The following is a 72,089-nucleotide window of genomic DNA, read 5'->3' on the forward strand; positions in this document are numbered from 1 at the left end:
ATGGTTAGGGACATATCTTGATTCCCCGGGCAAGGTAAGCTAAAAAAATCTAACAGTGAATGGTTACCCTAATTACAGAGATTTTTAGTTTTACACATGGCTTAATTACAACATCTGATCCTGACCAGGTTGTCGTTGTACAAAACAACCTTAGCGCTACAACTGTCGTAAGTCTATGTTATGGTATGGGAGTCTTAGGGCTAAGATCGCTCTGTACAAGGGCACCCTAGACTGGAAATCAACCGTGGAACATCAAATCACCATCTTGTATCAAGAAGATAATGATTGAGCAATTAATATACCACACATTTGCACCAAGCATAATATATATATATATATGTCATGTCATAAGCAAGTATGAACAAAATGGCTCTGAAGTAAACATGTTGTCCTGTTAGAACTGCTTGATTTTGTTCAAATAAACAAAATCTTTTCTACATCAATCACGATTCTTTGAAGTTTGATGTCCTAACACCAAACTTACTTCGTGGAACCAGGTCCAGTCATGGAATAACATCATTATCACACAGACATTTATGACACCAATTTGGATAATAAAGAATATTCTGAAATTCTTGTTCATATTGCCTTACACAAATGGAGAACATCAACAAATAAAGAACATAAAGCTAAGAAAATATGAATTTGAAACAAGGAACAGGTTCGACGGATGACTATGGTACGGATGGGAAGATTGTACACAGGGTTCCTAAGTGTGATAATATTCTCACAAGATATCGCCAAGAAAGACAATGAATATTTATGCAAACAAATACTGGAGGTAACTAAAGATGGGATAAATATGTCTATTAAACAAAATGTTAGCAATGTTCATAAGGTGACATATAAGAAGTCTAAAAGAGACTCACTGAAACCTGCCTGAACTGATACATCTTTTACAGAGAGCACCATCGACAATCCTGACCGGTTCAGCTTCTTATCGTTTACACCACACAATACACATTGTTCATATGTCCATCAGTCAGCTTACTTTACTCAACAATCTCATCAAAATCACATCTTTTACTCTGATACAGTGCTTCACTGCATCCCGATCTGAAGACACCTCCACTGAAGGTTGTGTCAGGTGAAGCCTGATTGAACTTTGACCGCCCATCTAAACAAAGGAAGTGTGGGTTCTTGGGTCAATCAGATGGCAGCTTCACAAAATGATTCAGCTTAATTTTATCACAACCTTTGTTTCGGTAATTTTGATTTAAACAAATGAGAGCCCATGCAAAACGCAAATATTCCTTCAAACATATTCCCTTGGGGATGTAGATGCCATAGTGCCTAGGTGTACAGGGTGAACAAAATAGCCACAATGATATAATGATGCGACATTTACATGAGGAATAAATCCATTAAATTTGTTTTCGAGATACAGAACTTAGGTGTACAGAACTGAATGCTTAGCTCCCTCATACCAAGAATTAAGGCCCTGATGCTGACTGGTTCCTATAGAGGCATCTTCACGCAGCGAGGCATCGTTCTATGAACTACAGTGATACTGCTTGGAATGAAATAATTACAACTGATTCTCAGAATAGAATTTCAAAACAGTAGAGTGTGATAAAAGTGAGCAATTTGTTATACACCTGCATCTGGACACATTTGCTCTGAAAATCTGAAAGTTGGGTCTGACAAAAAGAGTGAGTGAGTTGGTTTTAACGCCGCTTTTACAGTATTCCAGTTATATCAAGGTGTGTCAGCTTAATGTGGGAAGAAAGGCCGAAGAGATGCAGGTCTCAGACGTTTACCACTTCGGTGAAACCCACGAGCACGGGTATGGTGCTGACAAACCTAGAAACATAATCGGGGCGAACCGGGATTCGTACCCACAATCATAGGTTTCTGGCGTGCCCAAGGGATGCAACTTTGCACAGCAAATCGCAATGCCTTAGACGACTGGGCCACCTGTGCCCCCCCTGACAAAAAGATGTTTACCACTGTTGAAACCAAAGAGCAAAGGTGTGGTCTGACAAACCAAGGATAACAGTACACATGGAGCTGGGAATCTATAATCAGCAGATCCTGGCTGAACTAAGTTGTGAAACTCCATAAGCAAAATAATTATAATGTTGGAAGCTGACTCATTCAGTTTCAAATATGAAAATATTGCAGGTATCAAATCTGCTTTCAAAACTTCTAGATTCAAAACACAGTAGCTGTATCGCCTATTTAGGAATCAATGGTCTCTTTACCACACACAATCGCTAAAACTATTATTATAGTAAAGTATATAGCAAAGTATATTGTAAAGATAGGTACACATGACTATACAATCATATCTGCAACAGTAAATACTTACATGTGCATAAAAATACATAAAACACACATTTGAAGAAAAATACTTTGTTATATAAACATTAACTTTGAATGAGGTCTTGATTTACATACAATACAGGTACAAAACATGACTATCAACAAAATGACTACAAAAATAAGTCTCTATATATAGTATCAACAAATGCCAAAAGCACTGACCAAACAGAGAATTTTACAAGCATCTGTGCTATCTCTAAAACGAATAGGATGTAAATTAAATGGTTCTTCTCACAACCATAACTAAGAACAGATGTAGGGTCTCTTCAACATATTAGATTAAATAATACAGATCAAGTCCCCTTGAACCTCTTCCTTCCAAATACTGACAATGATGACAGAAGCAAAACCAGTGAAGATCTGGGTTACAATCGGTCTTCAGCAACTATGCTTGACATAAAAGGCAACAATGCTTGTTATAAGAGGCGAATATGAGGATTTGGTGGTCAGGCTCTCTGCATGTCATCGGATCCCAATTGCATGGATCGATCCTCATGTTGTCAATCACTGGATTGTCTGGTCCAGACTAGATTATTTACAGACCACTGTTACATAGCTGGAATATTGCCGAGTGTGGTGTGAAACAAAACAAAAAAACAAACTAAAAGCAATATGTCTACTACATGTAATACAAGCAGCTGTCATGGCCAAGCTTATTGAAATTAACCTGTCAAACTTTCAAGTGGGGAACCATAACACAATACTATTGACAATATAATTGTATAACACAATGATACTATTGACCATACATCTGTTGAACACAGTGATACTACTGGCCATACAACTGTTTAACACAGTGATACTATTGACCATACAACTGGTGAACACTGTGATACTATTGGCCATACAACTGATTAACAAAGAGGCATACTATTGACCACACAACTGTCTGTCAAATTACATCTCAATCTCATTAAAATCAGATCTTATTTCTCGCTTTAGCTAAACAAAGATCTGAAGACATCCCATTACGGGTCACGTCAGAACGACCTTTCATCCGACCATCGCTTACCAGATCATGAAAGTGACAGTCGGAATGTGTTTTCTAATAAATGCAACCTCGAAAAACGTTAACACAGGGTATTCCGATCGACAGTTTTAGCCTTAACGACTGACTCCGTCAAAATCATCGTCTATCTCGCCTGTGTGGGATAAACATTTGACTGGAAGAGGCGTAGCACGGTACCTGGGAAACACTGCCATACAAACTCAAGCATATATTAGACATTCCGGAATGTTTGTTTGTTCAATTTTCAAAATTTTAATCGAGAACTGTGTCAACCTATTTTTCAAGCGTAGTCTGAAATGGAAGCCGCCAGGTTGAAATGGGTGCCGTAAAGCTCAAGAAAGCTGCTTTCTAATTGGCTGAAGTCGACTTCTTGTTAGTCATTTCTGTGGTCAGTCAAAGTTTGCGAAAGGTCGTGTCATGACCCGTAATGGAATGTCCTCAGATCTTTGTTTAGATGTATTATTCACCATTTTGTATGTACAGCAGTGATAAAAGTTTTATATTGTTTTTCATTTCACCAATACTGAAAACTGAAAAATATAATCTGCAAAAAAATAAAATTGTCAAAAGTAACTTCATTTTTTTCTAATTTCACTGCTCCTCTTGTACATGTTGTAGGTTAATCTTGTAAATCAACTGTACAAAAGCATAAGGCCTTACGTGTTAAATGAAAATTAAAGTCTGATGAACAATAATAATAATTGCTCTGGCACTTTAATCACAGATTGACTCAAATTACTGCAGATTTGAATTCTTGACCTTGTACAGCGCAGCGGAAATCTTACAATTTAGACTGTCGAAAGTCCATATGTTCTTCTAGGTATTCAATTTCAACATAACAAGACAGAAAGGATAGAAAGGAAATCAAAATAATGATAATGACAAACTGAAGAGAATTGATAAAATGATGACAATGTTGTCTGTACGAGATCTAACTCCACATGGAAGAATAACATGTAAAGTTTGATATAAACCCACTTCAAAACACCTCTTCATACCACGCACAAATCCCCAAACAGATATGATAGCCAATTTTCAATAAAGACCCTTCTCCTCTATTTGGAGACCCACTTAGTAAAACCAAGTAGATCATGTATATTTTTAAAAAAATATTATGGACACAGAGAAATTTGACAATGCTTACTTCGGACAAATACCTTGAAAATGTTATTGGCATAGCCATTCCAACAAACACTTTACACTCAACAGAAATGGGACCAAAATACTTCAAAAATACTATTACCCGGTATTCATACAATTAGAATCAATCAGGCTCCAAGTGAGTGAGTATGGTTTCAGCAATATGATGGCAGGGGACACAAGAAATGGGCTTTCAGTCACTATCATCACTCGTGACTACATGTATATGAAACAGACAGTGTATTCTCATACAGATATAACCGCCTCCGTGGACATAAAAGATGGTACTTGTTGTTACCCTGTCTGGCGCACGGCATTATGGGGCAAAAACAAGGACTGATCGGCTCGGAGTCAGTATACTGTGTCTGAGTTGGGCATTCATGTTAAACTGCGGCATGGTGTCTCAATGAGCTAGCACTATGAATCGGCATCAGTCCAGACTAGTACAGGCAGCCACACAAACACACACACGTACATGCACGTCGCTATACAAGTGCAATAATCTTGGACGCGACGTTAAACCCCATTTCACCTCACCTCATACAGATATATGGACCAGCGATATTATCTGGATAGAAAACAAACCAATTTTATACAAACACCCAGATACAGATATGCTGTGTATTAGCGCCAAATCACAATAAATCACCATAACCCATTAAATTTTGAGTTGCTTCTTATGAATACTCATAAAATATACCCAAAGAAAACTACAAATGCCCAAAGTGAATGATAACATGTATACTCAAAAAATATTTCCAAAGAAAACTATAAATACCCGAAGTGAATGATAACATGTGAATGAAAACTCAAAGGCTAAAAATATCATCTGGAGCCCTGTAAACATTATTCATGTTATTGATCATTTTTATTAGCAAACAAGAAATTCATTAATGATTTTAGAGAATAACAAAACTTGAATTTTATTGCAACTACGCAATATATTTATCCAAACAATTTTGGGTCGGCGGATCCATACCCCAACTTAGGAAAAAACAACTAAATACACAAAAAAGGATGAATTTTGAAAGCCAGGATCAATTTTCAAAACTACGAGAATCCTACAAGATGCATGATTCCAGTTCTAATGAATATAATAATAACATGTATATTCACCACCTTGACAAAACACAAGGGCCCACTTGCACAAAGTGATCTTAGTGCTGAGATTATCATAAGCCTATGTTAAAGTATGGGAGTTAGGATCATCTTAGCATCACAATCACACATGATTACTTCATTCAGGCTCTTACCAACAAAAAACAATTACTAAGTATTATAATTGGTTACTGATTTGGCTGCCATGATACAAAAAATATTTCAACAAGACATTTAGCATTTGTACCAACCAAGGTATCTGGAGTGTAGCGAGTGTATCACGAAAGTAGTGACTAAACTGAAAACTTTTTGGCATTGGAGGTTTCAGCACAGACACAACAGCTGGATTGAACTGTTCACAAATCATTAGCAAACTTCACACCTGGCAGATTATACTGCAGCACCATGAAAGCATCTCTGTCACTTTTGACCTTTATTTGTTATTAGTTGGTTTACCAAAAATAAATGGCCTAAAATCCAATGTAGGTAGGTATTACACATTAAAACCAGATTAGTACTGCTACTAATTACTAAAAACATGAAGTTAACACCGTTCCAGAAGAACGGTTGTGAAATGATATTGAAAGATGGAATAAAGATTTTATTGAGTATTATTCAAAATTTCTCATGAATGGTGATAAATCATGAATTGTTTGTTTTCGACTCGTTAAAATTATCAAAAGTCCTTGTAAATTATTCTCTTATTTTAGGTCGCTCGTGTAATCCAACTAGAAAAAAGTATAAGGCATTAGCAATCATGGGCATGTGAAAGAAACTGATTATATACATAATGTAAGCTACATAATTTTACATAAAAGACATCTCCAAACTGAGCAAAGTTTTGGAGAAAAAACTGAATGGTTTTGAGATATTTTTCAAGCCTCTTTCTTTGCCAGGAAATGATCAGCTAAAGGCACCACCTCTACACCAAATAGCTAAGGTCGGACTTGGATCTTTCTTGGTTAAAATACCTTTGTGAAAAATCATGTTTAGTAGTTTGATTTCTTAGCATTTTCAGATATGGTGGCAGAATTTATAACACAGAGGAAGTGGCTTTCAGATTTTTTCCCTTAAAAACAAACCCAAATAATAAAAACATGAAATGTCTTGTTTGATATTGGAGCAAAGTCCTACGGAGAATAATAACTGAATTTCTGTAGCTCTGCTTTGGAAACTAACCTTGCTAGCAGAAGGACCATGCATGATCTGGTCAATTAAAAAATCCATAAAATTCCCCAATTCAGCATGAGGTAAAATATGTGAGCAAAAGTTCTTGAACAAATATTGAAAGGTTTAGTATTATGCTCTGGACAGACAGGACATGTCGATCACCACATCCTATACCATAATATACCAAGGAAAAACATATTGAACAGTTCATTTAGTCGATGTATACACTGTATATACAACCAGAGAACATGAATAGACAGACAAGAAGGCTTCATAAGACCCATGCTTCACAACTTGTAGGCCTTTTGATCAGGAATACAATTCGGCATGGCAAGATATTTGTCCTTTATCATAAGATATGTACATAGGAGAAAATTGCACAGGAGAACATTTTGCATAAATGTTGCACATTTTTCTCCCATTGTGTCTTTGCTTTGTTTGTTTGTTGTTTAACGCCACACTCAGCAATATTCCAGCTGTATGACAGCGGTCTGTAAATAATCAAGTCAATCCAGGACAATCCAGTGATTGACATCACGAGCATCAATCTACGCAATTGGGATCAATGACATGCATCAACCAAGTCAGTAAGCCTGACCACCTGATCCCGTTAGTCGCCTCTTACGACAAGCATAGTCGCCTTTTACGGCAAGCACGGGTTGCTGAAGACCTATTCCCACAGACAGACAATTATCTGAGCCAGCCTTAAAACTTCAGAGTAGTAGTGTAAACCTTATTTTACTGAACCTATGATTGGATTTTTACTTGTCCTCAAAGAAATTTAGTAGTCTCGGGCTCGTGTACAAGTGTGAATTGCAAAGGCTGCCAAGTGATTTTGACAAATGAACAACCAGTTACTTTGTTTTGGACATAACAAATATCTTATAGTACACAAGCAAACACTCAACAAATTGTCCTTTATCATAATTCTTCATCTCATCCTATTGTTCAAAAGGCAACTTGGATAAACAAGCAGTTATTATGTTTTGCCATTAACATTTGTCTTTGAACAAAAACACACATTCAAAATAAACCTTAATCTCTGCATTATTGTTAAAAAATAGTGCCACTTCAGTGTAGCTCACCTTAATATATAGTAAACAGTTAAAAATGTCAACAAAGTGAGCAGATTAACAAAGGTCCGTCAACATCGATCTTCAAATGCTTTCAGCATATATACTGAGAAAAAACTCACACTAAAATCTAAGAATTTGAAGAAAACATCATGTCATCATAAAAAGTAACATGCACATCATGGCAGCCATATAGAAAACCGGATCAAAAACTTCCCGAACAAGTTCTGGGCCCCGTTCCACAAAGCGATCATAGCGCTAAGATGATCGTAACTCCCATACTTTAACATAGACTTACGACAGACTTAGCGCTAAGATCGCTTTGTGGAACAGGGCCCTGGTGTCATTGTTTGGAAAGTGTGTCAAGTTTCAGCTTCGAAGAAGAAGATGTTCAGACACTTGACTCGCACCACACAATGGACTAGCAGGCCACGACATAAGCCTACCTACCTTTCAGGCAGGAGAGCTATAAAAATGTGTTTTGGGGACAAACAAATAAGCACTTTGTTTTGGTGCTGACATTAACATTTTATCTCTGTGCACAAGCACACACTCAACTTCTATTCCACTCAGAGGTGAGGTTTCGGATAACACTTGGTATTGTGTAGTTGAACAGCTCAAAGTCTGGGTAGTAAGTTTTCCACAAAAGTCCAAGGTAATGGGGAGGGATTTGCTGATAATAACTTGGCAGGACGTCAGAGGTTTTCTGATGGTGGTAGGAAGCTGCTCTAGTAGGGAACTTGACAAGTGACGATGCACCGATAGAATCTAGAACATGCTTTGAATCATTCTCCAACTGATGATACTTTCCAATAAAATTATATTTAATCAGACATGGGAGACAGAGTTCAAAGAACTGACACCAATGTTCGTTTAAAGCTTCTTTCCTCTTCTTGTCCACAATGTATTGCACAAACTCAAAGAAGGACACATCATTGCCTTGAGCAAGTGAATTAGCTGATGCATGTTTTCTATAATTCTTGATTATGTCCTTTCCATATCGTGAATGAAAGAATTTACTTGTGTTTGACTGTCCTTGAAACTTGTTCCGATAAGCAGAAAGAAGTCTTTCAAAAGGTTCACGCACAAAAAAAAATTTGTAATAATTCCTCAAAGCGTTATCAGCTTCTTTCATAGAGAGGTCGGATAAGTAAGTGAGATGCTTGTCATATTTCTTATGAACATCGCCAGCTTTAATCAACATAGGGTCAGTAACATTAACCTTGCCAGAAAGAACTAAAAGTACACGTCTCCAGTTTGTACAAGCAACTTTGGGCACCTGGCAGTAGAGAACCTTGTACTTTTTGTCTACGATGATATGGTTGAAAGAACGGTGATTAATTTTCTGGGAGCTTTGGATACCCATGTCCTCACACTTTTCCTCAAGGTGATCTCGCCAGCCGAGACCCTACAAGACACAACAAAAAACAAAAGCTGCAAAAGGAGAAACTTTTGGTTGGGCATAGTTTCATACATTTCCTTAACTGTAATCAGTGTACGGAATGAAGCATGGGTGTCAAGATGTTCTTCTCATAACCTGATGTTAAAGGGTGAAAATTAAGTGGGTCCCCAGATTCAAATACTACAGGAGTGTAAACGCCACACTCAGCAATATTCCAGCTATATGACGGCGGTCTGTAAATAATCGAGACTGGACCAGACAATCCAGTGATTGATATCATGAGCATCGATCTGCGCAATTGAGATCGATGACATGCATCAACCAAGTCAGCGAGCCTGACCACCCAATCCCGTTAATCGCCTTTTACGACAAGCATAGTTACCTTTTACGGCAAACATGGGTTGCTGAAGACCTATTCTACCCTGGAATCTTCACGGAAATAAAGAGAAATTGTTACATAATGATGTTATTTTTGCAATAAATGGTGTTTTGAAAAACATGAATGATGGGTGATGGGATCAATTGGGACCAATGACATGCTTCAACCAAGTCAGCCTGACCACCCGATCCCGTTAGTCGCTGTCTTACGACAAGCATAGTCGCCTCTTACGACAAGCAAAGTCGCCTTTTACGGCAAGCATGGGTTGCTGAAGACCTATTCTACCCCGGATCTTCACGGGCATACATGACATCTGTAAAGAGACTGTCATAACAGTAGTAGCACCATCGCACTGTATTGATCAAATAGAAAAAAATGGAAACCACTGGCATTTTTCCAGGATCATTCATTTTCAACTCTCTAAGCTCTCTGAGAAAAAAAGCTTTCCTTACCAAAGTAGACAACCTAAATTTGCATTCTCCATTTATGACCAAAATGTAACGCATCCATGATTCAATGCACAGACATTAACCATGTTAACCACTCCTCATTCCATTAAGAAAATTAATTTGAGCTTCACTGTTCCAGTGAAGGTAAAGGAAAGATCTCTATGGATGAAGAAATTATGTGTTGGTTAGGCTTTTCCGCAACACAGCTGTTTTCTTGGATGGGAGAGTACAGAAATGTCTGGCATATGAGCTGCAATCAGACTGGATAAAACATTGTTAAACGGGATGTGAAGCACAGATTCTCAACCTGCATATGTATTATGTGGCAGCATATAATGTTGAAGGTGGTTAAATATTGTGACATGTAGTGAATGAAAAGTTCAAAAGCTGTCATTAGCAGATTGTGGGCAAAGAGTTCATACAATAGCCACACGTGTCAGTCAGAGTTACCTCCCAACCTCACTTTTGGGGGAGAGAACAGTGACTTGAGAGACGAGAGTTTCTAGTGAGTGAGTGAGTACGGTTTTACATTGCTTTTAGCAATATTCCAGCAATATCACGGCGGTCGACACCAGAAATGGGCTTCACACATTGTACCAATGTCGGGAGTGGAACCTGGGTCATCGGCAAAGGCTGTAACCACTAGGCTACCTGACCGCTCCTTGACAGTCGCTAGGCTGGGTGTACCTATATAAGAGCGCATGTCAAGATTGGACCTTTCATGATTTTAGAACAGTCAAAATTACTTTATAATAAGAAGACTACTGAAGTTGTTAAGCTGGAAAAACTTCACATGTTTCTGATTTGCAAGTGTTGTTAGGTATTCTATATGCAGAAATATTAGCATCAGATGCTCAATAAAATCTGCTTATCTGAAACCAATAATGTTCATCTCCTAAAAGTACCAGATACAGACAACTTTGTTATTTTTCAGACAAACTTGGATTCAAACAGCATATCCTTGCACAGTTAAGGGATGCAACTCTGCACAGCAATTGCTGCGCTTCAGACCACTCCTCACTGAATAAGTTATATCAGAAGAACCAAATACTGACCTCGCTCACGTCAGTTGTCACAGAAACTGGCTTAATTAGTTTTAATTCGTGTTGGGAATCACTTGCAAAATCATCAATTCTATCGCAGGATTTTATGATTCATAATTCCTTATGCCATTGAATTACCACACAAATTTATTTTCTGTTGCTTTTGTCAGCTTCAACATGTTCAAAGGCTCATAACATCATAATCTGCCAGACCCGTGAAGATCCGGGGTAGAATAGGTCTTCAGCAACCCATGCTTGCCGTAAAGTGGCAACTAACGGGATCGGGTGGTCAGGCTCGCTGACTTGGTTGATGCATGTCATCGATCCCAACTGCGTGCATCGATGCTCATGATATCAATGACTTGATTGTCTGGTCCAGACTCGAATATTTACAGACCGCTGTCATATAGTTGGAATATTGCTGAGTGCGGCATTAAACAAAAAACAAACAAATCATAATCTGCTAGGTAAGGGACCAGTTCATGCCAGAATAAAATGTTAATTCCTTAAGTTTTGAGGTGGGGAGGGGTTAATGGCCCTGAAAGATTTCCATCCGACAAAATCAACTTACATGATTTCTCACATTTTTTAGATAGTATCGAAACCATCCTCTGCATCTCCAGGGTTTGCCTACAGGAAACCTACATAAACCATGGATCACTTCCTGTGGTCCTTGCAATCTCATATTACCCACCCTTCATTTTCACTAACATTTAAATGACCAATCAAACGTCTCAATAAGGAAACCGGAAATGGGAAAGGGAGGCAACTGGTATTGCCCACCAAACAATGAGGCTGATTTGTAACTCACATTGCAGTGTCGCAAATCAAATTCACTAATGCAAGGGTGGGTAATTTGAGATCATGAGAACCACAGGAAGGGATCCAGGGATTAGTGTAGGTTTACAGAAACATATATACTGGAGATGTATTTGGAGGATGTCAGTAAACAAAACCGATCCTATTTTCATTCATAAGCCTTTAGGAATTAAAAACATCCAGTCTTTCCACAAGGTTGGGCTTCATCACCATCAATAGCATTGAGTAATATAGAACATGTAGAATGGCAGATTTGATCAACATAAACCCTACAAATGGTTTTCAATACCCAGTAAATAAGCTTCAGTCAATAAATGTTCGGAAAAACAGGGTAAACAAAAGAGGCCACTCAACCAAAAATTCAACATTTTCAGAATTAAGTTTTATTGGGTTTGTGGGGGGGGGGGGGGATCTGTATGTCCTAAAACTTAAGGAATTAAGTTGTTTATCTGACTCTCATAGTGACCGATTTGTGAACGACTTTATCTGAATGAACAAAGGCTAATTACCCAATAGCCAAGTCTATATATATATCTTGAATGACTTAATTGACATTACTTTACGCTGCTAATCCACATCTATACATAATTGCCATTTTGGGGATAACAGTTTCTCAGTTAAGTACAAATTCTAGTACAGTTTTGGGTTCGAACCCACACTCTCAGAGTGAGGCACCTTGGATATAAGCCTTGGTCCAGAGATGAAAATGAACCAGGTCTTACCCTTAGCCTAGGGTTAGGCTAGGTGCTCCGGGGCACCAACACTGTCACTGGTATCACTATAAGCTGACCTGACTGTAAGCTACTCTATTTTTTATCCCGGGGATGAAATTCTCTAGTGTCAGGATGATTCTCCCTAGTGAATTTGAACCCAAACCAGTGTGTTTAATCCCCCTCTGTATCCGCCCATGTAATCTTATCCTATACTATACTCTAGTGTACCTTGCTTACAGTAGTACTACTTGTATTTATCATCCAAAACTGGCTCCCACAGGAGATATGCTTGGATGAGATCAAGCGATATCTACACTGTAGATATCGATGCAATGAAATTACATCACTATGCTTTGCAGACCATTGTGACATCACTGGTTGCCATGACGTCACAATCAAATTACATCACTAATGGCTCTGCTCCTGAAGCTGTTAGCAGTACTTTTTACACTCAAGACACTGCTAATTACTGTCTACAAATTGAAAAAGTTGGAAGAATGATGTTGGATGATAAATAAAATCTCACCCTCGTGTCTTTTGACATCAAATATATCAACTCGATGATAAAAGTGGCAAAACTCCTCCGCAAGCCTCGGAATTTTACCACTTTTATCAACTCGTGTTGATATATTTGATATCAAAAGACACTCGGGTGAGATTCTCTATGTATATCTCCCTGTATGTTGTCACTTCCTACCAAGAACCATACGCCGACCCCCTACACATAGGAATATGTAAATAATCTCTATCAACATTATGTGTGGCTGCAAAACACATGCAGCAATGCCCCTTCAGAGCTCCAGATAAGCTGCGTATCTGCGTGAAATACGCATCAGAAATGCAGAAATACACAGTAAAATATAATCCAAGCGTATCAAATACGCAACGAACATTACAGATACGCTACAAAAATAAAACTTGTGCGTATCATCAAAATATTGTGAAGTAACCCTGCGTATTCGATTAGCAAATCAGCAACTTATTTTGAAATTATAAAGGGGCATTCCGTCAACCTTGCCAAACTCCACGATGACAGTCACATCATGATCATTTGCCATCACACTTTCTTGTGGAAGTATCGTGGTATTTTTGAGTCCCATAAAGCTCTCGAACCCACACGACACCAGTTTGCAGGGACAAGATGAATAGGGTTTTTAAATATTTAACTTAAATACACACATGTGTAAAAACTAGTGGGTAACAGAAATTTGAATACGCAGGTAGAATTACTGATACCCAATGATTTTAAAATGCATGGGTAAAATACCCACAACACCAAAAGCTTATCTGGAGCTCTGCCCTTGTAACTACTTAGAACTTTTGAACTGGTCCCTAAGGGGCAGAGGATTAAAGGTGCATTCCTCCATTCTCTATGATGTTCTCAGATGTGTAACAAATGGGAAGGTACCCCCAGCTTAGCAAATGCAACAGCCAAGCTGGCCTTTGAAACAACAGTTGGAATCAATAAACCAATTTGTGTATCATTGGTGGTTATTCTTGTAGTTGTATATTGTTTGCTACACATAATCTATACTTCATGTAGATCATCTGTCCGGAAAGATGAAGGTTAGTGGTCCAAATCCCAGCCGAATCATTCCAAAGACGATAAAAGATGGTTAACATTTTTATGCTGATATTAGATTACCATTACGATTATTGCATTGAATGAAATGTTATAATATCTCTGAAAAATAAAGAAACTTTTAAAAAATCTCAGTTTTAAACAAAATCACACTTTTCCCTGCCTGCCAGTTAGTTTTGATACCTGGATAATCTTGGTCTGTTAACATTGGGCTTGCCCCTTGACACCATGCTGCAGTTTAACATGGATGGATAACCCACTCAGACCCAGTACACTGTCTCCGAGCCGACCAGTCCTCTGAATACTGAGTGCCAGTCAGGGCAACAAACAACATGTGCCATCTTTTAGCGTGAAGATTCCGGGATAGAATAGGTCTTCAGCAACCCATGCTTACTGTAAAATGTGACTACGCTTGTCGTAAAGGACGACTAATGGGATCGGGTGGTCAGGCTCGCTGACTTGGTTGATGCATGTCATCGATCCAAAGTGCGTGGATCGATGCTCATGATATTAATCACTTGATTGTCTGGTCCAGACTCGATTATTTACAGACCGCCGTCATATAGCTGGAATATTGCTGAGTGCGGCGTTAAACAACAAACCAACCAAACCAACCATCTTTTAGTGTGTGTTGGTGCGATGAGGCCGGGGATCGAGCCAACATTCTGCTCTCCGGAAAGATGCTTTACCCACTAGATTCAAGGGTTATGAAACTATGAAAGCAATATCCAGCTGACAGTTCTGCCATATTGATACCAGTCCTGTACCTTTGGATTTCTTCCAACTGAGTTCAGCCTATCTCTGCTCTTGTAGTGGACTTTGCGACCAACTGCCTCTGGAAAACAGAAAGGTTTGTCACATCATATTTTTATCAAACATATGTTGCTTATTGTCCTTCCATAAATCGTTTCTGCTGACAGACATAATTGGTAATTTGATATGTTCAGAGCTTCAAACAGAAAGAATTGACGTAAAGAAAAGAAAACTATATTTTTTGTTAACTATTCACATCGATTTGCCAACCATGTAGAGGGATTTATTGCAGTTTTGTAGATGTCTTTCTCTTGTTATCCACAGCTACTGTGCATATCCTGCCGCAACTAATTCCTCTTTGTAGCTGAAGGTTATTAAGCCACACATGTGTGGTTAATGCCCTTAAATGTTCGCACAAAGCTTGTTCGCAATATAGACAACAGTATGACATCAATGACATCAATGACATCTCCCAGAGCAATAATGCAATATAATCCCTGTCCATTCTATTATCTGCCAATCAGGAAACAGCTGTTCGTCATATTCAATATTTGGTGAGGCCTACATTATTTAGGTTCATGGACATATACATGTAAAAAGGGGGCACGGGTGGCCCAGTCATCTAAGGTGCCGCGATTCGCTGGACACGCCAGAAATCTATGATTGTGGGTTTGAATCCCGGTTCGCCCCGATTATGTTTCTAGGTTTGTCAGGACTATACCCGTGCTCGTGGGTTTCACCGAAGTGGTAAACGCCCGAGGCCTGCATCACTTCTGGCTTTCCTCACACATTAAGCTGACACGCTGTGATATAACTGGAATAATGTTAAAGCGGCATTAAACCCCACTCACTCACTCACTACATGTACAAAATTTGTTTGGTTAGCCAATCAAATGCCACAGAATCACTTGCAATTTATTGATTATGAAATCAATACAATCTTTGAATATACATACTGTAATCGACTTAATAAGTGCCCAGGGTAACCATTGAGTTTCATTGTTAAAGTCATTACAGTATATCACGTGACCAACCAGGGGTCTGGGTAGTCATGTGGGTACCCGGATCCTACTCAGGACCTACCCGAGTTACCCGTCCCAGCCCTAATATCTACTTTAAGATGAGGTTACACTTTTTTGATGTCCTCATTACGGAATAAACAACAACAACTTGATAACAAGAACAACTCAATATGTGAAGAACTGAAATGCTCCAATTGAATTCCAACACAGCGTTATGGAAATAAAGCGACATAAACAGAAGGACTCTACCATGCTGATTATCCATAAAAGATAATTCTTATATAATCTCAATGTTGAAATTGTTTTCTCAATCTTTGTTTCAAGCGGATTAATTTACCATCAAAGAAAATCAAAGTTTATAGCTAATTAACCCCGAAAACACTTTTTGCCATTGCCGTGTTGCCTATTGACTCGGAAAAAATGTAAAAGAAATCAAAATGGTCTGCACTTATGTATTGATCTAAATTTGGGGTTGACCATCAAAGACAAATGCTTGTTGTAGGAAAAGACTTCTATAGATATATGTCTTTGTTTTAGGCGACATGTTGTTAGAGTTGACATAATGGATCGGTTTTGGTGACATGGTTGCTTAATATCGTGATCCACATGTTCCAAACCGTGGATCCTATAGATTGTTTCAAAACATCAATCACTGGTTTGTCTGATCTAGATTATTTACAGTGAGTGAGTGAGTGAGTTGGGTTTAACGCCGCTTTTAACAGTATTCCAGTTATATCACGGCGTGTCAGCTTATGTGGGAGGAAAGCCTGAAGTGATGCAGGTCTCAGACGTTTACCACTTCGGTGAAACCCACGAGCACGGGTATGGTGCTGACAAACCTAGAAACATAATCGGGGCGAACCGGGATTCGAACCCACAATCATAGGTTTCTGGCGTGCCCAAGGGACGCAACTCTGCACAGCGAATCATGGCGCCTTAGACGACTGGGCCACCCGTGCCCCCAGATTATTTACAGAGCTCAAGCATAATAACATGAATACTGCTGAGTAGAGCATTAAATAAACAAACAATGCCACCATTCTCATGGAAGGATGATAAATGTAATAGATCTAATTAACATCAACCAACTTTGATTTATCAGGAGTTCCTTATCTTTGTAAAACTACTACCGTATTTGACGTAATAAGCACCCCGCTCTAATAACGGCCACAGCGATATTTGCTAATATATTGGCTAGTGAACAAACCCAATTAGCACCCCTTCCGATTGATCAATGTACACAAGAGTTATTTATTCGTGTATAATACACACTCGTGTTTTATGTGCACCCTTAATTATGGGCAAATAAATTCTGGAAAAATATATGTCGTATAAACATTTCAGGTTCAGGGATGCGAGCAGGTTTTCCCGACACATTTGATTGCATTTTAAGCAATTTCGTGCAGTTTGGACAACATTCACACCAAGAAATGTAATAAGTCAATAAGTCAATAAGTCAAATAAACATGATAAACAAGATGGCAGCTGCAGTAAAATTTCGAAGTTAAATCAGTACTTTTAAAAAATCGGGCATAGCTTTCGCGCACCTGGCTACCCGCCAGGTCTGGGAGGAACACTGCCATAAACTTCAACCCCCATCCCCCAGACACAAGGACAACTGTCACAAGCGTGCAATGTCTGACCCTTTCCCCATGTTGAAGCATATTGAAAAAAACTTACCTTGTACTTACCTTTTGATGAAAAAAACAAAACTCCATTGCAAACATAAGACATTAATACAATATATATCCCCGTATTATGGGGTTTTGGACGCTGAAGAAACATTCATAGTTTTCTCACTAATCACATGAACAACTGTAAAACATCTCATTCACTTACAGGCTAAAAGACAACTTTATCTTAAAAACAAGCCATCAGCTGAGTATTTACAATTTCTGTGTGACGCCACACCCCACGTTATAGTGCAAGTATTCGTGATAGAAAACGTATGATGTCCGAAAACCTATGCTGGTGAAAGCTCTGATCGAAAACAGGACAATCCGCGACGGGTGTCCGGTTTTCGATCATATTTTTCGGAGTGTTTTTTTTTAATTTTTGATTAAATTTTTACGCGGAAGATGATTTTTTCCGAGGACTACTGTTTTTTAAAAACGCGATTTTCCGCGTTTCCGCGGAGATTTCACATCCCTGAGGCTGTCAGCATAAATCACAAAATTTATCTTTTAACTAATTTTGAGAGCGCCATGGGCGCTTATTACGTCGAATACGGTATTCAACTATTTACATTTTATCCTACACGTTGACCAGTAGTCTAAATCTCTCTGAACCCTGTTACTCTGCACTATCAACCTGTCACTGCGATGCTGCTGATTGTAACATCGGCGGCCTCCAAAATTCACACAATACCGATATGGCTCTTTATAAGGCGGGTCGATACACTCATACATTCGAGTACCACTTTGGGGCATATCGCTTGACCACTCTGATGACGAAGTCTTAAGAGTAGAAAAATTATTGTATCATTCTTCAAAGCAAACGCATTTCTTTTTAACTAGTGTTGCGTTATAACGAGACACTGCGTTTTGACTCACAACCCAAACAGGCCCCAGTTTACACAGACTTGCGAACAAACTTTTGACATCACTTTTCGACTTGCTCCTGCGTAGCTCTCATAGTTGAGTCCTCTCAACACATAACATGCGCGTTACTCCTGACGACACAAGAAATAAATTTTATGAAATCTACGAACCTCCACTCGGCCGTTCCGCACCGTCAGACATGGTCCACGCGTTCATGTAGACAAGCACCATCATTGGCAAAAATACTCCCAGTGCTGCTAGAACGGTAAACAGTCTCAGCCACATTTTCATTCTGCTTGGAAAGTTCAGGGTCAAAGCCGACTTGTGGCGACAATCAAAACACCATGTGCCCTTTCCGCATCAATCTTTACACCGCTAACCCGAGAGGTGTCGGTCTCGCCAAAATGTAAATTGCAGTACTAGCGCATTTGGCACTCAGGGCACCGCCATTGTTAGAAAGTGTTTACTTCCTAGAGGTCACGTGATTCCGTTACATGTGGCCCGCACTTGTTCCTCACTGATAACGTTGGGATGTAACACTCGCGAGATGTGCTCATATGGGGAAGGCTCATGCCACTGATCGGCACATGTGCCAGTAAAAAGTGCCAGTGAGCTGACCCACATCTCTGTGTTATTGTTTATATCCCCTTTTAGCAACAGCTGTGTTGTGGCGAGACTGTCCCTTATCTGATAGAACCCGGGGTCAGGAGACATAGACTTACACAGGCTTTTCCCAAAGCATTGATAACATTTTTGTGTCTTATTATAGTACTTATTCACATATCTTATACTTATTCACATGTTACATTATTTGTCTAGTGCATACTAGGTAGTATATAACACCCTGTTCATATAATATTCTTGTTTCGAAAGTAAATACCGTGAGAGGAGTTTGACCAAGAAAGTCTATACTGTGGGGGTTTATAGTTAAATTGAACTCTTTTAAAATATTGTCCAAACAGTTAAGAGCTCCTGAATAATGTTTCCTTTAATTTCCCCACCACCAACCAGGGTATGAAACTCCCAACAATTTCAGCCAGACCACAGGACTGGCTAGCAGAAATACTTGCCAGCCCTTACCAAAACCTGCCTGCCCGCTATAATCATATGTTTCTCAGGATAGTTTAATTAAAAATATGAAAACTGATTGCTTGTAGCATAAGCGCATCGCTAAATGTTAGGTTGGCTAAAAGCTAACGGGGTTTCTTTTTGGTTACATTTTATCATTCATCTTTACATGTGAATTAATGCTTATCATCGGGAATTATTTAGAATATTTTCACCTATAAAATATAACCCGACCGTCGGGCAGGGGGATTCGAAAATCTCACAGCCCGAGTTAAAATCAACCCGTCTCGGACGGTCGGGCAGGCAGGTATTTCGAACGCTGCACCAACCCCTCCAGCCACCTATATTTAGGTACATTTTAGTTCACTGTTCTGTTTCAACATGCATGTTCCAGTGTTTTTCTATTGAATTCAATTATGCGTTTTTATTCTATTTCTCCAGTCTGGGTCATCTTAAATAAGAAACCCTCTCCGCCGGCTGCTCAACGCCATTCTCCCATCAACACGTCAAGGCCAAATGATGACTGCACTTTTGTAATCTGATACGACATCTCCAAATAAACTGCAGCGCGGCCCCGGAACAAATCCCTTCAGTGAAGGTTCACATGAACAAATCTCCCACCTCCTAACTGATAAAGACGAGGACGGCTGGATAATTAATCTGCAAGCTGTCTGTAACAGACGACACGTTCTTTACTTCCGGCTGGGAATGCATTTATATTATACAATATCATCTTCAATTAGTTCCAACTATTTTATCATCAAGCGTGTCAAATAGGTAAAGTAGCCATATAGATAGTAAAGATATATATCAGTATGTTCTTGTGTTATAATGCATTTGTTTCTCATCAAATAATCTTATAAACCAACTGAGCATACATCGCGTGAAGCTACTATATATAATATGATTCATATGATCAGTAGTTTGACCTTTGTGTAGTTCTTTTGTATGCCCATCCTTTGCAAATGTTATGTAATGTTGCCAATGATCAAAGTTTCATCGGAAACGAAATAAGAAACATGGCTGCAACATTACCATAAAATCTAAGTTAAATACAACACATTGGTAAAGAAAGGGTAAACTAGATTATCTTAGTAGTAAAGTCAAGAGAATTACAGTCACATCATATGCTTCTTCTGCATAACTCCCAACCTCTAAAATTGTTGGTAAATCATTTCGATCTACAACCTCTCTCGTTAACTTTTAACTCACTCACTCGGGAACTATATGTCTTCCCTTTAACATAGGGTTTTCTCTATCAAAACGTCACAATGGAAATAGCCTGAAAATTTCGTAGCACATCTGGGAGCCTCGCATGAATCGCATGGAAATAGTTTAAAATACAGGTTTGAAATATTATTATCTTTTTACTTAAACATTTAGGCATAAAATGAGGTAAAAGGAGTAGCTCTATATCCTGTCTCGGAAACTATATAGCTTCCCTTTAACACAGGGGGTCGTCTATACAAACGTCCCATTGGAAAAGAGCCTGAAAACTTAGTGGCACATCTGGGAGCCTCGCATGTTTCGCATGGAAATAGTTTAAAATACTTCTTTGAAATATCATTATCTCTTTCCTAAACAATTTAGGCATAAAATAACTTTAAAACAGTCGCTCTATACCCCCTTTTGGAAACTATATTGCTTCCCTTTACCACTAGGGGTTGTCTATGGAAACGTCCGTATGGAAATAGCCTGAAGACTTAGTGGCACATCTGGGAGCCTCGCATTTTTCGCATGGAAATAGTTTAAAATACGGGTTTGAAATATTATTATCTCTTTCCTTAACCATTTAGGCATACAATAACTTGAAAACAGTCGCTCTATATCCCCTTTTGGAAACTTTATAGCTTCCCTTTAACACAGAGGGTCGTCTATTACAAACGTCCGAATGGAATTAGCCTGAAAACTTAGTGGCACATCTGGGAGCCTCGCATGTTTCGCATGGAAATAGTTTGAAAAAAGTGTTTGAAATATTATTTTCTCTTTTCTGAACAACTGAGGCATAAAATAACTCTAAAACAGACCCTCTATACCCCCATTTGGAAACAATATTGCTTCTCTTTAACACAGGGCGTTGTCTATGCAAACGTCCCTATGGAAAAAGCCTGAAAACTTAGTGGCACATCTGGGAGCCTCGCATTTTTCGCATGGAAATAGTTTAATATACGGGTTTAAAATATTATTATATCTTTACTTCACCATTTAGGCATAAAATAAAGTAAAAGGTGTAGCTCTATATCCTGTCTCGGAAACTATATCGCTTCTCTTTAACACAGGGGGTCGTCTACAAACGTCCGAATGGAAATAGCCTGAAAACTTAGTGGCACATCTGGGAGCCTCGCATTTTTCGCATGGAAATAGTTTAAAATACGGGTTTGAAATATTATTATCTCTTTCCTTAACCATTTAGGCATTAAATAACTTTAAAACAGTCGCTCTATATCCTTTCTTGGAAACTATATAGCTTCCCTTTACTACAAGGGGTCGTCTATACAAACGTCCCTATGGATATAGCCTGAAAACTTAGTGGCACATCTGGGAGCCTCGCATTTTTCGCATGGAAATAGTTTAAAATACGTGTTTGAAATATTATTATCTCTTTCCTTAACCATTTAGGCATTAAATAACTTTAAAACAGTCGCTCTATACCACCTGGTGAAAACTATATAGCTTCCCTTTACCACGGGGGGTTGTCTATACAAACGTCCGAATGGAAATAGCCTGAAAACTTAGTGGCACATCTGGGAGCCTCGCATTTTTCGCATGGAAATAGTTTAAAATACGGGTTTGAAATATTATTATCTCTTTCCTTAACCATTTAGGCATTAAATAACTTTAAAACAGTCGCTCTATATCCTTTCTTGGAAACTATATAGCTTCCCTTTACTACAAGGGGTCGTCTATACAAACGTCCCTATGGATATAGCCTGAAAACTTAGTGGCACATCTGGGAGCCTCGCATTTTTCGCATGGAAATAGTTTAAAATACGGGTTTGAAATATTATTATCTCTTTCCTTAACCATTTAGGCATTAAATAACTTTAAAACAGTCGCTCTATATCCTTTCTTGGAAACTATATAGCTTCCCTTTACTACAAGGGGTCGTCTATACAAACGTCCCTATGGATATAGCCTGAAAACTTAGTGGCACATCTGGGAGCCTCGCATTTTTCGCATGGAAATAGTTTAAAATACGTGTTTGAAATATTATTATCTCTTTCCTTAACCATTTAGGCATTAAATAACTTTAAAACAGTCGCTCTATACCACCTGGTGAAAACTATATAGCTTCCCTTTACCACGGGGGGTTGTCTATACAAACGTCCGAATGGAAATAGCCTGAAAACTTAGTGGCACATCTGGGAGCCTCGCATTTTTCGCATGGAAATAGTTTAAAATACGGGTTTGAAATATTATTATCTCTTTCCTTAACCATTTAGGCATTAAATAACTTTAAAACAGTCGCTCTATATCCTTTCTTGGAAACTATATAGCTTCCCTTTACTACAAGGGGTCGTCTATACAAACGTCCCTATGGATATAGCCTGAAAACTTAGTGGCACATCTGGGAGCCTCGCATTTTTCGCATGGAAATAGTTTAAAATACGGGTTTGAAATATTATTATCTCTTTCCTTAACCATTTAGGCATTAAATAACTTTAAAACAGTCGCTCTATATCCTTTCTTGGAAACTATATAGCTTCCCTTTACTACAAGGGGTCGTCTATACAAACGTCCCTATGGATATAGCCTGAAAACTTAGTGGCACATCTGGGAGCCTCGCATTTTTCGCATGGAAATAGTTTAAAATACGGGTTTGAAATATTATTATCTCTTTCCTTAACCATTTAGGCATTAAATAACTTTAAAACAGTCGCTCTATATCCTTTCTTGGAAACTATATAGCTTCCCTTTACTACAAGGGGTCGTCTATACAAACGTCCCTATGGATATAGCCTGAAAACTTAGTGGCACATCTGGGAGCCTCGCATTTTTCGCATGGAAATAGTTTAAAATACGGGTTTGAAATATTATTATCTCTTTCCTTAACCATTTAGGCATTAAATAACTTTAAAACAGTCGCTCTATACCACCTGGTGAAAACTATATAGCTTCCCTTTACCACGGGGGGTTGTCTATACAAACGTCCCTATGGAAATAGCCTGAAAACTTAGTGGCACATCTGGGAGCCTCGCATTTTTCGCATGGAAATAGTTTTAAAATACGTGTTTGAAATATTATTATCTCTTTCCTTAACCATTTAGGCATTAAATAACTTTAAAACAGTCGCTCTATATCCTTTCTTGGAAACTATATAGCTTCCCTTTACTACAAGGGGTCGTCTATACAAACGTCCCTATGGATATAGCCTGAAAACTTAGTGGCACATCTGGCAGCCTCGCATTTTTCGCATGGAAATAGTTTAAAATACGGGTTTGAAATATTATTATCGCTTTCCTTAACCATTTAGGCATTAAATAACTTTAAAACAGTCGCTCTATATCCTTTCTTGGAAACTATATAGCTTCCCTTTACTACAAGGGGTCGTCTATACAAACGTCCCTATGGATATAGCCTGAAAACTTAGTGGCACATCTGGGAGCCTCGCATTTTTCGCATGGAAATAGTTTAAAATACGTGTTTGAAATATTATTATCTCTTTCCTTAACCATTTAGGCATTAAATAACTTTAAAACAGTCGCTCTATATCCTTTCTTGGAAACTATATAGCTTCCCTTTACTACAAGGGGTCGTCTATACAAACGTCCCTATGGATATAGCCTGAAAACTTAGTGGCACATCTGGGAGCCTCGCATTTTTCGCATGGAAATAGTTTAAAATACGGGTTTGAAATATTATTATCTCTTTCCTTAACCATTTAGGCATTAAATAACTTTAAAACAGTCGCTCTATATCCTTTCTTGGAAACTATATAGCTTCCCTTTACTACAAGGGGTCGTCTATGCAAACGTCCCCATGGATATAGCCTGAAAACTTAGTGGCACATCTGGGAGCCTCGCATTTTTCGCTTGGAAATAGTTTAAAATACGTGTTTGAAATATTATTATCTCTTTCCTTAACCATTTAGGCATTAAATAACTTTAAAACAGTCGCTCTATACCACCTGGTAAAACTATATAGCTTCCCTTTACTACAAGGGGTCGTCTATACAAACGTCCCTATGGATATAGCCTGAAAACTTAGTGGCACATCTGGGAGCCTCGCATTTTTCGCATGGAAATAGTTTAAAATACGGGTTTGAAATATTATTATCTCTTTCCTTAACCATTTAGGCATTAAATAACTTTAAAACAGTCGCTCTATATCCTTTCTTGGAAACTATATAGCTTCCCTTTACTACAAGGGGTCGTCTATACAAACGTCCCTATGGATATAGCCTGAAAACTTAGTGGCACATCTGGGAGCCTCGCATTTTTCGCATGGAAATAGTTTAAAATACGGGTTTGAAATATTATTATCTCTTTCCTTAACCATTTAGGCATTAAATAACTTTAAAACAGTCGCTCTATATCCTTTCTTGGAAACTATATAGCTTCCCTTTACTACAAGGGGTCGTCTATGCAAACGTCCCCATGGATATAGCCTGAAAACTTAGTGGCACATCTGGGAGCCTCGCATTTTTCGCTTGGAAATAGTTTAAAATACGTGTTTGAAATATTATTATCTCTTTCCTTAACCATTTAGGCATTAAATAACTTTAAAACAGTCGCTCTATACCACCTGGTAAAACTATATAGCTTCCCTTTACTACAAGGGGTCGTCTATACAAACGTCCCTATGGATATAGCCTGAAAACTTAGTGGCACATCTGGGAGCCTCGCATTTTTCGCATGGAAATAGTTTAAAATACGGGTTTGAAATATTATTATCTCTTTCCTAAACAATTTAGGCATAAAATAACTTTAAAACAGTCGCTCTATACCCCCTTTTGGAAACTATATTGCTTCCCTTTACCACTAGGGGTTGTCTATGGAAACGTCCGTATGGAAATAGCCTGAAGACTTAGTGGCACATCTGGGAGCCTCGCATTTTTCGCATGGAAATAGTTTAAAATACGGGTTTGAAATATTATTATCTCTTTCCTTAACCATTTAGGCATACAATAACTTGAAAACAGTCGCTCTATATCCCCTTTTGGAAACTTTATAGCTTCCCTTTAACACAGAGGGTCGTCTATTACAAACGTCCGAATGGAATTAGCCTGAAAACTTAGTGGCACATCTGGGAGCCTCGCATGTTTCGCATGGAAATAGTTTGAAAAAAGTGTTTGAAATATTATTTTCTCTTTTCTGAACAACTGAGGCATAAAATAACTCTAAAACAGACCCTCTATACCCCCATTTGGAAACAATATTGCTTCTCTTTAACACAGGGCGTTGTCTATGCAAACGTCCCTATGGAAAAAGCCTGAAAACTTAGTGGCACATCTGGGAGCCTCGCATTTTTCGCATGGAAATAGTTTAATATACGGGTTTAAAATATTATTATATCTTTACTTCACCATTTAGGCATAAAATAAAGTAAAAGGTGTAGCTCTATATCCTGTCTCGGAAACTATATCGCTTCTCTTTAACACAGGGGGTCGTCTACAAACGTCCGAATGGAAATAGCCTGAAAACTTAGTGGCACATCTGGGAGCCTCGCATTTTTCGCATGGAAATAGTTTAAAATACGGGTTTGAAATATTATTATCTCTTTCCTTAACCATTTAGGCATTAAATAACTTTAAAACAGTCGCTCTATATCCTTTCTTGGAAACTATATAGCTTCCCTTTACTACAAGGGGTCGTCTATACAAACGTCCCTATGGATATAGCCTGAAAACTTAGTGGCACATCTGGGAGCCTCGCATTTTTCGCATGGAAATAGTTTAAAATACGTGTTTGAAATATTATTATCTCTTTCCTTAACCATTTAGGCATTAAATAACTTTAAAACAGTCGCTCTATACCACCTGGTGAAAACTATATAGCTTCCCTTTACCACGGGGGGTTGTCTATACAAACGTCCGAATGGAAATAGCCTGAAAACTTAGTGGCACATCTGGCAGCCTCGCATTTTTCGCATGGAAATAGTTTAAACTACGGGTTTGAAATATTATTATCTCTTTCCTTAACCATTTAGGCATTAAATAACTTTAAAACAGTCGCTCTATATCCTTTCTTGGAAACTATATAGCTTCCCTTTACTACAAGGGGTCGTCTATACAAACGTCCCTATGGATATAGCCTGAAAACTTAGTGGCACATCTGGGAGCCTCGCATTTTTCGCATGGAAATAGTTTAAAATACGGGTTTGAAATATTATTATCTCTTTCCTTAACCATTTAGGCATTAAATAACTTTAAAACAGTCGCTCTGTATCCTTTCTTGGAAACTATATAGCTTCCCTTTACTACAAGGGGTCGTCTATACAAACGTCCCTATGGATATAGCCTGAAAACTTAGTGGCACATCTGGGAGCCTCGCATTTTTCGCATGGAAATAGTTTAAAATACGGGTTTGAAATATTATTATCTCTTTCCTTAACCATTTAGGCATTAAATAACTTTAAAACAGTCGCTCTATACCACCTGGTAAAACTATATAGCTTCCCTTTACTACAAGGGGTCGTCTATACAAACGTCCCTATGGATATAGCCTGAAAACTTAGTGGCACATCTGGGAGCCTCGCATTTTTCGCATGGAAATAGTTTAAAATACGGGTTTGAAATATTATTATCTCTTTCCTAAACAATTTAGGCATAAAATAACTTTAAAACAGTCGCTCTATACCCCCTTTTGGAAACTATATTGCTTCCCTTTACCACTAGGGGTTGTCTATGGAAACGTCCGTATGGAAATAGCCTGAAAACTTAGTGGCACATCTGGGAGCCTCGCATTTTTCGCATGGAAATAGTTTAAAATACGGGTTTGAAATATTATTATCTCTTTCCTTAACCATTTAGGCATACAATAACTTGAAAACAGTCGCTCTATATCCCCTTTTGGAAACTTTATAGCTTCCCTTTAACACAGAGGGTCGTCTATTACAAACGTCCGAATGGAATTAGCCTGAAAACTTAGTGGCACATCTGGGAGCCTCGCATGTTTCGCATGGAAATAGTTTGAAAAAAGTGTTTGAAATATTATTTTCTCTTTTCTGAACAACTGAGGCATAAAATAACTCTAAAACAGACCCTCTATACCCCCATTTGGAAACAATATTGCTTCTCTTTAACACAGGGCGTTGTCTATGCAAACGTCCCTATGGAAAAAGCCTGAAAACTTAGTGGCACATCTGGGAGCCTCGCATTTTTCGCATGGAAATAGTTTAATATACGGGTTTAAAATATTATTATATCTTTACTTCACCATTTAGGCATAAAATAAAGTAAAAGGTGTAGCTCTATATCCTGTCTCGGAAACTATATCGCTTCTCTTTAACACAGGGGGTCGTCTACAAACGTCCGAATGGAAATAGCCTGAAAACTTAGTGGCACATCTGGGAGCCTCGCATTTTTCGCATGGAAATAGTTTAAAATACGGGTTTGAAATATTATTATCTCTTTCCTTAACCATTTAGGCATTAAATAACTTTAAAACAGTCGCTCTATATCCTTTCTTGGAAACTATATAGCTTCCCTTTACTACAAGGGGTCGTCTATACAAACGTCCCTATGGATATAGCCTGAAAACTTAGTGGCACATCTGGGAGCCTCGCATTTTTCGCATGGAAATAGTTTAAAATACGTGTTTGAAATATTATTATCTCTTTCCTTAACCATTTAGGCATTAAATAACTTTAAAACAGTCGCTCTATACCACCTGGTGAAAACTATATAGCTTCCCTTTACCACGGGGGGTTGTCTATACAAACGTCCGAATGGAAATAGCCTGAAAACTTAGTGGCACATCTGGCAGCCTCGCATTTTTCGCATGGAAATAGTTTAAAATACGGGTTTGAAATATTATTATCTCTTTCCTTAACCATTTAGGCATTAAATAACTTTAAAACAGTCGCTCTATATCCTTTCTTGGAAACTATATAGCTTCCCTTTACTACAAGGGGTCGTCTATACAAACGTCCCTATGGATATAGCCTGAAAACTTAGTGGCACATCTGGGAGCCTCGCATTTTTCGCATGGAAATAGTTTAAAATACGTGTTTGAAATATTATTATCTCTTTCCTTAACCATTTAGGCATTAAATAACTTTAAAACAGTCGCTCTGTATCCTTTCTTGGAAACTATATAGCTTCCCTTTACTACAAGGGGTCGTCTATACAAACGTCCCTATGGATATAGCCTGAAAACTTAGTGGCACATCTGGGAGCCTCGCATTTTTCGCATGGAAATAGTTTAAAATACGGGTTTGAAATATTATTATCTCTTTCCTTAACCATTTAGGCATTAAATAACTTTAAAACAGTCGCTCTATATCCTTTCTTGGAAACTATATAGCTTCCCTTTACTACAAGGGGTCGTCTATACAAACGTCCCCATGGATATAGCCTGAAAACTTAGTGGCACATCTGGGAGCCTCGCATTTTTCGCATGGAAATAGTTTAAAATACGTGTTTGAAATATTATTATCTCTTTCCTTAACCATTTAGGCATTAAATAACTTTAAAACAGTCGCTCTATATCCTTTCTTGGAAACTATATAGCTTCCCTTTACTACAAGGGGTCGTCTATACAAACGTCCCTATGGATATAGCCTGAAAACTTAGTGGCACATCTGGGAGCCTCGCATTTTTCGCATGGAAATAGTTTAAAATACGGGTTTGAAATATTATTATCTCTTTCCTTAACCATTTAGGCATTAAATAACTTTAAAACAGTCGCTCTATACCACCTGGTGAAAACTATATAGCTTCCCTTTACCACGGGGGGTTGTCTATACAAACGTCCCTATGGAAATAGCCTGAAAACTTAGTGGCACATCTGGGAGCCTCGCATTTTTCGCATGGAAATAGTTTAAAATACGGGTTTGAAATATTATTATCTCTTTCCTTAACCATTTAGGCATTAAATAACTTTAAAACAGTCGCTCTATATCCTTTCTTGGAAACTATATAGCTTCCCTTTACTACAAGGGGTCGTCTATACAAACGTCCCTATGGATATAGCCTGAAAACTTAGTGGCACATCTGGGAGCCTCGCATTTTTCGCATGGAAATAGTTTAAAATACGGGTTTGAAATATTATTATCGCTTTCCTTAACCATTTAGGCATTAAATAACTTTAAAACAGTCGCTCTATATCCTTTCTTGGAAACTATATAGCTTCCCTTTACTACAAGGGGTCGTCTATACAAACGTCCCTATGGATATAGCCTGAAAACTTAGTGGCACATCTGGGAGCCTCGCATTTTTCGCATGGAAATAGTTTAAAATACGTGTTTGAAATATTATTATCTCTTTCCTTAACCATTTAGGCATTAAATAACTTTAAAACAGTCGCTCTGTATCCTTTCTTGGAAACTATATAGCTTCCCTTTACTACAAGGGGTCGTCTATACAAACGTCCCTATGGATATAGCCTGAAAACTTAGTGGCACATCTGGGAGCCTCGCATTTTTCGCATGGAAATAGTTTAAAATACGGGTTTGAAATATTATTATCTCTTTCCTTAACCATTTAGGCATTAAATAACTTTAAAACAGTCGCTCTATATCCTTTCTTGGAAACTATATAGCTTCCCTTTACTACAAGGGGTCGTCTATACAAACGTCCCTATGGATATAGCCTGAAAACTTAGTGGCACATCTGGGAGCCTCGCATTTTTCGCATGGAAATAGTTTAAAATACGGGTTTGAAATATTATTATCTCTTTCCTTAACCATTTAGGCATTAAATAACTTTAAAACAGTCGCTCTATATCCTTTCTTGGAAACTATATAGCTTCCCTTTACTACAAGGGGTCGTCTATGCAAACGTCCCCATGGATATACCTGAAAACTTAGTGGCACATCTGGGAGCCTCGCATTTTTCGCATGGAAATAGTTTAAAATACGGGTTTGAAATATTATTATCTCTTTCCTTAACCATTTAGGCATTAAATAACTTTAAAACAGTCGCTCTATATCCTTTCTTGGAAACTATATAGCTTCCCTTTACTACAAGGGGTCGTCTATACAAACGTCCCTATGGATATAGCCTGAAAACTTAGTGGCACATCCGGGAGCCTCGCATTTTTCGCTTGGAAATAGTTTAAAATACGTGTTTGAAATATTATTATCTCTTTCCTTAACCATTTAGGCATTAAATAACTTTAAAACAGTCGCTCTATACCACCTGGTAAAAACTATATAGCTTCCCTTTACCACGGGGGGTTCCCTATACAAACGTCCGAATGGAAATAGCCTGAAAACTTAGTGGCACATCCGGGAGCCTCGCATTTTTCGCATGGAAATAGTTTAAAATACGTGTTTGAAATATTATTATCTCTTTCCTTAACCATTTAGGCGTTAAATAACTTTAAAACAGTCGCTCTATATCCTTTCTTGGAAACTATATAGCTTCCCTTTACTACAAGGAGTTAGTCTATGCAAACGTCCCTATGGAGCCTCGCATTTTTCGCATGGAAATAGTTTAAAATACGTGTTTGAAATATTATTATCTCTTTCCTTAACCATTTAGGCATTAAATAACTTTAAAACAGTCGCTCTATATCCTATCTTGGAAACTATATAGCTTCCCTTTACTACAAGGGGTCGTCTATACAAACGTCCCTATGGATATAGCCTGAAAACTTAGTGGCACATCTGGGAGCCTCGCATTTTTCGCATGGAAATAGTTTAAAATACGTGTTTGAAATATTATTATCTCTTTCCTTAACCATTTAGGCGTTAAATAACTTTAAAACAGTCGCTCTATATCCTTTCTTGGAAACTATATAGCTTCCCTTTACTACAAGGAGTTAGTCTATGCAAACGTCCCTATGGAGCCTCGCATTTTTCGCATGGAAATAGTTTAAAATACGTGTTTGAAATATTATTATCTCTTTCCTTAACCATTTAGGCATTAAATAACTTTAAAACAGTCGCTCTATATCCTTTCTTGGAAACTATATAGCTTCCCTTTACTACAAGGGGTCGTCTATACAAACGTCCCTATGGATATAGCCTGAAAACTTAGTGGCACATCTGGGAGCCTCGCATTTTTCGCATGGAAATAGTTTAAAATACGTGTTTGAAATATTATTATCTCTTTCCTTAACCATTTAGGCATTAAATAACTTTAAAACAGTCGATCTATATCCTTTCTTGGAAACTATATAGCTTCCCTTTACTACAAGTGGTCGTATATACAAACGTCCCTGTGGATATAGCCTGAAAACTTAGTGGCACATCTGGGAGCCTCGCATTTTTCGCATGGAAATAGTTTAAAATACGGGTTTGAAATATTATTATCTCTTTCCTTAACCATTTAGGCATTAAATAACTTTAAAACAGTCGCTTTATATCCTTTCTTGGAAACTATATAGCTTCCCTTTACTACAAGGGGTCGTCTATACAAACGTCCCTATGGATATAGCCTGAAAACTTAGTGGCACATCTGGGTGCCTCGCATTTTTCGCATGGAAATAGTTTAAAATACGGGTTTGAAATATTATTATCTCTTTCCTTAACCATTTAGGCATTAAATAACTTTAAAACAGTCGCTCTATACCACCTGGTGAAAACTATTTAGCTTCCCTTTACCACGGGGGGTTGTCTATACAAACGTCCCCATGGAAATAGCCTGAAAACTTAGTGGCACATCTGGGAGCCTCGCATTTTTCGCATGGAAATAGTTTAAAATACGGGTTTGAAATATTATTATCTCTTTCCTTAACCATTTAGGCATTAAATAACTTTAAAACAGTCGCTCTATACCACCTGGTGAAAACTATTTAGCTTCCCTTTACCACGGGGGGTTGTCTATACAAACGTCCCCATGGAAATAGCCTGAAAACTTAGTGGCACATCTGGGAGCCTCGCATTTTTCGCATGGAAATAGTTTAAAATACGGGTTTGAAATATTATTATCTCTTTCCTTAACCATTTAGGCATTAAATAACTTTAAAACAGTCGCTCTATATCCTTTCTTGGAAACTATATAGCTTCCCTTTACTACAAGGGGTCGTCTATACAAACGTCCCTATGGATATAGCCTGAAAACTTAGTGGCACATCTGGGAGCCTCGCATTTTTCGCATGGAAATAGTTTAAAATACGGGTTTGAAATATTATTATCTCTTTCCTTAACCATTTAGGCATTAAATAACTTTAAAACAGTCGATCTATACCACCTGGTGAAAACTATATAGCTTCCCTTTACCACGGGGGGTTGTCTATACAAACGTCCCCATGGAAATAGCCTGAAAACTTAGTGGCACATCTGGGAGCCTCGCATTTTTCGCATGGAAATAGTTTAAAATACGGGTTTGAAATATTATTATCTCTTTCCTTAACCATTTAGGCATTAAATAACTTTAAAACAGTCGCTTTATATCCTTTCTTGGAAACTATATAGCTTCCCTTTACTACAAGGGGTCGTCTATACAAACGTCCCTATGGATATAGCCTGAAAACTTAGTGGCACATCTGGGAGCCTCGCATCTTTCGCATGGAAATAGTTTAAAATACGGGTTTGAAATATTATTATCTCTTTCCTTAACCATTTAGGCATTAAATAACTTTAAAACAGTCGATCTATACCACCTGGTGAAAACTATATAGCTTCCCTTTACCACGGGGGGTTGTCTATACAAACGTCCGAATGGAAATAGCCTGAAAACTTAGTGGCACATCTGGGAGCCTCGCATTTTTCGCATGGAAATAGTTTAAAATACGGGTTTGAAATATTATTATCTCTTTTCTTAACCATTTAGGCATTAAATAACTTTAAAACAGTCGCTCTATATCCTTTCTTGGAAACTATATAGCTTCCCTTTACTACAAGGGGTCGTCTATACAAACGTCCCTATGGATATAGCCTGAAAACTTAGTGACACATCTGGGAGCCTCGCATTTTTCGCATGGAAATAGTTTAAAATACGGGTTTGAAATATTATTATCTCTTTCCTTAACCATTTAGGCATTAAATAACTTTAAAACAGTCGCTCTATATCCTTTCTTGGAAACTATATAGCTTCCCTTTACTACAAGGGGTCGTCTATACAAACGTCCCTGTGGATATAGCCTGAAAACTTAGTGGCACATCTGGGAGCCTCGCATTTTTCGCATGGAAATAGTTTAAAATACGGGTTTGAAATATTATTATCTCTTTCCTTAACCATTTAGGCATTAAATAACTTTAAAACAGTCGCTTTATATCCTTTCTTGGAAACTATATAGCTTCCCTTTACTACAAGGGGTCGTCTATACAAACGTCCCTATGGATATAGCCTGAAAACTTAGTGGCACATCTGGGAGCCTCGCATTTTTCGCATGGAAATAGTTTAAAATACGGGTTTGAAATATTATTATCTCTTTCCTTAACCATTTAGGCATTAAATAACTTTAAAACAGTCGCTCTATACCACCTGGTGAAAACTATATAGCTTCCCTTTACCACGGGGGGTTGTCTATACAAACGTCCCCATGGAAATAGCCTGAAAACTTAGTGGCACATCTGGGAGCCTCGCATTTTTCGCATGGAAATAGTTTAAAATACGGGTTTGAAATATTATTATCTCTTTCCTTAACCATTTAGGCATTAAATAACTTTAAAACAGTCGCTTTATATCCTTTCTTGGAAACTATATAGCTTCCCTTTACTACAAGGGGTCGTCTATACAAACGTCCCTATGGATATAGCCTGAAAACTTAGTGGCACATCTGGGAGCCTCGCATCTTTCGCATGGAAATAGTTTAAAATACGGGTTTGAAATATTATTATCTCTTTCCTTAACCATTTAGGCATTAAATAACTTTAAAACAGTCGATCTATACCACCTGGTGAAAACTATATAGCTTCCCTTTACCACGGGGGGTTGTCTATACAAACGTCCGAATGGAAATAGCCTGAAAACTTAGTGGCACATCTGGGAGCCTCGCATTTTTCGCATGGAAATAGTTTAAAATACGTGTTTGAAATATTATTATCTCTTTTCTTAACCATTTAGGCATTAAATAACTTTAAAACAGTCGCTCTATATCCTTTCTTGGAAACTATATAGCTTCCCTTTACTACAAGGGGTCGTCTATACAAACGTCCCTATGGATATAGCCTGAAAACTTAGTGACACATCTGGGAGCCTCGCATTTTTCGCATGGAAATAGTTTAAAATACGTGTTTGAAATATTATTATCTCTTTCCTTAACCATTTAGGCATTAAATAACTTTAAAACAGTCGCTCTATATCCTTTCTTGGAAACTATATAGCTTCCCTTTACTACAAGGGGTCGTCTATACAAACGTCCCTGTGGATATAGCCTGAAAACTTAGTGGCACATCTGGGAGCCTCGCATTTTTCGCATGGAAATAGTTTAAAATACGGGTTTGAAATATTATTATCTCTTTCCTTAACCATTTAGGCATTAAATAACTTTAAAACAGTCGCTTTATATCCTTTCTTGGAAACTATATAGCTTCCCTTTACTACAAGGGGTCGTCTATACAAACGTCCCTATGGATATAGCCTGAAAACTTAGTGGCACATCTGGGAGCCTCGCATTTTTCGCATGGAAATAGTTTAAAATACGGGTTTGAAATATTATTATCTCTTTCCTTAACCATTTAGGCATTAAATAACTTTAAAACAGTCGCTCTATACCACCTGGTGAAAACTATATAGCTTCCCTTTACCACGGGGGGTTGTCTATACAAACGTCCCCATGGAAATAGCCTGAAAACTTAGTGGCACATCTGGGAGCCTCGCATTTTTCGCATGGAAATAGTTTAAAATACGGGTTTGAAATATTATTATCTCTTTCCTTAACCATTTAGGCATTAAATAACTTTAAAACAGTCGCTCTATATCCTTTCTTGGAAACTATATAGCTTCCCTTTACTACAAGGGGTCGTCTATACAAACGTCCCTGTGGATATAGCCTGAAAACTTAGTGGCACATCTGGGAGCCTCGCATTTTTCGCATGGAAATAGTTTAAAATACGGGTTTGAAATATTATTATCTCTTTCCTTAACCATTTAGGCATTAAATAACTTTAAAACAGTCGCTTTATATCCTTTCTTGGAAACTATATAGCTTCCCTTTACTACAAGGGGTCGTCTATACAAACGTCCCTATGGATATAGCCTGAAAACTTAGTGGCACATCTGGGAGCCTCGCATTTTTCGCATGGAAATAGTTTAAAATACGGGTTTGAAATATTATTATCTCTTTCCTTAACCATTTAGGCATTAAATAACTTTAAAACAGTCGCTCTATATCCTTTCTTGGAAACTATATAGCTTCCCTTTACTACAAGGGGTCGTCTATACAAACGTCCCTATGGATATAGCCTGAAAACTTAGTGGCACATCTGGGAGCCTCGCATTTTTCGCATGGAAATAGTTTAAAATACGGGTTTGAAATATTATTATCTCTTTCCTTAACCATTTAGGCATTAAATAACTTTAAAACAGTCGATCTATACCACCTGGTGAAAACTATATAGCTTCCCTTTACCACGGGGGGTTGTCTATACAAACGTCCCCATGGAAATAGCCTGAAAACTTAGTGGCACATCTGGGAGCCTCGCATTTTTCGCATGGAAATAGTTTAAAATACGGGTTTGAAATATTATTATCTCTTTCCTTAACCATTTAGGCATTAAATAACTTTAAAACAGTCGCTCTATATCCTTTCTTGGAAACTATATAGCTTCCCTTTACTACAAGGGGTCGTCTATACAAACGTCCCTATGGATATAGCCTGAAAACTTAGTGGCACATCTGGGAGCCTCGCATTTTTCGCATGGAAATAGTTTAAAATACGGGTTTGAAATATTATTATCTCTTTCCTTAACCATTTAGGCATTAAATAACTTTAAAACAGTCGCTCTATACCACCTGGTGAAAACTATATAGCTTCCCTTTACCACGGGGGGTTGTCTATACAAACGTCCCCATGGAAATAGCCTGAAAACTTAGTGGCACATCTGGGAGCCTCGCATTTTTCGCATGGAAATAGTTTAAAATACGGGTTTGAAATATTATTATCTCTTTCCTTAACCATTTAGGCATTAAATAACTTTAAAACAGTCGCTCTATATCCTTTCTTGGAAACTATATAGCTTCCCTTTACTACAAGGGGTCGTCTATACAAACGTCCCTGTGGATATAGCCTGAAAACTTAGTGGCACATCTGGGAGCCTCGCATTTTTCGCATGGAAATAGTTTAAAATACGGGTTTGAAATATTATTATCTCTTTCCTTAACCATTTAGGCATTAAATAACTTTAAAACAGTCGCTTTATATCCTTTCTTGGAAACTATATAGCTTCCCTTTACTACAAGGGGTCGTCTATACAAACGTCCCTATGGATATAGCCTGAAAACTTAGTGGCACATCTGGGAGCCTCGCATTTTTCGCATGGAAATAGTTTAAAATACGGGTTTGAAATATTATTATCTCTTTCCTTAACCATTTAGGCATTAAATAACTTTAAAACAGTCGCTCTATACCACCTGGTGAAAACTATATAGCTTCCCTTTACCACGGGGGGTTGTCTATACAAACGTCCCCATGGAAATAGCCTGAAAACTTAGTGGCACATCTGGGAGCCTCGCATTTTTCGCATGGAAATAGTTTAAAATACGTGTTTGAAATATTATTATCTCTTTCCTTAACCATTTAGGCATTAAATAACTTTAAAACAGTCGCTCTATATCCTTTCTTGGAAACTATATAGCTTCCCTTTACTACAAGGGGTCGTCTATACAAACGTCCCTATGGATATAGCCTGAAAACTTAGTGGCACATCTGGGAGCCTCGCATTTTTCGCATGGAAATAGTTTAAAATACGGGTTTGAAATATTATTATCTCTTTCCTTAACCATTTAGGCATTAAATAACTTTAAAACAGTCGATCTATACCACCTGGTGAAAACTATATAGCTTCCCTTTACCACGGGGGGTTGTCTATACAAACGTCCCCATGGAAATAGCCTGAAAACTTAGTGGCACATCTGGGAGCCTCGCATTTTTCGCATGGAAATAGTTTAAAATACGGGTTTGAAATATTATTATCTCTTTCCTTAACCATTTAGGCATTAAATAACTTTAAAACAGTCGCTCTATATCCTTTCTTGGAAACTATATAGCTTCCCTTTACTACAAGGGGTCGTCTATACAAACGTCCCTATGGATATAGCCTGAAAACTTAGTGGCACATCCGGGAGCCTCGCATCTTTCGCATGGAAATAGTTTAAAATACGGGTTTGAAATATTATTATCTCTTTCCTTAACCATTTAGGCATTAAATAACTTTAAAACAGTCGATCTATACCACCTGGTGAAAACTATATAGCTTCCCTTTACCACAGGGGGCCCTCTATACAAACGTCCCCATCGTAAAAGCCTGAAAACTTAGTGGCACATCTGGGAGCCTCGCATGTTTCGCATGGAAATAGTTTAAAATACGGGTTTGAAATATTATTATCTCTTTCCTTAACCATTTAGGCATTAAATAACTTTAAAACAGTCGCTCTATACCCCCTTTTGGAAACTATAGCCTGAAAACATAGTGGCACATCTGGGAGCCTAGCTTTTTCGAATGGAAATTGTTTTAAGTACGTTTTTGAAATAATATTTTCTGATTCCTTAATCTTTCATGCATAAACTAACGTAAAAAGAGTCGCTCTATACCACCTGGTGAAAACTATATTGCTTCCCTCTGGTGGGGGTTGGAGGTGAGGAGTCGGGGTGAGGGGTTTGCAGTGATTCTGCTATATCTTTTACTCCATCTTATCTTCATATCTTCTTATACAATCTCTGCGTTTCACATCTGAAATTGGTTTGTGTCTCGGGGTGTGTTACTGTTGGTCATCACCCTTTCTTGGTGAGTGTGCCTCAAAACTAAAACAGCCACAAACCGTAACTTTTACGACATGATATGTCTTAGACGAACATCTTGTCTCTGAAATTAACATATTTTACAGATATAAACAGTTGTTAAATATTAGTTATGAAATATATTAATAATAAAACTCTCTTCATTTTCAGGGACTAAACAAATCTGTAGAGCTATAATTGCCTGGAAATTCACAACACACGTAAAGATTGCTATCACCCATCACTGACAGGCCGCTGAAAGTGTGTCTGACAGGATCATTTACTGACGCTACTGCCTCTCCCCAAACACGCACACTCTCACTGTCAGTCGTGGGCAGTTAAGAGAGCTTAAGTGTCTAATGTCCAGAAATCTCTCGAAAAATCCGACAACGATTTCAAAGTTATTCAATATTTCTGCAAAATCTAAAGATTCTGTTTGCACTATACTTGTAATGGGATGTCCTCAGTGGTAGCGAGAACTTGAATCCGATTTTATGAGATTGAGGTAATCTAGGCATGTGATTATTCCTGTTTTGTTTATTTAAAGCAGTAATTGTTTATTGTTGAGCAAGTTTATCTCTGCAGCCGTTGAAATATGCAGCTTCTCGCCGACTCGTCTCGCATCAAAACACAAGGCTGTGTACTCGCGGGCAACAACAACAAACGTATATTTCGTATATGGTGACACGAGGCAGGAGACTATACGTTTAACTGCAACAAACTCATACATTTAATTAAGCATTTTGAGGATTTCTTTTACAAACTGTGCTAGTTTTCTTTGTTCTGATAAACTTTCAGTATTGAGTAACATAGTGGTATCGCACAAGGTCTTGTAAAATACTTCTTTTGAAGATATAACTTACGCAAGTTATGCAGAAAAGGATATATTAGTAGATAGTGATATTCGTCAGCTAAGTCAATGACTACAAATTCTGTCTTATCGTGGTATATTTTCCCATCGCCCCTTTTCTATTGGTAATCTATGGTTTGTGGATCTTATTTTAGTAATCGGGATACCGAGTCTTCAGGGTAGCGACAGCAGATGATTTTCTAACTGGAGTTTATGTTTAAATATTCGGTAAAATACTGCCTTGGGAGAGTTGTTTACATAACTTGTCCACGTCTGGCTACACTGATTTAATCCGTTTATATTTGGCATGAATTGTTAGGTCCGTATAAAACTGAGGCCTAATCTATCAAATAGTCCTTTAACATATTTATGGTTACAGCAGTCTGCAAAACTATACATAACAGTACACGTTGGTTTATTATAAGTTATCTTAGACCAATATGTCAACATTCTTTGTTTAATTAAATCCGTAATAGGGGTTCTTCCCAGCTCTCCATATAAAAAATAGTGGGGTGTGCTTTTTTTACCCTTAGTATATATATTAAGAAATCTGTGTAAACATTTTCTATCATATCTAGTTTATCAAATCCCCAAATTTCGGAACCATATGTTAATATAGGCACGATTGTTTGATCAAATAATAATAGCTGGCAGTCTATTGGCAAGTCAAGATTACGTATTCTAATATATATTAAGTGCTTAGCTTTTCTAGCTTGAGCTACTAACGACATCTTGGCTGCTAGGGAATTTCAAGTTCGTTTAAAAACCAGACCCAAGTACTTATAGTGATCTACTACTTCAACAACATTATCGCCTATCCTAAACACATTATTGTTCTTTCTTGATCCAAATACAACCACCTTAGTTTTATCAATATTAATACTCAGCTTCCATTGTTTTCAATATTCATAATAAAACATTCATATTATTTTTCTCTTAGGTCACAGGGGTTATCTGCAAGTCTAATAGTATCATCTGCATATTGCAAAACAATAATATTTTTACAGATTCTAACTACTTCATCTTCCGATATAACATCAATACCTTTACGTATTTCCTGTTGTAGATATTCTTCAAGGTCATTTAGGTACAGAGCACACAGGATTGGCGATAGATTTTCCCCCTGTCTTACTCCGATATTACTAGAGAAAAACGATGAATCTTCACACGACTTTATGCCTTGATACATGTTAAATATGAGCTCGAAACGTTTACCTTGTACATTTGTTTTTATTAATTTTTGCCATAGCCCAAAGCACCAAACGTTTTCGAAGGCCTTAGAGAAGTCTATAAATGTACAATACAGTTTCTTTTTGTGTGTCTTGAGGTATTCAATGAGGGAGTGCAATACGAACATGTTATCAACAGTAGAATATCCGTATCGAAATCATCCTTGTGATTCTGATAACAAATTATTATTTTCTAGATAATTATTAATTCTTTCACTTAAAATAGAAGTAAAGGGCAGATGACCACGGAGTACGCTGATGACTGTGTCGGATTAACGAGACTGATTGATGAGTGATTTCGGTAATTCGTTGCAAATTAGGTGTGTCGGAGTCGGAGTGCTAGACTGTCGGATTAACGGGTCTAAATAGGTTCCCATCATTAGTGTCGGATAAAGCCGATTGTCGGATTAACGAGACTTGATTGTTGTATGACAGAATATACGTTTTTATTAGAAGTACTAAGACAGAGACATTTCTTCTGACTGCAAAGTTTTCAAAGAGCAGTACATCGAAAATGTTCTTCACATAACGTGTCCCGAACATGTCTAGGTGAGGCAACTTGAGTGGACAATACTTTAAGCCAACTTGTGAATGTTCCTATTAATTTTTAACCAGAAATGCCAACCAATTAAACAACTAAAAAAAATACAAAGGTTGTATAGAATAGAATAGAATTTATTGTACTGAACACCCTCATAGGGCAGGGTACAGACTATCTACATATGAACATGTATATAATTATAGATATGACAGGTATATGTATATATGATGTACATTTTGTATAGAGGCATTATTTCATTTACATCATATAAACATTTATGTATATTAGGTTATTGCTGGTTATTTCACTTAATTGGATCGAATATAATAGAATTTTCTTATGGCCTCAGCTTGTACATGTGGTATATAGTCCGGGCAACAAGACTTGACCATTCTTTTGGTGGATTCATAAAGTGTTTTAAGAGGTTTGTTTTATCGGTCTGGGAAGGGTCGCCTATTTCTACCAGTGCCATCAGATTTCTCCTAAGGTCTGTATATAGTGGGCATGAAAGCAGGAAGTGTTCTTCATCCTCTACGGAATGGCAGTCACAGTGCGGACAGAACCTATTTTCAACTGGGGTGTTGGAGTATCTCCCCCTCTCAATTTCCAGGCTGTGAAGACTCAGTCGGAGCTTGGTAAGGTTGTATATGTCACCAGGTCTCCAATGTCATCACACATGTCTGGCCAGAGCTCGAGTGGCAGGGGAAGAGCAGGAGCAGGAGGTCTTGGTGTGGTGTCACTAATGCCAGCTGGAGATTAACTGATGATTACAAGGCCTGTGATTTCAGCAGATTTGTACAGACCCTGATACTGCAGTAATCTTGACTTGCCAAATATCATAGGCTTGGAAGGGACTGTAATGGATATATTTGTTTCATGATCTGTATGACAGCATAGGTACAATAGGATTATGTCTGATTTATTTGTATCTGGAAAGGATATTTATTGCAGAAAACAATCCATTCCCGAAAAAAACACATCATAATTCATACATACACATATACAGACAGACATACATACCTGAAAACACAAAGAAATAATTTAATGCATAGAAAATATCAACAGTACAGATTTGATGATATTATACATAAAATGTCATAGGTTGATCCACGGGAATCTATTGCTCGACACCATCCATTTGAAACATATGCAATTGATGTTGATGGCTAAATATTTGAGAGGATGTGGTGAAATAATATGTTTTCATTATTGTGGACATTTACATTTTGTGTGGATACTTTTCCAAAGAGTATATTTATTTCTTTCGTGTGTTTGATACAATAAAGTAGGTAGTGTCTTTCCTCATTAATGGTTGAACATGTAGAGCATAGTTTCTGATGTAGTGGGGTGGGTGGCTTTGTATGTCTTCCAAGTTCTATAGTTAATTTATGGTTACTTACTCCTAGTTTAGAAAAGTGCACTCGATATTTTCTTATTTTACAGTGACTGAAATATGATTCTAATCTTATTTCATTTTTAACTGTCCTGAATGTCCTCAGTTTTTTCTTGCACCTTTTGGGGCACGGTTGGCCGAGTCGTCTGAGGCGCAGCAATTCGCTGTGCAGAAAAGCGCGTCCCTTGGGCACGCCAGAAATCTATGATCGTGGGTTCGAATCCCGGTTCGCCCCGATTATGTTTCTAGATTTGGTCAGTACGACAACCGTGCTCGTGGGTTTCACCGAAGTGGTTAACGTCTGACACCTGCATCACTTCGGGCTTTCCTATCACATGGAACGGGGCGGTCGGGTAGCCTAGTGGGTAAAGCAGAATTTCACTATGTTGAAGAACCACCATAGTGATAGCAATTCGTAATTTATATTAGTACTGTGTACATAAGAGTATAGAATCCTAGTTCTGCTCGCCTTGCCCAATTGTGTGTTGTTTTGTTGACACCTAACATGGATATACAACATCGGCGCCGCAGTTTCTCGGGGATTAATTAATCAAAGTTGTTCAGACTAGGGGTGTTGCGTCTATACCCCAGATTTGGGTAGATTATTGGTAGACTGAAGCTTATGGTAGTACCTAGACCCTATTTCAAGGGAGGTTTGGCGCTATTATTAAGTTTATCATTTGCTTCAAATGTTATTCATAAATAATTATATCTATCCATAACTAGAATTTTTGCACCAACCAAGGTCCAAGTATTCGTTTCTTCTATTTTACTTGATTTGCCAAACACTGCAACATTTGTTTTTTCACCTTTAATCTTTAGGTTATTTGTTACACGAAATACTCTTAGACCATCAAATAACTCGTGCAGAATTTTTGGAAGTGGCAAAAAGTACAAAGTCATCGGCAAACAACAAATGACAAATGTTTAAAGCATTAAGTGTTATTTTGTTATTTTCTTGTTTGATATGTGGTGGACGATCATTGTGGAATATATTAAATAATCTGGGAGACAAAATGCACCCATGTCTTATGCCGATGTTGGATTTAAAGGATTGTGAAATGCCCCGTCAATTTTCACTTTATAAGAACTATTTCCTGACATTTTATGTGAAATAGCTTTGTTAGGGGTAGTGCTCTGTCAACTGAATCAGAGGCCTTTTGAAAGTCTACAAAGGAAGTGTATACATTTTTCTTTTTACTTTTTGTTAAAACTATTAAATAAATATTTTATGAACAAATACATTACTTGATGTTCGGTAGCCCTTTCTTAATCCAGAATGAATATCTTCATTTTTGGAAACAAGAAGTCTAGACTCTCTAGACTCTTTCCTTTTAGGGTCTGTTAGGGGACTTGTTTGTTTATTGTGACGTGATACATTCTGTGGCAAGTTCCAGATCCCAGAGGAGTTTCTAGGGAGTTAGAGATGTCACAGCAATAACTGGATAACACATTTAGTGCTTCTGTGAGATCCTAAAAGATAAGCACATACTACCTGAAACCCAGAATGGGGCATGCGGTTGACATTCTGTAAGAATGAGGTTCATGAAGTTGACAGGGCTAACTGATACATATAAACAAGGAACATCCTGCCTCATGATAAAAGTGCTAACACCAGCTAGCTACAGATTTTTGAAACTTAGGCCGTGGTCAGCCTTTAACACACCCAGGGCATCTCACAACAGACTCTCAATAAGACTCAGATATTTACAGAGCGCTGAGAACTCACAAACAGGGCTATGTAACTTTCAAGACTGGATGATGTCCAAAAAAATATTTCTTGCAAGGTACGTACTATTTTTTTAAGTTTTCGTGCAACGTTGAAAGGAAGCAGGATTTGCTTTCAAAATGCCACTTTGGGAAACATGTACATTGTCACGTGTTAGTTTTTAGTAATTTATTAAAATAGAGGCGTTTCTTTTCTCCATGTTTGCGGGTATAATATGTCCAGAGTTTTGTTTAATGGGTTTCAAATGGTTTTCGATTAGTATGTGCTCGCATGTGAAACGTAAAATATTAAAATTTCATAAAGAAGAGCACTCCACGTATCTTTCATGTCGGGGACAATACGTATTGAATGACGGTAGGGCGAAGGGCGTTTAGGTTTAGTCTTTATCATATGCGCAGTGGAAATGAGTATCTATTGTTCTTTTTATGTAAAATACATTCATTTGAATATTACTTTTTCTCATGTTATGTTATGTTATGTTATGTTATGTTATGTTATGTTATGTTATGTTATGTTATGTTATGTTATGTTATGTTATGTTATGTTTTGTTTTGTTATGTCATTAAACATTCTTATGGAAGGAAGGAGATAATAATGCTGCATACCCGCATTTGAAACTATTTCCATGCTCCTGGATTTGCCACTAAGTTTTCAGGCTATTTCCAAAGGGATGTTGTGTAGATAATCTCCCCCGTGTTAAAGGAAAGCCATATAGTGTTCCAAAGGGGGTATTGAGAGACTCCTTTTACGTTTGTTTATACCTAAATAGTTAAGGAAGGAGAAAATAGTATTTCAAATATAGTTTTCCAAACGGGACACAGAACGATTCCGTTTACGTTTTTTTATGCCTAACTAGTTAAGGAAGGTGAACATTGTATTTCAAACACGTATTGTAAACTATTTGCATGCAAGAAATGCGAGGCTCCCAGATGTGCCACTACGTTTTCAGGGCATTTCCAAAGGGACGTTTGCATAGACAGCCCCTCGTGTTGGTTGGGTTGGTTGGTTGTTTGGTTGTTTAACGCTGCACTCAGCAATATTCGAGCTATTTGACGGCGGTCTGTAAATAATCGAGTCTGGACCAGACAATCCAGTATTTAATATGATGCGCATCTCTTCACGCAATCGGGATCGATGATCGTGTCAAAGCGAAGCCATATATCTTCCCAAAGTGCGTTTTTAAACAACTCTTTTTAAGTTATTTGATGCCTAAATGAATGTGAAAAGAACTAATACTATTTTAAACCCGTATTTTAGCGTTCCAAACGGGGTGTAGAGCGAATACATTTACGTTATTTATGCCTAAACAGTTAAGGAAGGAGAAAATAGTATTTCAAATACGTATTTTAAACTACTTCGATGCGAAAAATGCGAGGCTCCCAGATGTGCCACTTAGTTTTCAGGCTATGTCCATAAGAACGTTTGCATAGACAACCCCATGTAGTAAAGGGAAGCAATATAGTTTCTAAAAGGGGGTATAGAGCGACTGTTTTAAAGTTATTTTATGCCTAAATGGTAAAGGAAAGAGATAATAATATTTATAATATTTCAAACCCGTATATTAAACCTTTTCTATGCGAAACATGTGAGCTTCACAGATGTGCCACTAAGTTTTCAGGCTATTTCAATTGAGACGTTTGCATAGACACACACACGTACACACGAACACACGAACACACGAACGCACGCACTCATTCACTCACTAACACACAAATAAGAAAGTAATGGTATATGTTAACTATATTGTTCGTACTATATAAGGTTATAGAAAGAGATGGCTGAAACTCGTTAATGGAATTGTGATATACATAAACCAAGAGCATATATTCCTAGTTATAAAGACATTGGTTCTAGTTGAAACTGCCTACACCTTGTGCTAAAAACTGGTAACAGTGTTAACCTAAATTTAAGGATTCTAATGGTTGTACACATTTCTTCAAATGTTTATATATTGTCATTATTTTATTTCTTCCAGGCATGGACGTTGTGAAACAAACGTGAGTATTATTATCTACAGTGGCCATGTAACCTAGACATTGTAGCACCCTACCTTCAGTTGGTTACAGATTTTCATAAATGCACGGCGAAGATAATGGATATCGACGCGTTATGTTTCATTTAGTACTCATACATGTAAGTGGCTTTACACCACTCAGTGTCCGGGAGTCTCAAGCAATAGAAAAATAGGACTTCTTTTGAAAACTTGTTGATTTTACACTTTCTACCTTTGTCTACAGAATGAAGACATATGGCACACAAAAGAGCTCGGCACATGTAAGAGTTTATTGGTGAAGGTTGATGGAATATTCCAGTGCAAACTGTGTCCTGAATCAACGTCACGACGGTTCAATGTCAAGGAAGGACAAATAAACAAGCACACACAACATGCCGTCAAAGTTGGGGGTATGTATAAATTGGTGTTTGTTATTAATCTAATATTGCGTGGTATGTACCTAGCGTATACGTGGCATTACGCATACGTGTAAAACGGTGTCCATTACACAACCTCACAAGCCCAACGCACCATTTTATCTGGTATAATAGTGAGGTGAGGTGAGGTAAAATGGGGTTTAACGTCGCCTCGAAGATTATTGCACTATTTAGCGACGTGCATGCTCGTGTTTGTGTGAGTGGCTGCTTGTACTGGTCCGGACTGATGCCGTTTTATAGTGCTAGCTCACTGAGATACCATGCCACAGTTTAACATGAATACCCCACACAGAGACAGCATACTGACTCCGAGCCGACCAGTCCTTGTTTAAGCACCTTAATGCCGAGCGCCAGACATGTTAACAACAAGTACCATCTTTTGGTATGACGCGGCCGGGGATCGAACCCCGGACCTTCCGCTCACCGGGCGGACGTTCTACCACTAGACCACGGAGGCGGTCCGGTATAATAATCCGTATTTGTGTCCTTGCAGATTTATGGGTGTTAAGCTGCTTTTTGGATTGTACTCCGAAACAAGACCGGTGCCATTACCACTGCCCGTGTGGTAAACTCTTCCGGAGAAAGTTCACATTTGTCCGACTCACGACCACGGTTTGCCCTTTTGTTCTGACAACAAACCAGACAGCTTCTGAGGAAAGAACTTCAGCAGAGTCCCCTAAAATCCAAAAAGTGAAGAGAGAGCAAGTTCCGAAAGTGACATGTTTTGTCTGCAATGCAATGATCTCTAAGAAAAACATTAAAAGACATATTGAGACACACAATGCACGAGATGAAGTGAAAACCAAGTCATACCAACGTGGAATATGCGTTGATAAACACCGCGGTCTCTACATGATCAGCAAGTCCAGTATCGGTCCAGATTACCCACTTCATGTACAAATGAACACTGTCACACAGCAGATACAATGTGAACATGAAAATTGCAATTTAGCTTTGGGTGTTGCAGCAAGGGGCAATGTAGGTATTTATCAGTGCCACCATTTGCAATCAGTTATCATAAAGAAGTGCAAAGCGTGCGGTCACTTCTACAGGTACCAAGAGCACAGGGATGGTATACACAATTTTGACGACCACGTGTTCCTGTCAGTTCGCCTGTGCCACTGGTTCAGAGTTAACTTGAAGGTACATTATACCTAATTTAGTTAGTTTATGGACGACTCCCTTCTCCAAAACAACACTTTGCATATTTATGTGATCGTGATATCTGATTGTTGTATGGCGCATTGTTTGTTGATATATGCACTTGATGTGGGCCGGTGACATTCGGACTTTAAACACTTTTGACTGTTAACTTAGGATTAGTTTAAAATATCGGCATAATGAATGTGATCAATTTCGCCTGCTTAATGGTTTCAGAATCATACAGCCGTTGGAAGGGCTGCCGATATCTTATCAGAAGATTCCGGCTTACATTTTCCCGGAGACAAAATGTTACAGGGATATCTGCACTTTGAGGCAATGTGCGATCACAAGTACAACTTTACCTGTGACATCTGTGGCCGTTTTCCATGTTGCCTGGTGACAGATGCAAATAGGAAATGTGCATTTCCATTAGCATGTAAGTCTAATTTATAATTTCCAGTGTCTAAGAAATGTATAAGCGCATTAACGATGTAGTTTCAAAATGTAAAAATGGAAAGCAAAAATGTAAGGTCCATTATCTCATGGTTGATCACAAACAATATCGCATAATGATGTTTCCTTATCCCTGTTCTCTCGTCTGTTATGGTAAACATGTATTGCTTACAGTGTCACAAGTACCAGGGACAGAAACAGCTACAGATGGAATCAACATGGATGTGTTTTGGAGCCAAACGGTGGAGGCGTCTATTTTACTTCGGGGTTTTGGAAAAGGTGCAAATCCTCATATTGTATTATAAATGACTCATCTTGTCTGTGTGTGTGTGTGTGTGTGTGTGAGAGAGAGAGAGAGAGAGAGAGAGAGAGAGAGAGAGAGAGAGAGAGAGAGAGAGAGAGAGAGAGAGAGAGAGTGAGTGAGTGAGAGAGAGAGAGAGAGAGAGAGAGAGAGAGAGAGAGAGAGAGAGAGAGAGGGGGGGGGGGGGGGAAACTAAAATTAAAGTTACTGTAAGGATATTGTTTATATACACTATAATGTATTTATCATTTCATTCCCTGACAGAAGCAGCCAACGTCGGGCGTGTTACACCTAGTTATGACAACTGGGCTCCTTTCATTGGATTAGCCAGAAAAGATGAAAATGCTTTCAACACTGAAGCTGAAAAAGTTCGATCTCTCAGAACCCATCTTCGAGATACAGATTTTGATACAGGGGATAAGGAACTGACTGAAGATTTCCTGATCCAAATGTTATGTGAAAAGAAGGTAAATATGACATAATCGAAAGGCCTTATTGATATCAACTAGGCACATTTGTATAATTCTTGCAATCTTGATATGCGTAGGTAGTAATATTACAAATTGAGATATGATATGATATGATATGATATGATATGATATGATAAGCATAGTCACTCATGTTTTCGACATTTTCTATATCATATCATGTAGGTTCTGGATGTACGGCACTGGTGTACAAAGATGGAAGTAGACGCCAAAGGGACCAAATTAGAGATGATCAACAGCTTGAAGGAAAAGTTGAAAAGCAAATCAACCTTCAACAAGTTATTTTCAAGCATATGGGGCCATTCTGGTAATTATGCCTACTATTGCATTTAAAATGATGAATAAAACATATATAGTGTGTGTTCCCACATTCAAGTGCCAGACTAAATGATGCAAAATAACTACTTACTTTGTAACACAATTGCTTTTGCTTGGTAATATTATTTTCGTTAAATGTCTTCAAGATAGGCCATCCCCAGCCCCCTCTGCATAAGAATCAGCACTGAGTCTGTTAATGGAATGTCATTTTGTAACTTGAAACTCCACAATCTGACTACTGGAGTATATAGTATACTATTAAAAGCAAGGTTAAACCAAATGTGTCCCATCACTATGTTAATGTTCATTCAGGTGGATGGGTATCAGCGTCCTGCCCCCATAGAATAGTGTACGCATTCAAAGCTATTCTGAGGCCTGAAAGTGTCAGAGACCATGTCGACATCATTCTATCTATGTCAAGACAACCGCCAGTCATCATTAGTGACGTAGCCCCAATGATGTCACGCCATGGTAACAAGCGGCGGAAGAACATGTTCTCGCCCAACGAAGGACGCTTGGGTGAAGCGACTGCAGACAACATAAAAAAAGCTAAGGAGGGGGTATTTTCAAAGAGTATACCTTGCATGAAGGAATGGGTGACAGTAGCACCAGTCTCCGACTATGATTTGCCAACCTCAAATGAAACGTTCTGTTTGCTGGATAGGTTTCATGAAGGGAATACAAAATCAGATGAGGAACTCCTAAGGCGTATAACGTTTGTTCCCGAAATGAAGGGCTCAATAAATTCACAAGTTGAAGAGCAGCTGCACAGGGAAATGAACCGGAACAACTACTTTCTAGATGCGATGTCGCCGGGAAACTACATGTTTGTCCTGCGATTGCTTCTACATTTTCACAATGAACATACAAACAGGAAAATGACAGAAGCAATCAAAGGAAAACTGTACACAGACATTTCGTATGGTGAAATACGTCATGACAAGTTTGGCCGCCTGCATCTTTCAGGTAAGAACTTATAAGTGGCATTCTATGACATGATCATGTATGACGTTTATTGGGAAGTGAGTGAGTGAGTATGGTTTTACGCCGCTTTCATCAATATTCCAGCAATATTGCGGCGAGGGACACCAGAAATAGGCTTCACATGTGGGAATCGAACCCGGGTCTTCAGCGTGACCAGCAAGCGTTTAACCACTAGGGTACTCCACCGTCCATATGAAGAAATTGAATACAATATAATAGGTTGACATTATTTTGACGATATACGCCAATCAGCACGCACAAGCGTCGTATTTCATTTCCAAAGTGACATTTTACCTTCCAGATTTGGACAATGCAGCAGAAAAAGAAGGTAAATTGATACAATTTATTTCTAACATGTTGATATACATGTACCTAAACATGCAGCATGATTTAGCATCCATTACGTGCCTTGTCTAATTATAAGTTAGATGACAAGAAATAATAAAGGCTCTTGTTGTATTTTATTTGAACTTTTACAATGGCATGTTAAACTTTATCTGTTGTTTTTCAGTGATCCATTCATATAATTTTCAAGGCTATTGTTCCTTTTACAACCAATGGAATCTGCTTCGTCGGATAATCGAGATAATCGTTCTGGTGTTGACCTTTCATATTTACAGGGAAAACAGACCTTTGGACGAGGACTGAAGACGCACAGAAGCACAAGAAAATATCGCTCAAATGTAAGTAACATTTATGTATCTGTTGGGCAGTGTGGTACCCTAGAGGTCGGTGTTCTTCCCGATGGTCAATGTCCGATTTCACACGTGGGAAATGCATGAAGCAAATGTCTTATGTCCCTGTATGGGATATTGCTAGAATAGTGCTAACAGCGGCATCAAATATTAGTCATTTCACTGATGAATCTGTTGACCTGCATGTATTTTTAACACATTAATATAATGTTTTAATGTGAAGTTCACATGTCATGAAGTCACATGTCATGTCAAGAGGCCGGTCACATGACCACGAAACTGACGTTTATAAGCGTATGAACAACACACATTGAAATTTAGATGCATGTCTTCATGATACTGTATTTCAGAAATTGTCGTAAACAATGGCGGACTTCTTCCACATCCCCATGGGAAACTCCTGGGAATTCTCTATAACGAAGAATTGAGAAGTGTCAGTATTGATCATTTGGGCATTTTCATCTTGAACTTAGGGTTTCTGCATACAAGTGTTTGACTGTATGGCAGTGATGGAATATCCTCGTTACGACTCATCCTAGTGAACATACTATTTAAAGATATGCACACACAGACTATAGACTCGATCCGTGCCTAGATTGACACATGTGCGCGCGCGCACACACACACACACACACACACACACACACACACACACACACACACACACACACACACACATATATATATATATACACACACACACACATATTGCCTACTTTTTATTGTACTTTTGTATGATACAGATCACAAAGTTACCTTGAAACAACTGCAAGAAGCACTGCAGAAGGCTAGTCCATCAAACGTGACAACGTTTTGCCAAGGGACATCAGAACGACTTCTGGCCTCGGTAACCGAACACGGGCTGCGTTTTAGAGGGAGAACTGCCGGAGATGGCAACTGTTTTTTCCACGCAGTTGTAGATCAGCTTCAACGCCTCGATGCCAGATCAGTGTTTGACCACAGGGGACTAAGGATGGCAGTAGTATCCTTATGTAAGTGCACACCGGACCATATAGTTGTGCATATGTAAGCTCATACAGAACCCTTCTATATAAGGGCGAGCTGTCATGGAAGACGCATGCCACTGATATATGCTTAGGCGAGTACAGTATAATAGGCTAGTATTGGCTTCAAATTAATCTGTGTCTAGGAACACATTTCGAAAGGATAATACATAATCAGATAACAACATAATGGAAAACAGCATTGTCAAGGAATCACATGGAGAATTCATGCAGATAACCATTGTGACGTGTTATTGGTCTGGTGAGGGTACTGGGGTTGCCCTTCGGGTGCAGATACACTCGATAAGTGAATACAGATGATACAGGATGTCTGCGCACATCATTCAAATTCATAACACAGGTATTCAGTGGGGTTCAGGTGGAGGTACGAAATTTCGCTGGACAAGGCAGTTCCAAGACTGGCATAAAACATGCCGACTAAAGTGGAGGATAATGTCAGTTCTATAGCTGTGTACATGGTCGGTATTTTCTAACATGGTTAATGGACGTAACTCTGCACAGCGAATAGATGACAGCTCCTTGTTCCTCGCCCCATTCAACCTCACCTCGCTATGATTAGAGTTTAAGGCGCATGTAGGTGTTTAATTTCAGAGAGTGATCGTGGTTTTAGCCGGTCAATGGAACCGTTGATGACCTCAGAAATTAGATCCATAGATGGTACTCATGGGGGAAATGTAACAATGGCTTGCGGCGTGACAAATGCAAGCAAACGTTTCAGCCACAATACTACACCCACACCCTAAGTGTGCCTAAAATTGATATATGATGAATTACTAATTAAAATGCTACCAAACCTGCTTGTGTAACGTCAATTATATATACTTGTTTTCTATAGGAAGGAGGCACACACCTATCCAATTTTGTCGATGTGCAACGGCACAAAACCTGGAACCTTTACTTGGAGGCCATGTCTACACCGGGTGAATACGTTGATCACCTTGTAGTACAGAGAACATCGCAGTTTCTCAAAAAGGACATTGCCGTTTTCACAAGTTCCGAAGATGGAACCGCGTCCGACAGCAATGTTGTAATGATATCTGGTGGACCAGGAGCGGCTATGATGTTAGGTCACTATCATGAAGCACATTATCAAAGTCTGGATTTCCAACGTGCTGGTAAGTATTCTATATTCAATATTTTCATTCATACGGGTTTCATATATAAGTAACTAAAAGATCAAATATGAAATAAGTACCCACTTTTGCCACACATTTGCTTTCACCAACAGTTCTTCTATATCAATTCTTCTAATTCAAGAACCTGGGCCAGTGGTTGGCATAATAAGTGTTATCATCCGTTACATTTTAGTCGTCTCTTAAGACAAGCGCTGGCGACTTATTCTAATTAAAAATACAAAGTATATTTTTTTTCACAACCGCATACAACGCGGAATATTTCCTTTAACTATCACCACTATTGAGCCTTTTACGCCCAGTGGAATCTGTTTCGTCAGATTATCGAGACTGGTTAATCGCTGTCGTTGACGTGTTACATTTAAGAATTAACTTCAATATATATCTTTTGCTTTTATGTTGGTATAAAGATAAAAACCGGTTTGCACACTGTGTACATAAGCATAAATAAGTACGTCAACGATAGTAACTTCACAGACTGTTCATTAAACACACAACTGTAGCCAACATTTCGAGCTAAAACAGCGCACACACTTCATAAGCCAATCATAACACAGTTGTTCGTTAGTGACCTAAATATTTTTCGGTAATTGTTTCCGCCTAAAATTCCTTGGTTAGTCAATGAAATGCCATGGAATCACTTGCAATGTATATAAGTACAAGTAATAAAAAAAGTAATACATGACGTATATGTCATTTTAGCAAGCTGTTGCCGAAACAATCCGTCATTGTTATTTTAGGACAAGTGGAATGTTCCACCGCGCAAGCAGATTCATCACCATTGCCGGCGGAGGATGTGGTGAGTGTGATGAAACATATTGATATTTTCGTCTTTACAAATATGCTTACGATACAGGGCGAACTGCCTTAAGGTAGAGAGTCATGTAATAATGTTTGTTATTACAGGGCGGTTTAACTGTAACTGTTACTTGTAACCTATAACTAAGTACACTTACAATATATAAAGGAAATATAAACTTGGCGGATACAATGATATCTTTGATATATAGATATAATTTGTTGTATGTTTTTCAGTTTCAAGATATCTGTAATGATGACAGAAGATTGGACGAAATAGTAGTGACGATAGGTCCCTACCGAATATCAAAATTGGATATTCTGACAATAGCACCAATACTTCCGAAAGAAACAGAAGACCAGATGAGAGTGAAAATTGACAAAGAGACCAGATGGGCTGTGGGCTGGCTATATGATCAGGTATGTGTACACCACTGTATACACATGAAGTACATTTATTAAACGGTGATAAAGTGGAACAATAACGTTAATAATATTATGTTTCTTTGCAGATAATAAACGTCTTCTTGTATGTGCTGTGTCAAAGGTGGGGGGTAAGTGACAGGATATTCAACATACCGTGATATATACATATGATATGTACAAAATGATATGTAGATATGTTTACAAGATGCCATGTCATTCATTAATAGATTAATCAACTTTGTTACAAATTGTGATAATGTGTGCAAATACCAAAACTATATTCGTCCTTGAATATATCACTTGCTATTTTAGAATATGTTATTTGTTTCGGGGTAAGCAGAGAAACGCAGCTTTATCAAGCCAAGTTATAGAGGGATGGCAACATTTCAAGTCCAAAAGGAGACGCCGGGCGCCACTTGTTCAAAAGGTCAGAATTGCTTTTTAGAAATATCTGCAGTTACAATTTTAAACTGAAGACAAAATATGCCAAGGGAATATATAGTTTTTTTATTCGCCCGTAAAGAGATCACCCGTTTAATAAACATACAGCTGTATAACACGTTGTATTATACCAAAGCGCGTGCTTATATACTGCGGGAACAAGTTTCAGTAACAAATATTGAAAACTCCCAACATCCTTGGGCTTATTCAACGACATTGCGTGTAGTGACAATAGATCACTGAGAGGGTATGCACACGCAATGACCCTCTCAACCCTGATGCTATGCTGACGTCACATGACATTGTTTCGTGGTTGGATCTTGTAACAATATTCTACATATTACGTCAGAGGGTATTGTGACGTGTTGTAATCTTTTTGATGCAGCATCCTGAGAAGCCAGAGGTCTTCCATTAAGACCGAGGGTTTCTGCAAATGATAATGCCCTGAAAATAGCGTTACCGTTATAATAGCTAAAAAGGATGGAATTTGTTATCAAATAAAAAGAATCAACGATATCGGTTTTGAAACATTTACTGCAATCAACACGAATGTCACTGACCCGCTTTTACAAATATGGAAACGCCATAGAACAAACCAGATGACGTCACTATTGAACATGACGTCACCTATCCCTATCCTAACAAATAGTCAAAACCCAAGTATGACATCATCTGGTTTGTTCTATGACATTTCCATATTTGTAAAAGTGGGTCAGTAACATATTTAGAAAAGTTATAAACGGCAAGTAATAAATAAATTACTAAGCTCGCTCCTGTTTAATAACATTTTTATGAAACTCGTCAATAGTTTCTTATATCGGACTCCCTTTCGATCGTGAGATAACAGAACTATTCACTCGTTTCATACAATAAGTATTACAAAGGAGCTCGTTTAGTATTCTCTATTTGTCATAAAGTGGGAATGGGTAAAGAGAAGAATATTTCGAAGATGACGTTGAGGAGAAGATATCATTCACTGTCGGTTGGTGAATAAGAATCGCCTAGCCTTGCAAGGCTTGTCATTATTGAGAAAGGAAAATTAAATCTTCAAGAAAAAGCGTTTTCTGAAATTGACAGTATCATAAGTGAGATAAGATGCACTGGAAGAGTTTGTGAACCGCCGAAAGACGCCGACATATTGAGGAAATGAATTGAATGAATTGAATAAAGTTGATGAAGACAAACATTCCCTTAATTTAGCAACAGGTAACTGGATACATATCAAGTCTAATCGTTGCACATACAGTGTATATTGCACCTCACGGTTTATTAAGCAGCAGCAGCTGTGACAAGTTTATAACAATGTCATTCATAGAATAGAACTTACACAAAAGGCATCCGGTGAGTTATCACTGTTGGGGACAAGAGATCTACTCACGCATCATTGATCTGAGTACTCAAGCAGTCCAGACAGACGCAACCCATGCACTGTGTCAAAGGCCGACAAACTTATTCTCAGATCTGACGTTTACAGAACACCCCTAATACATGAATCACTTCACTTAAAGTCAAAGGCTCTTCACTTAGTTTACTCTTTTCCATATTTTCAATTTTGTAGATATATGTTTGTACAACACAACCATTAGCCATCAAATGTATATAAAGTTCAGTTCAGTGTCTTGCGTATGTGTAATGGACAGTCGCTAGGGCAAGTGAATGAGTGAACTGTTCATTTGAATAATTGTGTCATTTGTACTACTTGCTCTGTGTTTATATCTAATACTCTCTTAATTATGTAATCACGACCCCAAGAACGCGAGGGTTAGTACATGTACTGGTCTTCAGCAATCCATGCTTGTAGTAAAAGACGACTAACGGGATGCATATCATCGTATACCATTTGCGTGATCGATGCTCACGATGTCAATCACTTGATTGTCTGGTGTAGACTCGATTATTTACAGACCCGTGGTCATTAGCTGGAATATTGCTGAGTGCGGCGTTGAATGACAAATATAAATGTATTAATGGCCTTAAATGTTGATGTGACCCTATGGGGAGTCCTAAAGAAGTAGGCGTTGCCTCAAGTAACCTGTGCTTGTCGTAAGCGGCGACTTACGTGGACTGGGTGGTCGGACTCGGTGACTCGGTTGATTGAGTGTCACAGTATCCCGAGTGTGTTAATATTTGCTGGTGAAGCTATTTGAAGCAGGTATACCTAACACACCTTTTTTATTACAATGGATATATTATATGTGTTTATTATTCTGTTATGAATAAATTTCTTTGTTATCATGTACCCCAAAGTTTGAGTTCTTTGTGTGCACTTAATGCATGTGTATGGTTTTATACGCTTCAACGGCTACATCACGGCGTCGGGGGGCTGCAGGAATGGGCTTCAAACGAAACATTACCCCGATGTAAGGAATCGAACTCGACAGTTTCGGCGTTGATTGAGACACTGAGCTACCCTATCGCTAATATGGACATATTTTCTTCACACCTATTACATTTACAAATATTACCGTGCAAAGTGGAATCTGTCGGGACAGGACTTTAACTAATCAGCATTTGTAATACAAGGCGATATCAATGGTGCCGAATATACTATGATTCATAATAATACTTCTATAATATTCCTAACACAGGCCTCTGTAACAATCAGACTTACTTTCGGCCCCACAATAAGTAAAACGTTCATTTCCCCTGGATGTCAAAACATTGACGCAATGAAGTCCGAAGCAGATATTCCACTGTACTACACAATACACATTGAACGTCAAAAGCCCATTGGATGAACGTGCAATTGCAATGCTGATGCGATAGGGTAATTCTCTCAAATGTTGGCGGCAAAGGGAATTCCAAAGCTTTGTACACATAGATTGCGGTGTTCTCAGCATTCCAGAGAATCCTGCGCTCGTCCTTACGGTAGACTTCACCAAATGCATGGTGATAAATGATGATTTGTTTGTTGTTTAACGCCGCACTCAGCAGTATTCTAGCTATATGACGGCGTCTGTAAATAATCGAACCTGCACCAGACAATCCAGTGATTAACATCATGAGCATCTATCTACGCAATTGGAATAAGATGACATACATCAACTAAGTCAGCGAGCCTGACAACCCGATACTGTTAATCGCCTTTTACGACATGCATGGGTTGCTGACGACCGATTCTAATCAGGAGCATAAACGGCGTCTCACCTACCATGGGAGGTATTTACAGGTTGTTACAATCAGCAATCCCCGTTATTTGAATCGGCCAGATGTTGTATTTTTAGTAATTTATTGTGTATTGTTCGTCATACATGATGCGACACACTAATGCAATATTTTCGCCTTTGTTAACGGTACAAAAACACTACAGAGATGTATCGTGCCGGGCAGTGATGTATATAATGTGTATGTTTTTGTGAATGATAGATGAGTATGTGGGTAGTGTTTGTATGTGATGTATGCGCACGTGATATTGAGTGGATGTGGTACACTGCATGTGTGATTGAAAATGAAATGCGTGTAATATTTATGTGTGTGTGTGCGTGCGTGGGTGCGTGCGTGCGTGCGTGCGTGCGTGCGTGCGTGCGTGCGTGTGTGTGTACTTTCGATTATGTTCGTGTATTATTCTTGCCAATTTATATAATGGATAATTTAATGATTTTAAGTGCAATCATACGTATGTATACGTGTAATGTTTTTTACTGTTTTTAAACACCAGGTGGCACTATAATAAAATAATTTTCTTCTTCTTCTTCTTCTTCTGTAATGATGATTTCCCCTGATATTGTGCAGTCTGGATCAATTAGAATTGACTGAAGGGTTTGGCAATAACACTATGGTCATATAAATTCGTCTACCGTAAATAAACCAGAATTGATTAAGTAAACTATGTAACTAACTTTTCTGACAAACACTAAATACATTTTTATATTAAAAAGTGCAGAACATTGAAAAAATATTTTAATTATCTCAAGAAGTCGGCGTGAGAGTTCTGGAGACAGATGTGAGTGAGGGGCGTCCCGTATTTCTACAGCCTCGTAATAAAGGATCTGGCGAGGGAGGCTTGCCGCCAGTCTATGTAACTTAACTCTCCCCTGGGTTCACGCTTACTGGCACTTCCTTGTGGCTCCCGGCACACGGCACATAGGAGCCTTCCCCTACTCGATGTGCTTCTCCTCCCGTACTGCGGAATTCTCACATCATTTATATTTCACTTCAGTGTCACGTGTCTGATGCTTACTCGTCATGATGATTGATGCTGTACACGATATTAGATAGTGAGAGCTCGATATGTTCACGACAACAGCTGGATCTTCAGATTTCAGTGAGCTGGGTTTTGATTATTGTCTGATACTTGATAAATGTGAGCGAGGCAAACTGGCTAAAGCTTAGGCATAACTTATTTTTACAAAGGGAAATTGAGTGTGCTTGCATTTGCTCAAACCAGTCAGTTTGTTTTGTTACACGTGCATGCATACATATATGTACCAAATCGCTCTGTCATACAACAGATCCCGTAAGCTAGTCGCCTCTTACGAATGGATTGCCGACGAACGATTTTAACCCGGATCTTCACGGTGTGTTTGTTTGATGTTTTACCCCTCAATCAGCAATATTCCGGTCAGTAAATAATCGAGTCTGGGCCCGACAATCCAATGGTTGACATCATGAGCATCGTTTCGAGCAATTGGATACGATGACATATACATCAACCAAGTCAGCGGGCCTGACCACCCGACCCCTTTTGTCGCCTCTTACTGCAAGCATGCAGAGGCACCCAGGGTGCCGTTATTCAAAGCGATCTTTGCGCTACGATGATGTAACGCCCGTACCTTAACACAGTTCTAATCTGGATCTTCACGGGTCAGGGATCCTCACGGGGAATAATATAATTAAAATGAGTCATCAACATATAGAGAATCTCACCCGAGTGTCTTTTGATATCAAATATATCAACACGAGTTGATAAAAGTGGAAAAATTCCGAGGCTTGCCGAGGATTTTTGCCACTTTTTTCAACGAGTGTTGATATATTTGATATCAAAAGACACGAGGGTGAGATTTTATTTATCATCCAACATCATTCTTCCACCTTTTTCAATTTGTAGACAGTAATCAGCAATGTTTTCAGTGTAAAAAGTACTGCTAACAGCTTCAGTAGCAGAGCCATTTAGTGATGTCTTTTGATTGTGACGTCATGGTAACGGTGACGTCACAATGGTCTGCAAAACATTGTGATGTAATTTCACTGCAGTGATATCTACAGTGTAGATATCGCTTGATCTAATCCAAGCGATATCTCCTGTGGAAGCCAGTTTTGGATGATAAATAATCATGTTTCAGCGAGAATTAAATTTAATAGCTTAATATTTTAATCGACTAATTATACTGTTATTCCACATGCTACGACGTGCACCAGCACCAGATATTGTCACCGGGTCGCAAAACCAAGCACGTCATGGGCTAGTGACCACAGCCCCCCGTCACCCATTGATGTTCGGCAGTTGGCACAGCTCGGTGCCTTTACGTTCCTTAGAGTTTGTTAACTGTAAATTGCTTCTCTAGCATGTAGGCAAACTTATTTATGGTTTTAAAGTATTTTAATTACATGTACTTTGATTTTCACGGAGTAGCGGGTGTATCTAGTACAACGTAGAAATTTTCATGTATACGGGGGTCATTTTTGCCACCTTAGTAATTGTACATGTTTATTGGTTGTAAATGTTTACTGTACATTTGGGTAGCTTATGTTTAGAACTTTATTTTGGTACCTACGTCTCCCGTTTTGTAGTTACCCAGCTAACAATTTCACGTTGTTACAACGTTGTGGCAAAATTGTGTTCACGTTGTCACAATGTTGTGATATTACGAACAACGTTGTTCTGTGGACTCCCATTTATGTTGTCACGACGTTGTGGGCTAACGTTCTAATACGCCATTTTCACGTAGTCACAACGTTGTATTTTACGTTGTGGGAACATTGTACTTTACGTTGTGGCAATGTTATAATATTACGTCCAAACAACGTTATTCTTTGGACTTCCGTGGACGTTGTCATAACGAAGTGAAATAACGTTGTGTTCGAAGGATGAAATACGTTGTGACAACGTTATCTCTGTTGGTTTGCCCTGTTTTTGGAAGCACAATTCTGCTAGCTCAACCCGGATTTACTGTTCGCCCGGCTAGCAAGGGGATGTTCATCGCTGACATCCGGGCGTCTTGTTTTATCGCCTTGACGCTTACATGTGTCTGTCACCAGGGATTGCTAAAGAATGTTTACCTGTCGCTCTGTTACTGGGTGGTCAGTCGAAACTTGGTTTCGCTATTAAGCTAAAGGACTTTTATTTTATCTTGTACTAACTTACATCTGGTGTTACTGAGCTAAACTGGCTAGGGTATTATTTTTTATATCCCCTTTCAAGTCCGTGAATAACCAATTTTCCTGGGATTGCCTAGTGTAGGTCAGTCGACCCAGCTACAGGTTTTAAATGTATCCAGATTTCGTCAGTACTGGAGTATACATGTTATCATTCACTTTGGGCATTTGTAGTTTTCTTTGGGTATATTTTATGAGTATTCATAAGAAGCAACTCAAAATTTAATGGATTATGGTGATTTACTGTGATTTGGCGCTAATACACAGCTTATCTGTATCTGTGTGTTTGTATAAAATTGGTTTGTTTTCTGTCCAGATAATATCGCTGGTCCATATATCTGTATGAGGTGAGGTGAAATGGGGTTTAACGTCGCGTCCAAGATTATTGCACTTATATAGCGACGTGCATGCACGTGTGTGTGTGTTTGTGTGGCTGCTTGTACTAGTCAGGACTGATGCCGATTTATAGTGCTAGCCCACTGAGATACCATGCCACAGTTTAACATGAATACCCAACTCAGACATAGTATACTGACTCCGATCCGACCAGTCCTTGTTTTATCCCCTTAATGCCGAGCGGCAGACAGGGTAACAACAAGTACCATCTTTTAACGTCTTTTGGTATGACGCGGTTGGGGATCGAACCCCTGACCTTCCGCTCTCCGCGTCAGTTCGGATTTGCTGATGCCTGCCTTCTAATTCTGTACCGGTGATAGTAGTATTGGTCATTAAGGTATTAATTTCTCTCGGTACATTACGTCTACTATAATTGTAGCTTTCCGTTGCTTTGTTTGATATTGAAATATGTTCTAATGGATTTGTTCTAATGGATTTGGGGAAAGTTGTTGAAAGGGGATGTGTTTATCAATGCTGATGCAACAGATTTTCTATTTCAGATAAGTGTCTTCTGTCTCACTGGCTCTCACGACAGCGATAGATTTTTTTTTTCTCTCTGGTGAATCAAGTCCAGACAGCATCGAATTTTATTACTCATATGGGCTAAAATACGCAGTGTAATAACTTTTTGATATTTGCACAGTGTGGAATTAGTGATTCTCAAAGCTGATTGGTCGGTTAAACAAACGTCAATTTTCATTGGACGACGGGACTATTTTTCTCTCATTGAGTTCATTCAAAAATCCAGGGCATTCATTCACATGTTTCAGGTGCTACAATCTCACTTAATCGAGATTTATAAGACTAGAACATAGTTTCATATCAACCACATGATTTCACATTATTATTTATTCACTTATTTCACATGATTTGCATTTTACAGTAAAAATCCAAACTACGTCTGCGTTACAAGATAGACACAATTTTATGGATAACAACTTCTTTAATACTGTAAAAAGCGACGTTTCGGTATAGATCCTTATACCGTTGTCAAGTCTATACCGAAACGTCGCTTTTAACAGTATTAAAGAAGTTGTTATCCATAAAATTGTGTCTATCTTGTCATCCGCCAACTTCTAAGTAATGCCTATCAAACAAGTTACGTCTGCGTTGTTTGTAAACAAACATGTCTGACCATTTGACACCTGTCAAAGTAAATGACCTACTGCATATGGCCAGATTGAAGTTCTAAGATTGAGATTGCGATGCTGCCAGAAACTGTATCTAGTGCGCCAAGATTCACCACCAAGTCCGGGTTTGCGTCTGTGTCAGAGGACTTGTAGACTAACATCTAGTCTCTGAAATGAACATATCGTACAGAAAAAAACAGTTGCTCAGTTATTTTAATAAACATATAATAAAAAGGGAGCCCAGTGATTCTCTTCTTTTTCAGATACTGCAGTAACTGAAATTGCCAAATAATTGGACTTGCATGGGCTGTATTTGATTTATATTTGTGTCAGGGGCTGTAAGACAGACTAGAGGACTTGCTGTTTGATGAAGTTTCGACCATCCGAATCCAAAAACCGGACTTAGTACAGACAGCTTCGCCTTTGTAAAACATAGGTGATGACATCGATATCGGTAACTGCCAATGAAAATGAAAACACAATGAAAAAGACTACAGTTGACATGAACTTAGTTCACAAATTTATACAGGTAAGAAAAACACGCAAAATATGACTACTCACACTTTCAACGATGGTATAAAAACAAACTCATTCCGCAACAACTTTTAGACTTTTATTTCCGACAGACAATATAAAGATCCATTCTTTCATGGAATTTTGTAACGTTGTGTGAAGAAATAAGAACGTTGTGAATTTTTTTTGAACAATGTATACGTTTTCGTAACGGCGACGTCTGCTCAGTACGGCGCTGAGCGGTATGCATGCTAACTGACGTCCAGGCACCATGAGGGGTAATGAGACAGGAAAGGTGGAACTAAACGTTGCAAATTTAGCATCTCGGCATGCAAATCAGACGGTTCAGAATTCGAAATGTCCACTTTGAAGGAGATCAAGGGTAGCGTAGAGTATTACCTTAGCGACATGATTGCCAACATCTGCTCGCAAAATAGATGCACTTTGCTGAACTCGGAGAGGTTAAGAAATCAAAACAAAATTAATTAAAAATACAGGGAAAAGAGAACTTCCCAAGCGACCTGATCCTGTGTCCGATATTGAACAACATGAACTAGAAAATCTACATGCAGACAGCTTGTCAACAAGTCTCCAGATACGGTGCTAGTCTATCAACAGCTATTCGACCATTCGGCCTGTGAATCACACCAAAATATCACCAATACTAGGCTGTGTCCACTCCACAAGCGTGTTTGACAAGTCCTCCTAAAATCCCACATGCACATGTTTCCAATCAGTCATACTTGTCTCAAATCACACACGATGTTCTTTTAACTTGTTGACCGGATTAAACTGGGACGCCGGTTCACTTGTCATTCCTTGTTTCTGCTGTCTCATATCTTGGTGAAGTCAGGACACTGTGACAGCAATCGTACTTGTTAAAGTTTACCTACTTTTCGTAACTTTTCTCTAACAAACGAGTTCTGTACATTTCGTCTATGTTGATGTTATAGGTTTTGGCATTTTTTTCAAATGACACATAAAAATAATTGACAGGTTTTCCGTGTTTCCTCTTCTCTACGTGTCACTGCCGATGAACGGCGGCGGCTGTCTATCAGTGACGAGATCTTTTCAAAACGTGCATTGATTGAAAAACCTGCTGAACCTTTTTGGAAATATGTCTTCTTTATCAATGCTTGATAGTGTACGCTGTGTAACTCAGACAGATATAGAACTGCAATAAAATGATCTTTATAGATTTTTTAACATAACTATATTTGTCACGCGTAACAACACTTTAAGAGAGTAATACGATTGGAGTGCGTGGACGGTGTTTTTTCACACGCGGATTGATACAAAACAGCTGATTCTTGGTCGGCGACAGTTTTTTTTTCCTTGAAACGTCTTTAATATGATTATGGGTAATAAATAGAATAACCCACTCGGTACGAGTGATTACGGAAAATATGTCACTCGCTAAAGCTCGGAACTTAAAACATTAATTTCACTCGTGACATATTTTCCGTAATCACACGTACCTCGTGGGTTATTCTATAACTGTTCACTGTCATTAAGATGGAGAATGGCGGCATGGTATCTCAGTGGCCTAGGGCTGTGAAATCGGCATTAGTCCAGACTAGAACGAGCACACACACACACACACACACACACACACACACACACACACACACACACACACACACGTTTGCATGCACTCAATTTCACCTCCCGAGTGTTCAGTTTTGGCTTACAGTTCTAAAGGTTTCAGATGTTCATGTGACCTTCTTACCCGATTGTCCAGCTAATGATACAGCAGCGGGTGCTGATGATATTCACTATAAGCATTTGCACAAGACCAAGGAGGAATTTGGAATGAACGTTGGATTGCTTTGGAAAGATCGCTCATTCCAACCTTTCCAAAGCTTGGAAGGATCGATCTTTACGGAAAATCCAAAACTGGATTGGCAACATTTCCAAACATATTTCCAACACAGGAAATGTTTGGAATGACTTGGAATGGTTTGGAATTGTTTGGAATTGTTTGGAAGTATGTTTAGAAGGAACAAGTTAAAATATGTTTTATTAGTAATTTGAACAATAAAACGACTATGAATTATTATTGAGTTTAAACTATATATAATAAATAATAAACTTATCTCAAACATTCACTACTTGTCTGTCTAGCGAGGGGCTTTTACAGTCGCATTCTCCCTAAGGTGAGAGAGAGACCCGCGCTTGACTCGACAAGACAATAATAGGTCTCAAGATTAAGTTTTCGGCTGGATGGCAGCTGCCATTTAATTATAAAACAGACAGTCGTCTAGACGGCTCACATGTGCCTAAGATCATAAAATGGACAATCTTTGGTAACATCAAATTTATTGTTGTCTCACGCCAGAGCTTTGATTAATTATGTTCATTGAACAATTGGAATTCAGGAAGTTATCAATAATTGTTTTACTTAACATAAGATAAGATAAGTTGTTTACAACATAATATTATCATGTCAGGACGTACTACAGTCAAAACCATATATCTTAAAATCAATTTAATGACAGACTATGATTTCCAAGTCCCAATTATCAAATCAATGAGGTATCAGTTTCACCACATGTGCACAGACAGCCTATACTTATATATATATTTTTCATAACTATTCTCCAGTTAAAGTCCTATCCTCTTATCAAATAATAATCTGTGAGAGTGATCATCATTAACGAAACTCATTCTCATCAAAGAATACAGAACAAATGAAGAATCAGATGCATACATTTATTGCCATGCTTCATTCATCACGCAGCAGATTTACATACATTTTCGAATAGCACTTAAACTTTTACCATTGTCCATATTGACATAATAATATATACATATATACAAAACAGGATATGCATTTAATACATATTTACCATAATATGGATTTCCGAATATATAAACGACTTCAACGTTGATATTTCAGACAAAAACAAAGTCTCCTGTCTTTTAACGTTCAGGGGAAAAGGGTTTGCTTTAACAAATGAGCATTTGTTTTCACCAATTGACAATCAAATCAAGCCAAAAACACGAAAAATACATATATATGGTTAGCGACCGTCATTATACAGCGAGGGGGGGGGGGGGGGGGGATTCGTCTGCTCTAACTGCCTTCACAAAAACATTCCAGCCCTTAATTACAGAGGCAGCTGGGCATTGCCTAAAAGTCGGGCCGGGCAAAGACGGGCCAAAGTGTTATTGGCTAATTACTTCATAATCGGCGATCATACCTACATATTTTTGATGCAACATACACACATGACATTACTGAACAATCACCAACCAAAAACATGCAACATAATTAAGTATTTCGGAGTAAATCGCTTGAAAACCAGAAAGTGGAGCTGTGTGTAAGCGTCGCTGATCTAGGTAACATGTAAAACAGCAATCGTTAAACGAAATAAGATTTGAAACGTATCAAATACTTCTAGCTATCGCGATACAAATTTCCATCTGTCGGCATATCGTTTATATTTATAGGATGGTACTATATATCTATGTAAATACCTTTTAATAATGTCACTGTTCATCGTGTATAAAGCAGACACGTTGGTTAAAGTAGACCTCTTCTCCCCATACTCTCAACAGTCTCACAAGTGTTCGGTCCGACTTGGCTTGGGCTGTCAAAATCAACTTAAACCTCACAGATGTAACATTAAATGGATTCACATCTATAGATTAGTATAATAACTACCTAAATACCTCTTTATAGTGTCTCAGATCGCGGTTTTTAAAGAAAACAAGGTGCTCAAAGTGAAGCCCTTTTCCCTCTACATTCTCAACATAGTCTCTATCAGAAGCGTTTGGCTTGTGCTCGGTCCGACTTGGCCCGGGCGGTCAAAATCAACTTAAAACACACAGATGTATCATCAAATGTATTTACATCTATAGATCTGTGTTATATCTACCTATATACCACTTTATAATGCCATAGTGTACCGCATTTAAAGAAAACCGAACCGTTAAAGTCAAACACTTTTACTGTATTTTCTTAAGAAAATCTCTGTCAGAAGTGTTGGGTCCGACTTGGCCCGAGCTATCAAATTCAACTTAAACCTCACAGATGTAACATGAAATGGGTTCACATCTATCGATTAGTATTTTATCTACCTATATACCACTTTATAGTGTCTCAGATCACGGTATTTAAAGAAAACAAGGTGCTCAAAGTGAAGCCTTTTCGTTATATTATTTTCTCTTGGAACATCTATAAGATGTACAGCTACGTGTATTTACCAAAAGAAAGAATCTACGTTTATACTTCATTAAATAAACATTCACTCATTGAACATCTCCAACAGTTTTGTCCATGTTGAGATCCACTGAAATGGTTAGTTCATTTGTTACATTTATATAGAACAGAACGATATTTGTGATTAAATATGATTGTGGATACATTTACCTTGGCTATATTTTAAAATTCAACAATAGCTTGCGTGTGGTTTGTTTGGAAGCATAAAATCAACTATTGTTTGTAAAAACCATTTGTGTGTGTTAATATATATGTATTTTAAAGGAAGAGGTGTTTGAATAAATAATTATTTGTGTGTTCACAATTGCAAACCCCTATCATGTAATTATATTTTCCTGAATAACATGTTGTTTGCATGAAAAAATAAATGTATCTGTTCACCTATGTAGAAAGTCAATAAGCGAAATAAAACTGAGTAACAGACTGTGTATTATAGATCCATAGAAATACGATTGCATAGACGATCAATTCAGAATATAACAGGTGTAAGGTGTTGCTAGCTGAAATGTACCTCGATGACTTATTGAAATGTATTTCGCAGGTAATAATCAGTAAACATTGTGACAGAAAAACAAGTGAAGGATTGAGTTGAATTTTAGTTTTGCGAAAAAGGTCCGTGGTTTCTGTGGATGAAACTAAGTTTGACAATGTTGCAAATGATCACTTTCTTTGACTTCATTACGGATTCCTCAACCTGTATCGAGGAGAATTGTTTACAGTTAAGTAAAATTCTAATTAAGATTTCTTAAAGCTGTCACGGTGGCAAATTCAAACTTCGATATCATTGTACACAGTTCTATTGTAAAGTCAGATTGGGAGTTCGAGATGGCGCTATGTATTTTTATCTCGAATTTGAAATAAGCGGTTAAATTTATATGTTTTTTTTGTTTAACGCCACACTCAGCAATATGCCAGCTATATGACGGAGGTCACGCAAATAATCAAGTCTGGACCTGACAATCCAGTGATTGACATCACGAGCATCAATCCACACAATTGGGATAAAATGACATGCATCCAATCAACCAAGTCAGCGAGCCTGACAACCAACCCGATCCCGTTAGTCGCCTCTAACGACAACCATAGTCACCTTTTAATACAAGCATTGGTTGCTGAAGATCTGTTCTAACCCTGATCTTCACAGGTCCAAATCTATATGTATTTTTATGGTGAGGCGGTCGTGATCGGAGGATAGGTTCGAGAGTTCGGTACAAACATTCGTGGTCAATATCTCTCATGTTGTGGATGATAGGGATTTTGTCATGTTTTGAAGAAATGTCATCAATGTCATTTTGATGGTACACAAAACGTAAGCTTTACCTCGAACATGCTAGTTCCGGTCACAAAATATATGCTTTACCTTTTACTGATTTTTGTATTAATAACATTACAACGTTTCTCAAGGTTACAGACTCCAAGGATTCATTAAAGTGCATTTTGGTTTAAACATATTTTTATTCATTGAAATGAGTTGGGATTGGTGAACAAGCTTTACAGCTTATGTTAACACCGCTCCCATACAACATAATTACATATTGAAATAAAGGATGTGACGCCATCGATATAGACATTATTTAAATAATATGTTTGTACATATTACATCAAATACAAATACAAAGTGAACATAAATAGAAAGTTACAGCTTGTGTGTGTCTAACAAGTCGTTTGTAACAAAAGTAATAGTCAATCATGAGGTTATTGTCCGGTTAATTTAATTATTAATTAAAAAAAGTGCATTTTAAGCACCTAAAATTGACAACTAACACCCGGATCGCAAAGCTCCTAACGGTTTTTACTAAAAATAGATACGAAAACTTTTGCTGAACCCGAGATTTGAATGACTGACAAATACGTACTTTTTTGTGTTCTCATACATAAAACAGCAGTGAAAACATGATCTAACATGGCTTAATGTGGAATGTGTCTAGGTTTGTAAACTGTCCATATTATTCCAAATTGTATGCATACACATGTGTCATGTCTTTATTTGGTTTTGTGTCTCTACCCGCTAACATATGTGGCAAGATACACCTTCCAGGATAGTGGACGATGTGGACACTGACGTAAATTTCTACAACATGTCCAAACATTCCCAAACAGACAGAATCATATGCTTTCTGAAAGTCAATCCAGCATATCGTTGTTGTCGTTGTCGTTTACGTCATCATTATCCTTCAAGGATAGTGGACGGAATGGACACTGGAATATTTCGAATATGGTTTCAACATATTTTTATTTCAAAAGAAATCTGGATCGGTAAACAAGCAAAACTTGCTTATGTAAATACCCCTCCAGGTAAATACTTTACAACAACTGGTTATATATCAGATTATATGTAAGATAGTGCTAAACATAAACATACTAAATGCACAAATGAAATATATGAAGCCAATACAAGTGGTGTCTGTGAAATAAGATATAGCAGTTTTCCATTACTACATGCATAAAATTAAGCTACCCGAATCTTTTGCTTTTGACAATGAAATCGTGAACTGATTTAAGAATAGTCATGTTTGTAGAACTGCTAACTGAACTATTGCCATGTAATATCGTTTTTAAATCATACCACTGTGTGTAGAAGCACATAGTGTTTCTGATATTATGGTATTTTTGACAGGTATAGAAAATGTGAATTGCGTCTTCAAAGTGATACCCACAAGTGCAGTCTGATATGTCTGATACATGTCGTCTAAACTTATCAGCGTTTAGGTCACTGCAGCCGAGCCTAAGGCGACAGTGGACAATTTGGCATGATCTATGACCGTATTTTAGGTCAAAATTATTAATAATTGTATCAGAACGATTAATTAAGGATTTGAATTCTTTTAATGAGCAAGAATTAGTAACTTCATATATATTTCGAATATTTGGAAATGTGTGCATTTTAATTAATATAAACACTTTTTTAAGCGTCAGGCAACGGGATTTTTCTTGTCATGATTTGCGAGTATAACAACTTGGGAAGCTAGCTTAACATTTCGTTAGTACGGTCCTCATACTGTCTTTGCCTTGTTTCTCCTGAATCTCATTAGTTTCAAAAGAAACAGATAAATCGGTCATACAATGGTTTCATTGGATTTATCAAAAAGGACCATATCCGGTTTGTTCTCTTGGATACGTCTGACTCTGTATGTGGGCGTATTCCAAAGAATTTTATATGTAATTATCATTTCCCGCGACGCCCTCTGCATAGTCTGGGTCGTAACATTGATGGTCTCGGAGTCAAAACCACACATTACGGTAACAAGAGGATCGAACCATGGCAGAGATACTGTGTTTGTGTCAAGCTGGACATCAATTTTGACACAAAATCACACATTGACGTTTTCGAGAGGCAAGTGACCGGTTCTGGGTCGATTTGAGATGGCACTTCGCTTGATTGACACTCATTTCTGTACCGTCCAGCATCATAAACAAAATAAACATTAACATTGATATTCAGTACTGCATCAATAGGTCGTTTAAGAAAGTCCATTGATTGACTTGTTTTCAGTCTTGACATGCTTCACAAGACGATCTTCAGATAAATAAATATGTGCAATAGTGCACGATTAAATTCAATCATGAAATACCTCCTTGTTAATCACACCATAGACGTTAAAATATGGTGATCATCCTCATCATAAACAACTATCATCATCATTATCATTATAATGTTTATGTTCCCGTCACAGTACATCGTATTTAAAGAAAACAAGGTATAGATATAAACACATCTGATGATACATCTGTGAGTTTAAAGTTGATTTTGACAGCCCGGGCCAAGTCGGACCCAACAGAAGCCAAACACTTCAGATAGAGACTATGTTGAGAATGTAGATGGGAAAGGGCTTCACTTTGAGCACCTAGTTTTCTTTAAATACAGCGAACTGAGACACTTTAAAGTGGTATATAGGTAGATATTATACTCCTTATTACAAATATCCAAAGTGGTTTCCGCAAAAATCAAAGTACTACTGACCATTTAGTACGATTAGAATCCTTTGTTAAAAATGCTATTGTAAGCAAACATGTAGTGTCAGTCTTTTTCGATCTTGAGAAAGCCTATGACACTACTTGGAAGCATGGCATTCTAAAGGATTTACATGATTTTGGTTTGAGAGGTCGTTTACCTGATTTTATATCACAGTTTCAAGTCCGAGTGGGTTCAACCCTATGTGACCATTATAATCAGGATCAGGGTGTTCCACAAGGCAGTATTGTGTCTGCTACTTTATTTAGTATGAAGATTAACTGTCTGTCAAAAGTTTTGAATGATTCAGTTGATGGATCGTTATTTGTGGACGATTTTAACATTTCTTGTCGCGGTAAAAACATGAACACTATTGAGAGACAACTGAAAAAGTGTCTCAACAAAATCCATAAATGGTCGCTTGTTAACGGCTTCAAATTTTCTAAAACTAAAACTATCCACTTCTGCAGAAATTATAGACAGCACAAAGACCCAGAACTATTTCTACCTGGCACATCCATCAAAGTAGCTGAGGAGGTCAAGTTCTTGGGGATTATTTTCGACCGCCACTTGACTTTCTTGCCACATATAAAATATCTCAAGG

At 38.1% G+C, this 72,089-nt stretch overlaps 2 protein-coding genes and 1 long non-coding RNA gene across 3 annotated transcripts; 2 read left to right on the forward strand and 1 right to left on the reverse strand.

The window, feature by feature from the left end:
• Window positions 1-4,891: 4,891 nt before the first annotated feature.
• Window positions 4,892-18,994, reverse strand: LOC124149328 (carbohydrate sulfotransferase 11-like). Its single transcript, XM_046520834.2, has 3 exons — window positions 18,688-18,994; window positions 14,970-15,037; window positions 4,892-9,223 (listed from the first exon to the last, which is right to left on the reverse strand). Exons 1-3 carry the CDS (start codon window positions 18,806-18,808, stop codon window positions 8,369-8,371), a joined length of 1,044 nt encoding a protein of 347 aa, XP_046376790.1. The 5' UTR covers window positions 18,809-18,994; the 3' UTR covers window positions 4,892-8,368.
• A 1,134-nt stretch (window positions 18,995-20,128) lies between these two features.
• On the forward strand, window positions 20,129-46,596 carry LOC125380981. The gene is made up of 3 exons (XR_007221560.1): window positions 20,129-20,362; window positions 46,295-46,316; window positions 46,557-46,596. It is a non-coding gene; the product is annotated as an uncharacterized LOC125380981 (long non-coding RNA).
• Window positions 46,597-46,599: 3 nt separating this feature from the next.
• Window positions 46,600-55,163, forward strand: LOC124129580. Its single transcript, XM_048396794.1, has 15 exons — window positions 46,600-46,722; window positions 47,243-47,892; window positions 48,127-48,328; window positions 48,520-48,624; window positions 48,911-49,113; window positions 49,300-49,441; window positions 49,765-50,418; window positions 50,738-50,764; window positions 51,057-51,119; window positions 51,875-51,978; window positions 52,992-53,271; window positions 54,030-54,088; window positions 54,325-54,507; window positions 54,600-54,641; window positions 54,854-55,163. The coding sequence occupies exons 2-15, from the start codon at window positions 47,488-47,490 to the stop codon at window positions 54,956-54,958; spliced, it is 2,574 nt and encodes an 857-aa protein (XP_048252751.1). The 5' UTR covers window positions 46,600-46,722; window positions 47,243-47,487; the 3' UTR covers window positions 54,959-55,163.
• Window positions 55,164-72,089: the final 16,926 nt, after the last annotated feature.

The sequence above is a fragment of the Haliotis rufescens genome, unplaced genomic scaffold (assembly GCF_023055435.1).
Source record: "Haliotis rufescens isolate VD_foot unplaced genomic scaffold, xgHalRufe1.0.p SCAF_16, whole genome shotgun sequence".
NCBI classification, from domain to species: Eukaryota; Metazoa; Mollusca; class Gastropoda; order Lepetellida; family Haliotidae; genus Haliotis; species Haliotis rufescens.

Excerpts from the sequence above, each read along its gene's own strand:
- LOC124129580 (XM_048396794.1), top strand. The coding sequence starts at position 47,488 with ATGATCTCTAAGAAAAACATTAAAAGACATATTGAGACACACAATGCA. Across the intron at positions 51,120-51,874 it reads CAAGAAAATATCGCTCAAAT|ATCACAAAGTTACCTTGAAA; the intron begins GTAAGTAACATT and ends TGTATGATACAG. Across the intron at positions 54,642-54,853 it reads TGCTGTGTCAAAGGTGGGGG|AGAAACGCAGCTTTATCAAG; the intron begins GTAAGTGACAGG and ends CGGGGTAAGCAG.
- LOC124149328 (XM_046520834.2), bottom strand. The coding sequence starts at position 18,808 with ATGAAAATGTGGCTGAGACTGTTTACCGTTCTAGCAGCACTGGGAGTA. Across the intron at positions 15,038-18,687 it reads TGCGGAACGGCCGAGTGGAG|AGGCAGTTGGTCGCAAAGTC; the intron begins GTTCGTAGATTT and ends TCTGTTTTCCAG. Across the intron at positions 9,224-14,969 it reads CAGTTGGAAGAAATCCAAAG|GGTCTCGGCTGGCGAGATCA; the intron begins GTACAGGACTGG and ends TGTGTCTTGTAG.